Source organism: Centruroides vittatus, unplaced genomic scaffold (genome assembly GCF_030686945.1).
Source record: "Centruroides vittatus isolate TY-2023 unplaced genomic scaffold, ASM3068694v2 contig_549, whole genome shotgun sequence".
NCBI classification, from domain to species: Eukaryota; Metazoa; Arthropoda; class Arachnida; order Scorpiones; family Buthidae; genus Centruroides; species Centruroides vittatus.
The window spans coordinates 6,030,292-6,102,380 of NW_027122325.1; the positions used below are offsets into that span (position 1 = coordinate 6,030,292).

A 72,089-nucleotide genomic window follows, 5' to 3' on the forward strand; every position below is an offset into this window, starting at 1 on the left:
TGAACATAATAAATTTATGAGGATCCTACTATATTATATTCTATAACAGAAAATTAAACCTTACTGTGCATGCCAACGAATTTTGAATTTTGATTCCGTTAGATTAGTGGTATTTAAACTGTATTCTGCTGAAGGCTAATGGTTCATAAGCAACTTTAAGAGTTTCACGTACAGTATACCTTTATAGGAAATTGTTATTTTTATTATTTTTATTAAAATACTAAAAAATAAAAGTTTCTAAACCGTACTTTATCTAAGTTGGCCTATAAGAAGTTTTATTTAGAAAATAAAAACGGCGTTGAAGTTTATATCACGTGTTCTTTGTTTTTTTAAAATTTATTGCTTAATATTCCACAAAATAAACTTAGTATGAATGTAAACTCATAGATGCTGAAAATTTAAAGTCTACTGCACTATATTATTAAAGATTACGGTAGTCATTTTTAATGGCTAATACTTCTAAAATTTACTCTGAAATATATTGAGAAATTTCCTCTTCATTTTTGAACAGTTCTCTACGATACTTACTTATTAGAATTGAAAAGTTCGTTTCATATTCCAAAGATATTAATACATTTACTTTATAATTCAAAGTAAGTATTTATAAAATTATGAAATCCCATACTGAACAAAATTTATACTTTGCATTCCAATAATAATTTTAAAATGTAAGAAAAATTAAATAAGTTTTATGTAGTTTGCTGTTACATTTAAATGTTTAATGTTTTGAAAAATATTTTATTTATTTATTATTAGAAAAATATTTATCATTAAAAGAATAAATGTATAGATTTCCTGAAATGAATAATCCACAATCTTTCGAACGTCATAAATATGTATAAGGGTATTTGATGTGACTAAATTTTCATTTGTTTTCCTTATTTTTATAAAAAGTTAATAATAGAATTTTTAATAATTATTTGTTTTCTTTTGATATTTATCTCTGAAATTTCGGTAACAATTATTTAACCCAAACTTTAGAATTTTGAAGTGCTAATATTCTTAAACGTTTTTAAATAAGCAATTTTTCTATAAATGTATATTAAATAATTTTTATCAATTATAATTCCTAAAAATATCAAAATTAGACATTCAAGATGTATAATTATATTTTTCATTTTATTTAAAATGAATTTTTCTATCAAGTACTAAAAATTGATTATTTAATTAAAAATCAATCAAATATGACACATACATAAGGTAAAATTAAAGATTTTAGATACAAATAAACAGCAGTTCAGAATGAGTTAATAATTTAACTTTAAATCCCTATTTAATGTTTAATTTTTTAAACAGATATAAGTTTAAATATGCATGTAAAATTATTTTATATTATTACATTAATTACTAAGTTACTATATCCTGTAAAATCAATATAAATTCATATGTAACTCTTAAATATCACTATTGTATGGATATAAAGTAATAATATTATCATTACTTTTATTCGAATCTTCGTTATAATTTTTATCCTGATAGATAAATTATACTAATTTATTTCTAAACATCAATGAGTTATGTTTTAATTTCCAATTATATGCAATTTTTACGTGTTAAAAACTAATAACTAATAAGCGTTATGTAATGATGTTTAGTGTATTAAAAAATAGATTTCTAGCTGCAAAACGGCAATATTCAATCAATGGTTAAATCGTCTATTAAAAAACGGAGGAATGAAGGAAGATTTAAGGAGAAATGCCATTGGTTAGTGTATTTTAGCTCCCTCTAGTGCTTAGGTTCAAGGTCTTCAAGTGACGACTTCTCTCCGTCATTCTGTTTGAGAATCAGTAACATGTCAGTACTTTCACGCGATTATTGGTAAGTTTGCTCTATCATTTAATGCCTTTAAATTCTTTTAAATAAATAAATACATCTAAAAAATTTTCTTAAACTTAAATAAAAATCGAATTTTATATTAATTTATCACTTATCACATTAATATGCTTTTTGTTTATATTTAATGATATCAGTAAATATGATCTGTAACGTAAGTAAGTGATTAGACAAATTAATTAATGAAATTGTTTATTATAGTTTAGTTTATTAATTATTATTTTTTTGTGAAATTTTATCTGAAATTTAATTCATTGCAAAGTTTTATTTTTTATTTTTTAATTTGATAATTTACTGTATCTTTAGACGAAAACAAATAATTTACTAATTTATATTCAATAGCTATCATTGTAAAAAAAGTGATTTAAGTGAGGAATTTAGTTAAAACTTCATTTATATTCCTAACTGATACACTTTACGATAACCTATTGGCGTTTTTGGAAGAGTTAAAGCTAACATTTGTAAATAAATTTGATTAAACTTTACATTTGCACGAACATCAATTCCTATTTACCAGTAGAATTTTAAATTATGTTTAATAATTTTCTCAATTGTACTGATCTCTAAGCAAATATCAGCTTCCTTTTTAGAATTTTGATTACCTTACAACGGGTACCTTACATTTAAAACTATTTTTAACGGATAAAAAAACAACATAAATTATATAAATCAGGAAATTGCTGAAAGTAAGCTTGTAGGCAGTTAAAAAGACTTCAAAGCTTCTAAATTAAATAGAAAATAATTTATAAACTTTTCTCGATGCATATACCTGAATGTTCAGCACCACAGCAATTTTACAGTAAATTTAATTCTAACAGATGTATTTTACGTGATTTATTTTGGTTAAAAATAGAGAGAATTTTGATAAATTACTACCATTCGCAATCTTTATTTATATTGTAAAATATATCAAACAGTAATTACAATAACATCACTATTAATAGTTATCTATTGCCGTCAATAATCGAGGAAAGATTTTTAATGATAAATATATATCTATGTAAATATAGAAAAATTGATATAATATACAAGAATATCCTTTATATTGTTAAACAGCATATAAATATTAAAATTATAAGCAATATTTTTTTTGTATATTTTGCCATTCAAGAAAGGAAAAAGATAAAAATGTTTCCTGTTATGTAGATTTGTTGGTGCGATACTTTTATTTAGAAAATAAAGTTTTAATTTCTTTGTTTTATTAATTTAAAATTGCCGTCTTTCTTATAGTTTTAATTTTAGTTTGAATGCATTTGTACAATGCATTTCTTAAAAGTGGGAGTACGTGGGAGTACTCTATAGTTTATATGGATATTATAGTAAAAATTAAAATATATTCATGTACTATATTATAAATGTTTATATATATTGATCAATTTTTATATATATATATATTAATGAAGTATACGTAATTATGTTAAAATAAATTAAATTGACTTTACAAGAATTAAAGCTAAATTTGCATATTAACTAATAATAACTTTTTATTTTATTATATAACTTGCACTTTTTTAACAATTTTAAATGCACAGACATTCAATATTTTCTCATCTTAAATAGAATCAATTAAATGAATAATTCATAAGCATCATCATTCAAAAAGTTGATTTTTAACTTTATAGGAAACTCATAAATGATTATTTCATTGAAATCTAATTGATAACTATTAATAGTGTTCTGAATAAAATCATTTCTTAATCAAGTTAAGATAAAATTGATAAATATTTGAAAAAACAACTTTAAATTTATTCTTATTACAAAAGTTTATCAGGATAAAACACTGATATAAATTCTTCCATTGTCAAAAATCTAACAATTAGTCTATATAGTATTAATAATGTTTTCTTCATCTAAATGGATAAATGGATACGAAGAACAGTATTGCTATATATATATATAACAATACATAACAATACAGATATATATAACTGTATCTATATATATATTACAAAATCAGAAACTATTTAATACATTTTATAATTAATGAAGTAAATTAATTTACATATTTAACTAATTGTAATTTCCAATTGACTATTTTTCTCAGGAGACATTAGTATACAAGTATAATGAATTATATATAATAAGTCTTCATTTAGGCTTTGTGGGCCTTTAGTCCGAACTTGATTTATCCGTTAAATATCGAAGATTTAAAATTTAAAATTTAAAGGCTAATGCAATTTTTCATTAAATTTAATTGAAGTTAATATTGTAGAATTAACAGTTGTTAATATCTATTCTTTTAACTTCATAGCTTAGTACTCGTATATGTTTCAGATGATTTTAAAAAGTCTTAAACGTTCAAAATAAATGAAGAAAAATATATTTTGAGCTTTCTGAATCTTTCCAAAATTAAGAAAATTTAGTCAACTATTATTTTATATGTCAAAATTTTGTATCTTTGCAATTATTGTTTATTATTTATTGTATTTTTTTAAACACATTCTCCAAAATTAGCAAAATATCTACTTCTAGTGTTCTAAGTGTTATAAATTGTATTGGTCCTAATGGTCATAAATAATCCCAATAAGAGATCTCCTTCAAAACCAAATGGCTCTTAAAGAAATTTTAATACAAATCGATAGAACTGACTTTCTAAGAAACTTCAGTCATACTATTTTAAGAAAATAACGAAAAGTATTTCTTGTATTAAAACTTAGACGCTATTTTAATGGTAAATTGGTAAATTTCTATTTTCATTTGGCAAACAAACTGTAATAAAAGTTGATAAACAAAGTATTATGCAATATTTTTTTAGTTTTTTTAGGAAAAAATAGCATAAACTATTCTTACCTGAAGCTATAATAGTTTTAATTAGATTAGTTATTAGATATTTCAAATCTGAAAGCAATTTCCAGTCTCTTCATTTTAAACTATTAGCCTGCGGGATCAGAATTTGAAGGCAGAAACATATTGAAAGTTACGTGAGCTTACTCCTACTAAACCTTTTCGAAGTTAAACCTAGTTGGATTTTAATATCCGCCGAAGAAAGCTTATGTAATTTCTTTATTGTAGCATCATAAAGTCATTATAATTCATAAAGATTAAGAAAAATTTTTCGCACAAAATTTTCGACATTAACTTTACAAGGATCAAACTAATAATGTATTCAAAAAAATATTTAAGTAATGAATTAATATTAGATTCTTTATTTTAACTTTAATTAATATTAGTTTGAATTTTTTGTTGATTTTGATGATTCCAATTTCCCTGATTTGTCTTTTGTCATGTATATTCACTTTATTGATCGAATTTGTAGAGAATGTAAATTACAAGGATTATTACTATTTATATAATAATAATCCTTTATATTTAATAATTCAAGTTAAGTATTTAACGTAGCAGTATGCATTTGTTACATTATCTCAATTTAAGATTGTACAAACTAGCAAGTAAGACAATCTGGTTTAACATCGCTAATCTGATTGTCTAATAATATAACTGGCAATATTTAAACAGGTATTCTAATTGATAATTAAGACTGATTATCCAAATTTTAATGCATTTATAAAAGAAAAAAAATAATTAAAATAAAATTCTAAGGCTTCGGGTAATGTACACGATTTTTTGAATTCTTTAAATTTACTTTCGAACTAATAAAATCGTTTCGATTGAATTATCGCTAAGCAAAAATTAACAAGCAGAAAATTATAAAACGAACCGAGAAAATTAGCCTAAATATAGCTCAATAAAATAAAAATTATGTAAAATACTCAAGAGTTATCTCTACAAGTTTAATATCAGATAGAAAATTAATAAACTAAATCGTTTTTACTTGATAAATTTTCATTTATTCATGCGTAAAATTGAAGTTATAATAATATTTAAAAATTTTGTAATTCTACATTTATATTTAAAAAACTAATTACGTTGTTTACACAGAGTGAAGAGTTACTTGAATTAGTTTCAAATCTGTTACTGCCTAATTTGGTACTAGCATAATAATTTCTATTAAGTTTTTGATAAAAATCTTAATATCTATATACCATATATAATTATTATATTAAAAATCACTAAATTTATTTAACGACGTTTATAATTTTTCGTTCAATTTAACTCTGAGATTTTAATTTAATTTTTTTCTGTAGCCGGAAGTTGTAAGAACAAATGATGTTAAAATCGTTTGAAAACTAATAATAAAGTTCAATCAAGAGTAGAATTATTTTACAATACTATTTTCGTAGGTATGTTTACATTTTGACGCTCTGAATATAGCTTGATTACCATATCTTAACATTCCCTGCGAATAAATCGCCTTAAGCTGGACAATCCATTTGATGTATATGTACTCTAACTCTTATATCCACAAATATGACGTCATCTATTTGGACAAACTAGGATTTATGTGTCGTCATATACCTCTGTTCCTGCTGTGCATCTTGACCTCTTTTCCAAATGTTCGTTATTCGACTATCTTTTATCAGATTCGCGTTCTTATTTCAAATACTTTCCAGTTCAGGATTTAGAGTTAAATTCTTTGAAGTAAATTGTTCCGGAAATTAAGCCAAAAAAGTAAGTATAAAGTATAGTAAAAAAAATACTTAATGTAGGCTTTACTTAACATTGTAGATAATTTAATATAAGTTATTTAAGTTTTTGTTGAAGAGAAGCATTTCGATCGTTCTGCGGTGTTTTACTATCCGAGTTAAAAGTTAAAGAGATTTTAAGAACTTATGTGATTAGGGCGTTGAAAAATTCTTTCAAATAATGCTTTACTTTTAACTAATATTTATATAGTATTTTAAGTGATATCGGTAAATTTTCTATATCAATTTACATTTTAATAAAGCAAATTTATTATAATTAATGTAATATTTGAATTAATGCTTTTTATTTTTCTAATTTTTAATTGAAATTTTATATCTAATAACGTTTAGAAAATTTATGTATTATAAACTATATAAGAAAGAATAAGAATAGGCGTTGATTGTCGACTTTTTTTTTTATTCATTTAAAAGTGAAAATAAAGATTTTTACTCTATAAACAGATTTATTAAAAACGTAAACTAATTTAATCACTTTTTCTTTAAGAAATGACAATCCGGATGACTTTTACATAATTATTTTTAAGTCGTTGAATTTTTAAGGAGTTTAATGTGTTTTCTATAAACGAATACGAATGTAAAACTAGATTTATCAAATGATATAGCTTAAATTATTTTATATTTAAAAATACTACCAATTAAAATCTTAATTGTATCCAAATTAAAATAATCCTTCAAATTAATTATTGATATTTTCTGTTAATTAATAAACAAAAAATTAAATTTTAAGCTTAATTCTTACTTGTTCAGCTTTGACAAGAGTTTTGGCAACTAATTCTTACTTATTTTGCATCACATTCAGGAAATGAGACATAATACCGGTTTATCTATAAATAATTCACTGTTTATAGACATAATAAATATTGTTTCTGTACTTTACATAAATCCTTGTTTTTAATATTTAACATAGTAAATTTATATATTTCATAAAATAATATATCTCGTTCTGTCATCATTGCAATAATTTCTGTAAGGCGTATTTTAATGAAAATGGGCCATTTAATTTAGTTTTATTTCAAGAAATTATTTAAAGACGAAGCTTTAAAATATCTGAATTGTACGATTAATCATTTAAATTTTTAAAAATTTTTGTAATGAACGTGTTGTCTTGCCGACAAATGTTGGAATGCTCACATTTCAGTCAAATAAATGTAATATAAATTATTTTAAAATGATTTTAATTAAATTAATAAAATAAAATAAAAAATTCTATTAGCGAATTAGTAGTTTTCTATCGATTGAAATTTTGTTAACAATACTTAATTTAATTTATTACTTCCAACAGTTCATGGAGACGAAATCACTTCAATTTCAGATCCGTACTTTTTATCAGGAGTTAGTGAATTGTTTGTGAGCTTGATTGTGATTTTCTTTATTTAGCATAAGCGTCAATTAATTCTTCCTCCTAATCAATTTATTCATTTCTTTTGAGTTCTTCCCTGTCGTGATGTAACGCCCACAATCGAATTTCTATAAAGAAATTTTCGCATAAGAATATTTAATTTTAAATTCATTAAAAAAGTATCGACTGGGCTGCTGATATAAATTATAATTTTATTATTAAAAATAAATATTTAAAAATTTTTTTATTAATGTTATGAAATCTTATTTGAGACATTTTATGTTGTATTAAAATTACTAAAAACTTCTTTATAAAACAAATAATTATATGAATATAAACTTGATTATTTGTTAATTTTTTCTTTATAATTTTATTTGCTCTCAATATATAGTAGCAAATAAGATTACAAAACAAAATTGCAAAATAATCAAGCTTATATTTATCTAATTACTATTCTTATAGATTTATATAGATTTTTACTAATTTAGACAAGAAAAATTATGTTTGTAATTTTTAAAATATATTTTTAATTTTATGCAGTTTTATAATATACCAAAATTAAATTGTACTATTTTTTAACTTATAATAAAATTATAAATAAATTATAAACAAAATTATAACTTTACAAGTTATAATTTATTTGTAATAAAATTATAACTATAATGTTATAACTTTAAAAAATAGTAAATTCAAATTTATTGATTTTTATAATTTAATTTTTCTATATAATAAAACTGAATAAAATTAAAAATATATTTTAAAAATTACAAACAGTTTTATTCTTCTAAACTGTTGAAAATTTATACTAAAGAATTTAATTATCTAAAATTCATTAAATGTTTAGGAGTTTTTAAGCTAAATATTGTAAAACATCTATACATTTTTAACGTAGTTACTTCTTATATACTCCAACGAATAATTTAATAATCTATCATCAACAATTAAGGTTTAATATAAGCACAGGATAGTAATTTCATAAAGAGTAATCTAAACTTTTCGAAAGCATAAAAGAATACTAAGGATAAATCAAACTTTTGCATTAAATTTTTTTAACGTAGCAACATCCAAACAGTCATCAATCAAGCAACTATTACTAACTAATTACAATGTATTGCATGCCTAGCAATTTTGTAAGTAAACTATCGATAGCTAACTTGATATAAACTTTCGTGATGATACTTTAGGGAAGAACTTTGGTTTAATTTTATTATCGAATAATAACATGTAAGAAAGTTTAATGAACTGTTTATTATCATTATAGGAAACGTGGATGAGATGTCTGAACAAATATTTCTTAAAATGTTAATATTTACCTAAAGAATACATTGTTTAATTTAATTATCAGAAAAATGAAAGCTCTTATGATTATGTTGATGTTAATTACTTGCAGTGATAAAGTAAGTATAAGTTTATAATAATTAATGTATACATATATACATACATGCATGCATTTCAAATTATTATATACATATACGGGGTTTTAATTTATAATTAATTTTATTGACAATTATTGAACAGAAAATTGATTTTTGAATAATTCTATTTGCTTATAATTTAAATCATTGGAGAGATTGTTAAGAGAATTAGTACTCGAGTACACAAGATTTCTAAAAGGATATAATTCCCATTAGGATTTATGAATGCATTTCTATAACTTTAAAACCTCAAACAGATGGGAAAACTGATTACAGCAAAAGAAAGCTAAAATGGAAATTCTAAAATTAGGAAGTTTCTCGTTAACGTCATTAAATTGAAATTTCAAAATGAAAGTTTTGAGATAACTTCTGAGATTATTAACGATTAATGACTCTGAAGATGCTATGGGGTACACGAGAAAATTATACAGTAAGAAGTATTCGCATGGATAAATTCGCCAAAGAAATGTACTCGCGTATTTCCCGTGTGTTATACGTTAACAATATCTAAGTTGAAATGTAAGACATTTGAAACTTCGAAATCATTTAAACAAGATTTTGGCAAATCAATAATGCTGTGCGGAATATCAAAAGCGTTCAATGATGAGATAAAAATCAACCCGAGTGTAGCATTATCGAGTCTTACAAAATTATAAGTTGTAATAATATAAATACAGTATGAAATTAAATTACCTATAAATCTTTAAAAGATTCTTAGTTTATCTATGTTATTATATGTATCTTATTTATTTTTATGTAACTAAATTTGAGTAATATCTTCATTGATATTTTTAAAATTTATAATGCTTCGTAGAATGCTTTAAGTTTTTATCGATAAATGTATTATATAGTTATAAATTATATAATACATTTATCGATAATAATGTCAATCATTAATATTGAAATTTCCAAAATGTGATGTAGCGTAGACGAATGTTAAATTAATTCTTACTTTTTAGATTGCCTTTTTAAAAATCAACTTAACAGTTAAAATTTGAGTCTTTTCTATACTAAATACAAAGATTCATAATAATCTAATGTTATTTATTCGAATATTATATTAATAAAGCAAATGCATTCAAGTTTGTCATATGCAAAAGAAAAAAAATTCTTTCAGTTCTTTCCTGATATAGATATTGCTAGATAATTATCTTAATTTATTAAAACATATTTATAAATGTATATTCTGTATTAAAATAATGAATTTTAAAGCTTAGCAGTTACAACATTTCGCAAGATGATTATTTTGCGCAAGAAACAAAGCCGATTTATTGTCGATCTGAAAGAGGAGTTTCATTACCATTTGATATCTACAAGAAAGACACTTGTGCCAGATGCTATAATTATTTACCTTCGTGGGCTTTCGTTGATACTGGATTGAGATTCAGGTAATTGTGACTATCTGTAATCGGAATATATATTTATATCAGAATATTTAATTGAGAATGGATACTCTTACAGATATAATTTCTTCTTGGGCACCCTGGTAGATCCGAAGACAAACATAAGTTATACAATTGATCCCAACAATTTAACTCATCCGATATTTGATACATTTGTAAATAATGTATTTGCTTCAAAATGGACATCTTGTTGCCACGCTGCTGTTGCTTGTTGTGAAAAAATGGCATCTGATCCAAAACCAGATCAAGGTAACATTTAATTTATAATATATTTTTCAATTTTACTTTTAAAATGTCTTAAATTTAAATAATTACTTTTGAAATTCTAACAAAGAAAATAATTTTGATATTGATTCATTATTTAAATATAGCAATTGTCTGTTAGAGTAATATTACATTTGATATGTAAATTAAGATGAAATGAAAAATTGTGCCACTCCCGTCTATATTTGACATTCAAACAAGCTTTACTTTTCTTTCGGAAAATTTTAAATTACTATACGATTATTTTATCAAATATAGAACTGTCATAAATCAAAAGTATTTTCAATTATTTATTTCAAAATAAATATTACATTGAAATAGTCACTGAATGTATTAAAATTATTGATATACATATATCCTATATAAATCTACAGTTTAACACATTTTTATAATATATATACAGTATGTATGTATATAAATAGAAAAATTACTTCTAAAATCTAAAAATAATCTTATAAATAAGAGACTGTTTTATTATAATTTTATTCAGTGATCTTTATTAGCTTTTAGGTTAAATAAGGAGAAAATATGACTTTTATGTAATTTACAAAAAGAAAAATGATATAAAAAATTATACAAACCTATATTTTAATTTGATATCGACTCCAATAGTATATTCAATTGTACATCAATAAAAACTAAAATTTAATTACAAACTTTATGGGAGATGTAATGTTTCGTTCGATATGTTAATATTGTTGAGGATAAGATTTTATTTTTATGTAATTCTATGCGTTGTGGCATTCAAAATATAAGTGAGAGATATTAAATATTTAAACATTATTTTATTTTTCAAATAAAATTTTCCTTAGGTAGCGTATATAATAATCTTATTGATTTTTTCAGTTGCGTGTAAGTAAAATTATTCTTTCGAAATGTTTGTTTTGACTTGTAAAGAAAATGAATTACACGTAGTTTAGAGTCCTTGATCTTTGTATAATTTATTTTAATCTGAAAATGATTACTTTAATAATTTGCATATTAAAACAATGCATATTAATACTTTTGAGTTATTTATTTAAATAACTCAAACAGTTAAATAATTAAATTGAATCAGTCCATTTAAATTCAATCAATCATGTAAGTTATATTTACAAAATGTTTCTTATTAGAAAAATGAAGATATAACATAATTAAAATATTATTACTATCAATATATTGAGATAACGGAATATTATGACATTTAAATAGACTTTAATCATTTTTCTAATTTCTTTATTTAACACAAATTTTGGATCTTAATTTTAAACAAAATAATGTATGGTATCTTATTGTATTCACAATGTTTAGTTTATTAAAAACATAAACTTAAGGAATACCAAGACTTCATGTTTATATTTAAAGTTTAAAAGTTTACATTCATAAGTTATTCAAGTCTTAAGACGCGAAAAACTTTTGAATATAAAATATAAAAGACAAATTGAAATGTTTTCCTTTTTTAAAATATGTTATTCACAAATCTTGCAGCTACGAATTGAATAATTCGAGTTAATCATGCAAATAAATTATATAATTTAGATGAACTAAATTAGAGTCATATATTTGAAAATTATTACTTTATAAACACGCGAATAGCAATACAGAACTTAAATGTATTTAAACGATTATAACAAGTACAAATAGATTTAAATATCATTTTAAGATATTCTTTTATTTTTATTTCAAAATATATAATAAATAATATAGACTTAAGAGAAATAATATAAGTTTTTGGAATGCCTTAGAATATACAAAATATAAAACTAAAACTGACTTAGAATATTCTCTGAAATTTATTACCGTAAATAATATAAATTGGTCAATCATTATCATTAAATCTTCTATTTTTGTAATGTTTGGATTTCTTTATTTTTTATTTAGTCTTCAGCGAATTGAATTATATTTTATTTTTTTACATTACTTCTATTTTCTATCTATAATTTAAACAACATGCTATAAATATATATCTATAGGATATATTATTGAAATAAAGTAATTTACTGTAAAGAAACTTATCTTTTCAGCTTACTATTGTATATTTTAAGAGTAGTTTTTTATATTTCCAATTTAGATTATCATCAAATTATATTTTATCCGATTTATCTTTCATCTCTTTTCAATTTCTTTGCTTTATCATTTTACCATTAATTTATCAATATATTATATTGAAGTTACACTAAATCTAATTGATGAGATAATAATAAAATTAACTTTTCAGATATTATTTTCTTTAATTTAAAATTTGAATACATTTTAAATATTTCTTTGCTAGTAATATATAACTATAAAATGTATTATTTAATATAAAAATATTTTCAAAACGTTTATCAATTTACTAAAGCAAAGAAAAACTTTTCAGCCTGTATTAAGTAGCTATTTTTTTATAATATATCCAAAATTAATTATTAAATTAGAATAAGTTTACTGTTTTAAATCCATAATAGAATATGTCACGTATAAATTTGTTTTTAAACGGTTATTTAATAGTCATTTTTTGAAATATTTATAAAATACGCAGATTATCTCGATCACGCTAAATCCTATTTATGTATTTAAGAATTTCTTCCTTCCTATAATATACGTTATAGTAATCTTTTATAAGTATACATTTAATATAAGGTACGTCAATTACTCTAGAACATGCATGAATTATTTAAATGGTATTATTAGAAAACCACCGCAAATATAAACATATACATTAATGATATATTAAAAGTAACTTGCAATTTTATTTTAGAAAAATTATATTGTCCAAGAACTTGGGATGGTTGGCAATGTTGGTCAGACACACCTGCCGGGCAAGTTGCGCAATCAGTTTGTCAAGAACATATTTATTTTTCTAGCAAACCTCCACCGTGTCCAAGTAAGTCGTAATAATAAAAATATCACATATGTAACTTGCGCGTATAAGTTAAATATGTTTAACATGTTAATATTTTACTAGTCGAGTGAAATGAAATATTCACTAAATAAATAATTTTCTTTATCAATAATAGGATATGCTGTTAAAGTTTGTACTTCGGAAGGTTCTTGGTACGTGCGTGGAAATTTTTCAGAATGGACAAATTATAATGGATGCGGCAGGGTTGAAGTAAAATGCTATTTGATTAAAAATTATGAAAACTTAATTAAGATTTTTATAATTTATATTTATTTTATTTTATTAGGGTATGCTTCGGCTGCAATATTTTCATATTGCTACTCATTCCGTTTCCATGTCTTTTCTCGTTCCAGCCATTATTACGTTTGTTTCGTACAAGTAAGTGATGCCTTTAATAGAAAATTGTTTATTTTAAGTATTTTTAAAAATCAAAACACGCAATTATTTTTAATTTCAGACAACTACGAGTTTATCGAATCATAATGCACAGGAATCTGTTTATATCTCTTTTTTTAAATGGAGTTTTTGTAATTCTTTTCAAATCAATCGTAATGTTAGACGAACTTCATAATTTTGATAATACTATTCTTGATGAGAACAAAGTAAGTTAAACTTATTTTACGTTGCTTTAAATGAGATATCCATTTCTTAATTTGTTCGTTTATTTATAAATATTGTTTTAGAATAAACAACGAAATTATAATAAGGTATCGAGTAAATGAATCTCGATAATAATTATAAACGGATATAAAACAATCTGTAAAACTTTTGAAAAATAATGACAATGCTTTCAAACATACCATTAATCTTTAAAATTTTTCAGTTCTGTATTGATTTAGCAAGGAAGACGGTTTACAGTGATATGAGAAATCTCATGATTCCAATACATTTCAAAACTTCCATTAACTGCATTGATTTTAAGAGCATATTTCTTTTTACCGTCAAATATTTTCTGTTATATGTCTAATGTTTTTGGTAGAATTTCTAGCTAATAAATTACAAATTACAATAAATAAAGCGTTTCAGCTGAAAATTGTAGTTTAAGTGTAATATAATAGCGCGTAACTCCAACTACTAGATAAAGTTTTCAATCTGCGTTATTCATAAATAACGAGGGTGATAAACTTAAAAATCCTTATGGAACTATAAGGTTCTAATTATAATAATATTATATATTATATAATTATTATTATGTGCGTAAAATTAAAGAGTAACAAAAAAGAATAAGATAGAGAACATATTTGCACATATTTAAACCTTCATTGTGAATACATAATTTACTTTATTATATTATTTATTTATATAGGTATTATCGTAATTAAAATAATAATAATTTTGATGTAAGATTTCATGCTAATATTTTAATTTGTAAAATCGAATTATAAGTCTATTTTAAAATAGGTTACGTGACACAATGACAAACTAAAATAAAGCATGAAACGGCGTATCAAAAGGCGCCATTCATCTGGGGATAAATTTAAAATAGTCAAAAGAGTATTTGACACCAACGAGTTACAGTTGACTACATTTAAATATGTACTTGCGACCGAGAAACACAAAAGATATGAAGTTAATTATTTTGATTTCTGTGTGATATATAATGAAACTGTTCAGGAAGCTGTATAACTGTTGAAATTACATTAAACTTAAAGAATTGATAACGCTCAGAAATATTATTGTTATTGGTAAGTGTTATAATATTATAAACTATATGATAAGGCTTCATGATCTGAGCTGAGCAAATATAGAATTGTATTTTCAATATTGAGGTTATGTTAATGTTTCCAGTTAATATTAGAATATGAGAGATTTCTATACTCATTCAGAACTTCTTCACAATTTTGCTTATGTAAATAAAACTACTATCGAATAACAGTTATACAAGTTTCTGTTTTATTTCACAATGAGTCTGGTGTCTTAAATCATCACTCATTGTAAAATAAAGACAGACTCAAATTATCATTTCATTGTGAAATAAAACAGAAAATAAAAATAAAGACACTATTTCAACAAAAGAAGTTATACAAGTTATTTATCTGTAAAGATCAAATATAGAAAATGCAATATTAATTTGTTGTTTACGGATATAGTTATACAAATACAAAAATAACAATTGCTATATTTGCTGTGTACAAATAAAGGGGTTAATAAAATTGCTATTGGGATGAACATTTCCACTAAATGGCCAGTTTATTGCCCTTTAACTTAATACAAACACTTTTAATAGATCACATAAACTTAATACAATTATATTAAGTTTATAATTACATATAAACTTAATATAATTATATTAAGTTTATGTGTAATTATGTAAGTTTATTTTGATGGCCGTTTAGTTCATGGTTCGAATAGGTAATTATAAAATAACCGAAATAAGCTTGCTGATTTAGGACCAATCTTATTACAGAAAAATAAATGTTTAAGAAAAAGTTTATCAATGAAATAATTTCTTACATCAAGTGGCTATCAAAATTAATTATATGATTGTTATATAATAAAATAAGCTATGAGAATCAGGTTTATATGCTGAAATTCAACTAATATCTAAAGTATTGTATTACGTAGGGACCCGAAAATGTAAAGAATTCATATGTCTGAAACATATAATGAATAAGAAGAAATATTGTAAAACAAAAAATTTTCTTTGTTTTATGGCAGAACAAACGTTTTGCGAAGCGCGAAAATTGTGTAACCGACAATATGTAATACTTAAATTAAATATACAGGATGATTCAAGAGACTGTGCCGCTAGTTTATTTCAGAGAACTTTGTGAGCAAACAACCACATCGCATAATCTCGGCTAATTTGAAAGTTGAAAATATAATACATTTATTCTGTAATAAACCGTTATAAAATAACAACACTAAAAATAAAACTTCTTACATATCCATTTCTCACCAATGTATACGAACTTATAAAGTTTACAAGCGATATCTAACATTGCACAAATTTGTCTATGTATACCTTTTTCTAGACCTGTACATAACCATTACATCCCATTTATATCTTTTGTGCAGCAGGCTATGAGCCCATGGTCGCGGCTATTTACATAGCTTTTTATATATCTCGGTAATTAAATATGTATAATATTCTCTGCCAAATAAAGGCTTTTCGTCTGTTCACACTGAATTACTGAGCTATTGAGAATGGGACTCAAGTTTATAGAACATTTTTTTGTTCAAAATAAGCCAGTGAGTGGCGGTACATCCTTCTGAATAACCCTGTATTTTAAATATAATTATTCTATATAATAACTGTTTAGAAATATAAATATTTAAATAAATAGAAAAAATACACTTCTTATGTATGCTTTTCCTATTTGTGGTAATATCTTTTCGATTTTTATAGTTTTTAGTCAATAACATTAGCGTTTACTTTATTTGATATATAGAAAAAACTTAATATTATTGGATAAGAATTTAGTTTGGAGGTATTAAAAACTTATCAAAAGTCTGAACTACGGATAGCATGTCAAGAGCGTTAACGCCCATCAGTGGCCGATTGAATAAAATCATTGAACACCGGTAGTTGGTCGCAGGTTTGCGCGTTACCTACGTACTGGATAAGTGGAGTTGTACGGATTTTATTCACGTGTCTAACACCTAAATACAGGTTAATTTCTCATAGAAAGTCCTCTCGGGAGGCATTTCCCTAGGCAGATCGCCCATGTGTTACGTTGCTAAGGCAACGCAGCACATGGGCGATCAACTTATTCCATCAAAATCAATTCCAAGAGCATCAACAAATGTTGAATCCGGTTATAAGTATTATATTGTCCCTATTTAATGACGAACATTAGATATTGGTAATTACTTAGAAAATAGTTACAGACTTATTCTTACTGGTGTGTTCAGTTAAGTTTTACTTTAAACGGTCATTGATTTTTTTTCAAAAATCAAAAGATGCGAGTTAGTAGAAAATGAAAAATGAGAACATTCTAATTCTTTCCACAGCCTTGACTTAAGTTATGTATTGAGAAATAATTTACGAATAAAAATACAATAAAGTTTCAATTTGAAAAATAATAAAAGATTAAATTGGAAAAGCATAAGTAACGAAAGTGAGAACCACTAGTAAAAATACCTTGAATGAAATGTTGTTATATTATTTTTTATCTTATATATATTATATTATTAATATTGCAAAGCAAGTTAAATAGATTTCGTATAGATGAATAGAATGTCAAATTATATTTTGAAAATGAGAATTATAATAAAGATTTCAGTTTTAAAAACATCAAAATAATTTGTGTTGCAAGACTACTTACAATAAATTAGCCTACTATTCAAATAAACAAGTACATTTTCATTTTTACAAGGAAAATGTACTTGTTAATCACCGATAAAAGATATTTAATCATTTTTTGTTTACAGAAAATCACAATTTTTATGACTATTCAAAATGCATTCATTAACAAAAACGTTACTCACCAGAAGGTGGTCGTTGGAATTGAATGAAACTTTATTTGTGCGAACGCAATAATCATGGTAACGAGTACAATATTATAGCAGACATGGGCATAGATCCATATAGGACACAGGGAACATATCTCCTAAATATTTCTGTACCGGCAAATTGTCCCCCTTCCAACATATTTTTATTTTATGCCATACTACAACAATTAGAAGTAGACGGATACATTTTATTTTTTATATCCATTCAAAATCAGACCATGAGAATTTTTTTTACTCATTTCAGCAAATCTATAATAAAAAATTTCCTATGGGAAAACAATTCAATTTAAAAGAATCTTTAGTATTTTATAGAACTTTGTTTGAATACATGCAGCGATATTGTAAGGCATCAAGGCATGTAGGAACCGTAAGCAATTCTATGCTACTCCAAATCCCTCACAATCATAGATAGTCGAAACTGGCGCCCTATCTGATTCCACAAATGATCGATATAAGACAAATCTGGAAACAGGGCAAGCAAAGAAAGTGTAGCAGCGTGATAAATAAATTCCCTGAGAATTTTTAGCTGTCTGCGGCAGAGCATTATCTTGTTGGCTCTTTGTAACCCTGTCATGAAAGATAATGCAGGAGGGCGCAGGTTTCCTGGACGTACCACTGTCAGGAATAACCAACATTCATTTAATATGGTTCTCCAGACCCTTGCGTCAACAGTGAAAGTATTGTGCTGCTCAACAGTAAAGGCAATTGAAGCACTCATCGTTGGTTTTCCACAAATAACACGATAATCGTCCGTTCTAAAAGAGGACCGGATTCGTCGCTAAAGATGATATGCTGCCAATCTATAGCTGTTTATGCTTCTCTATCACGGCACCACTTCAAAGAAAGTAGATGATATTGCAGTGCAGTTCAATGTAAAGTGTACACATTACGCATAGTGCATAATGAATGCATAGCGAATCATTACGCATAGTGGCGGATTTAGGGGATGCGCAGGGCACAGCTTCACTTCTCTTCTGGTGAGTAAAACCTAGCATCTCAGATAATAAAAAGTTTTTTGTAAGGCATATTGTTTCCTTTCTTCACCATTCTCTGAAGATTTTTGGATCTGCTACTAGTTATGCATGCAAATTTGTCTCTGCTAGTGTTCTTGTCAATGGGAGTGGCAGAGACAATGTTCTGTAACGATGCTTCCACCTGTCTCTGTACGGCGGACAAAGATACCATTATAGTTTTTCGTGTTTTTTCACGATCAGACGATCATCTGTCCCAGCGTCAGTCTCGGGCATCCAAAGCCTACCCGCCATCTGTGTGCCATTCACATATCCATTGCTTCTAACACCTCGTCACAGTCAGGCCAGAATGGTGCAGATGACGGACAATTCGGCGAAACGATCATCTTACTTTACTCAACCCACTGATGTGAACTTGGTCAACTCTTTCAGTTGTGCGTAATGTCTGACTGCATCGTGCGGGCATGCTTAGCGTTCGAAAACTACAAATACAATACACTGTATATTGAAATTCTAAACACAGTAAGCTTGTGAGAGACTTTTTTATATGATACTGAAGCAACGATTTTAAGACATTCTGGAGTGCAATCGAACTACAACTGTAATCTTTTACATGCCTGTTTGAGACAGATGAATTCCTAGTTTTGTAGTAATCAAACAATTATATCTGGGTTTGGAGTGAGTGAGTGTATTATTGTATTTAAAATATCAAATATTTTATTTATACGTTAAAAATCAATCGTTTAACAAAAAAAACTTTTTAAAAGATGAGTTATTTTTTACTCAATTTTTATTTACTGCATATTTACTCTATATTTTACTCAATTTCATAAGATATATAATAACGAATTTAGTTATTGTTAAATAAATTATATATGTTATATTATATATAACAATTATATATAAAGGCCTATATAATGAAATCGACAAAATATTCAGATAGTATTAGTGAGATCTTCAAGTATTTAAGACGTTGGTAGGCATAAAAGCAATTTTACGAGTCTAATCTTCCACAAAAAGCAGATGACAGATTACGTGATAAATATTTCTGATTAAAATAGGAGTTCTTGAATATGGTTAGATTAGATACATTGTAATCAGAGTATGTACTGTATTAAAAAGTTAATTTAATAAAGTATTTATTTTGTAAAATTTAAGAAAACGTTATCGTTACTGACGTGTATTTTCAACTTTTTTAGAATAAGATATGTAATATTTTGTCTTTACAACGTACTGACGGAAAATATTCAGCAAGTATGACATATAAATTATGTAGCCTATAGGATAATTCATAATATCTTAGTTAAATAAATTATTGTTATATTTTATCGTTGTTTTCTAGAGTATATTGCTGTTTTAATAAATTAATTTCACTGTATTTCTGGTTCAAAATTATACCATACAAAATTTAAAAAATAAGAAATTAAACAGCGAATGATTTCAGATCTGTTGACTGAATAATTTCATTAAATATATAGTTTTATCACTTTTCTTTTATATAAGATTTGACATTTACTCGCTGTTTTATTAAAATATATCTAACAAGATTTATCTAACGTTACATATTGTAATTAATACTGAAAGAAATTTTTTCTTCAAAAACCTTTTTCGTACGACTTTTATTACCTTCAGTAAATAGATTTCTTACATTTATCATTTCAATATATAAATTGAAACAAACAAAGAAAGAAAAATAATCATTAACTGATTAACAACCCCGTTACATCAGTTTTATTTTTTAAATTACTTTTTTATATAATTTATTCTTTACCTGTCGTTTATTATTATGTATAGAAAAAATTTTATAATATCTAATTGAAAAATCTACGTGATTTTATGTGTTTCCATTGTTTTCTGTTTAAAAATTTGAATTATATTTTCTAATGTTACATTCGTAAATTCCGATGGAAATTAATTTTTGTAGTTAATCACAGAATTAATTAATCAGATCAAATTAAAACTTAATTAACATATATCAATTAAAATTACGAATAATTAGCTATGAGGAAAATTTATAAGAAATATCTAATGTTGAATCGAAGAGATTTTCAATTTATTTATATTATTTTAAATTAAAGCTTTATAAAATTATTTTAAAATCAAAAATAAATTAAAATAATGCGGAAAACAATTTATTATTATATTAAAAGTTTATTTGATTATTTATTGAGTTATTTAAAAATATAGAAAAATAATTATTTTTCCTTCGTGCTTCAATAACTTTTATCTTAAAAATGTTTTGTAATAATGAAACGTTTCGTATTTAATATATTACAATTAAATAGAAAATATTTAAATTTAGTTGCGAAAGTTTTATATTGAAATTAACTTTGAGTTTTGTTTTATAAGATTCAAAGATAAATAAAACATTAAGATATTCATAGCTAGATATGAAAAGCGAGGAGTGTAATCATTTCATCTTTCGAGGAGGAAGAGAAATGCATTTTTTTAAATTGTCTATTCAGGCTTTTCATAAGAAACTGCTAAAGTTAAAATAAAAGCAGAAACTCATGTTTACATCACACTGTAAAACTGAAATATTGAACGAATATCTAAATAATTTAATATTTAATTTTCGAGTAGCTGATACATTTTTGTTCAGAAGCTGTATGACCTGATAACAAAACATGAATGCCTAAGTCTCTTCTTTCTTTGCTAAGATATTCTAACTTTTAGAATCTCGATATTTATAGAACGTCTTTAAATTTGTTATTCAGGCTTTAAAAGATAACGATTGATTTTAGTAAATTCAAGTTTTTACGTAGAATGAATTAATAACATTGCTATTTATAGTAGACATATGAAAACTTAATTGTGAAATAAATTACCTTATTTAATATACAAAAATAAGACGAAATGTTTAATTTTAATAGTACAATTGATTTATTTCAATTTGAAGAAAGAGACAACAGCACAATACACCAAGACTTTATTCAGAAAGCATGAATAACAATTATTAATATTTTTTTAAAATGTGTTACTACGTTGTCGAACAGCAGATAAACTAGTGACAGATAAGTGAGTATTTTATACTTTGTCTGTCATAGATAATGCTTCAAATCTACCAAAACTAACGAGTTAATGCTTTTACGTTTTGCATAATGTCTTCATTCAAAATGTATTGAAAACAAAATTTTTTTATTTCTATTATTATAAAATAAGAATATTTTACTGAATAAGTTTAATATCTATAAATTTAAATAGTTCTTTACTTATATGTAATATGTTAATATAGAAGCAATATATTTTTGTGTGCTTATGCTGGATTACGTCGTTAAATTTAAGCATATTGAGCTTATTCTGCATTACAAATTATTATTTAATTTATAGAAATGTTACTTTTTAGCTTTAGGCAATTTCCTTTATTCTTAAATTTTATAAAAACTGAAACTTTTTCATATCAGATTCTGAAATTCTAATTTATAAAGGCAGGCCGGTTGGGTAGCCGAAGCGGTTAGCTCTGGGAAAATCGAGATTAAACCCCAGGAATTTTCGTGGTTTTTAACTGGATCGAATCTAGGGAGCGATCTGTCCTAGATAAGTTTGGTCCCGACCCCCATTACTATACCGTTCCATTCTGGGCCTGGCCGCACCCACGATTGGCCTGAAAAACGATCTTGTTAGTGCCCACAGGGCGGAAAAAGTCTAAAAAAGAGAAGGAATGATTTAGAAATAACTCTAAAAACCGAAAAAGAAACTAATCCAAAATAAATTAGATTATCATTTGATTACTTTATACGAAATAAATTCGATGAGTCTCTTATCAAAAAATTGTGAATTGAGAATCTCAACACTTCTTTTCTCTGATATATATAATAGAATTGGCATTTCGTTTCGCAATATCATAATCGGATTAAATATAAACCTATTAAAAAAATTCGAATCCTTTCACAGTTGTTATCAATGTTATAAATTAGTTTTGAATCGTAAAATATAAGCTTTAATATCTCCAATCTTTAAAATAACTGCAAATTAAATTAAACATATATAAAAATTGTTTTACTTATGTTAGTTTTGACAGTTCAGAAAGCCTGTTAAGTGCAAGTTGTCTATACAGACTTACAATTTAATCATTATTAATTCTTACTTTTTAGGTTGGTTGTAAAATACTTCTTATTTTAACCAAATATTTCCAAATGACTAATTACATGTGGATGTTCTGTGAAGGATTTTACTTACATCGCCTGATTGCAGCAGCATTTGCGGAACAGAAAAATATTATAAAGTTTTATTTAATTGGATGGGGTAACAAATATTTTTGATTAAATAAGCTAGAAATAAGTTATAATTAAGTTCTTTTTTATAATCATATTATTTTATTTTAGGTTTTCCCATTATACCTATTACAATTTATGCTATATTGAGAGAAAATTTCGCTAATTCACAGTAAGAAACTTTGTTTAAAAATGCAATAGTTATTTATTTATTTATTTAAATTTAATTTAACATACGATATCGTTATATTAAAGTGTAATTCAAACGCACAAAACTTCTCATCATTCTTTATTAAAAACTTTAATTAAAAAAAAAAATATATATATATATATATATATATATTGTAGATGCTGGGCGATTCCCGCTGATCCGTATGAATGGATTTTAAACATACCTAATTTATGCAGTTTAATGGTAAGTGGCTAAACGTTATCAAACAGACGTAAATTATAAATTAAATTTTATTTATTCTGCTTTTTTAAAGCTAAATTTCGTCTTTCTCTGCCACATCATTCAAGTGTTGGTAACTAAACTACAGGCAACTCATGCAAACGAGCCAAGTCAATATAGGTAGGAAAGTATGACTTTATTAAAAATATATCCTAATATAATTTCAAACGTTTAAATAATTATTCAAAGTTATTTTAGGAAAGCTGTTAGAGCAACTTTAGTTTTAGCTCCTTTATTTGGTCTCCATTTCTCACTGGCTATTTATCGACCGCACTCAGTTAGTTGCGAACTCTTGGAAGCGTATACATTTTTCACTTATACATTAGATGGATTGCAGGTAACTCTTATCATTATCTCTTAGATTCTATTTATATATCACCATATACTGTAAAAAATACTAAATTTTTATACTAAAATATTAAATTTTTATAGGGCTTTCTCGTTTCGTTAATTTTTTGCTACTTTAATAGCGAGGTAAGTGAAAAACATTTATCAGAAAGTAAACGGGTTTAATATTGTTTTTCTTTGTAGAAAACGCAGTTTTAATTACTTTCATTATTTTTAATATTAAACTATTATCCTGAGCTCTAAATATAGAAATGATGTTTTTATCGTAATCAATAGAAATAATATAACAAAGCATTTATTACAAGGATTTATTGAATTATGAATTGATCGAAATCCTGAAAGGAATGAAAAGAACAGAAAAGTTATAACATTACTTGCGACTTTTTGGTTTGGTTGATTATTTTTGTGCTGATTATTATAGATACTGCTTCCTGGGTTCTTATTTAATTATTTAGACTAGTAAAATAGTACGTAAGATATTATATATAAGATCTATTTTCTTTAACTGATTCTCTGATTATTTTTAATTAATTTTTGATCAGAAATTAAAATTACAAATGCATGATTAAGTTAGTAAGCATGTTTCAATCATTTCAAGCGATTAACTTGTTGGAATAATTAGATAATTAATTGTTTAAAATTAAATTTTAGCTATTGAACTTGAAATTCAGTGCAGTCACTTCTCATATTAGATTAATAATTTGATGTTTTGTGCGAAAGATTAGTGAACTTTTAAATTAGTTTTGCTAAAATCGTAAACTTTTTATGTGACAGTGAACTTTGTACGAATTTTACATCAGCATATAATCATTGGATTCAATTTTTCAAGACTTTAGAAGAATTATATTGAAAAATTACTGAAATAAAAGAGGGTTAAAGTCTTTGCTGAGAATAGAAAAGAAAAAGAAAGCAGTTAAAGAAATGATTTTCTAGGATAATGGCTAGACTTTCCAATGGCTATGTCATTTGCAATATTTGTCTAACTTCATATAAGCTCCATGTTCAAGATAAATAAGGCACTTTTAACGCTTCTAATTTTAACCGAACTGTATTTCTGTGGGATAATTTATTCAGTTAAAGTATTCGGTAACCAAATAAATATTACCTTTACGGATTCTTTTAGCATATTACACTCCGCTACAGCATCAGCGAAAAGATTTCACTAAAGAAAAGATGCATTTTGAAAATTAAAATATCTTTGCAATTATTTTCACAGATCTATACACAGATTTTACGATTGACGATTGAAACTTCAGAAATTCGCGAACTTCATGCAATAATGAAACACAGATTATCAGGAAACACGCAAAATTACGCATAATAGAGGCGCGGGATTTAAAAAATTAAAGAAAACCTCAATACATTTAAGACAAACCATTATTACGTTTTCGATAACATTATTTCTAATTTTAATTGGATTGTTTCGTTTCCTACGAGGGAAATGTTACAAAAAGTATATAATGGCTTGTCACCTATTACCAATGAGAAAATTCATTTAATTCAGAAAAATAGAACTTTATCAACTAATTTGTAGAGAATTCGTTATATTGTACACATAACATTGTTTCTTAGTGTATTACTTTATTAAGAATTCGTATTATATACATATTTATACATCGTAGTATTAAAATGTACATCAAAGGAAACCTACGATGTCACAGGAAGCGAAACAATCGAACTAAAATCAGAAGTAATGTTATTGAAACCACGATAATAGTTTGTCTTAAATTTATTGTAAAGTTTTCTTTAATTTGTGAAATCTGTCACCTCTATTTTGCATAATGCCGCGTGGAATAATCTGGGATTAAAAACTTTAAATTTTCAACAAAGTTTTTAATGATATACAGTATAATGAAATTTACTATGATAAAATATCGTAATGAGCGTAAGTAAAATGTTACGAATATTTTTAATTATAATTATATATAATTAATTAATGAAAATAAAATAATAATTTAATGATTTTACAAAATTAACATAGAATTAGAATTACAAAATACAAAATTACAGTAAATATAAAACGTTTGCTCAACTTTAAACTATATACTTCAGTTTTATGCCGAATTTTTATCTTTTCCTGATGTTAGAATTATCGTAAATTTATTTGCAGTGAATATTTAATAATCCCTCAAAAATATCAATTTATTCAAAATGCCCCACAAACTTTTTTGCTTGTTCGTGTTAGGTTTGAACTTTCTATATATCAGTTCTTATAAAATGAATCGAGAATATTTGAATAAAAAGTAGGTTTCGATGCAAAACAATGGCAAGACTTCATAAATCGATAAAACTGCCTGAGGGGACATCTACTTCCATCAGTCATTCTCTTACAAGTTGACGTAGCGTTTCATTTCAGTCGTCATGTCAGAAACTTTTCAAACAAAACTTTCCAGACAGACGGATCGACTTCGATGGGGCAACTGTGTAGCCATTCTACTTGCCCCATATGACTTTTGTATGATCTTGTTAATGGCAGTGCTTTTCTGCTACAGCTTCCGGTTTTTTGATTAATCTTACAAGAGAATTACTGACATGTGAGCTTGGACATCTTGCATCCCACCTGGAAAAAGATCGAATTTCGCTTTGTTTTCATTTGTGCTACATGATGAATGCCCTTTAAAAAAAGATAGTCAACCGCGTTGATAAAATTTTGAAATTTAATAATTAATATTCAAGCGTTAGATTTAGAAATTTTTAAATTCTATTAAATTAAAAATTTAATAATAAGATTTTAAATAGATAATTATTGTTTAAAATTAATTACTAATATAAAACAATTGCTTACTTATTATAAATATTTTCGGAGATTAAAATTTAATAGCAATATTAAATTGTAATGTCATAAGAATGCAATTAAAAAAAGGAGTATTTTTACAAATGAATTCCAATCAATAAATCTAACAATTAATTAAAAGTAAATTTGCAAAATTGTTCTTGATGATCAAATAAATAATTTAAATAATTTGTAATATTTTCGAATTACATTTAGTAATCGTTTAGATCTCATTCCCTATATATTTGTATAATATTTTTATGGTAGAATATTATAAAAAAATATAAATTTTAAATAATAATTTTTTAGTATATGTACTAATTAATAGTTAATAAATATTAGTTTTATTTGGTTAAAATTATTTACCAAACCCTAGAAAAATCTATGGAAAGTATAAACCAAAGCATAATAAAATTAAATTATTTAATCCTTAAAATAGGGAACCGATGAATAATTTTTGAGATATTTATATAAACTGAACAAGTAGAGATTTTAATCTATTTATGTTTCAGAGACTTAGAAATAAAAATATGAAACTTTAAAAAATAGTTTAAAATTTTAAACTAAAAATTGTAGTGTAATTATTTATTAACAAAAAATAATTCCTGAAAGTTCATAATATTTCGGAAAAAACAACAATTTACTCCCCTCTTCAGCCTAATATGACAGACACAATTTATCGGTGAATACTAAAATACATAAAAAAACATGAATTGCTTATTAATAGAAATACTTTCAAGTAATTTAAAATAAAATATCATATGGTACTGCACATACGTATTTAAATAACGTATTTCCTTACATATTTTATATATTCCAACGATACTACGGAGCCGAATTCAAATTGCACTACTTTATATTAAACATATTATAATATACTTAACAATTCAACAAAAGCCCTACATATTTAAGGAAAAGAGTGAGCTTAAAAAGAATAATTCATATTGTTCAACATTAATTCGATGTTTGATAATGACAATTGACCCAGAGATCAATGCCAGCGTTAATGCCAACAATTTTAATCGATAAAGGTCCTATGCCAATGAACAATATTGCAAGATCGGTAATGAATATTGTTATAGTGTCGGCAGTGATGTTAATAATGATTTTCACAGCATGAGCATTTATCTGATAATTTTCATCCGATGTTGTCATTGAAAACGGAATAATATGTAATTATTTTGCTAATATATACCACATATCAGTAACCAAATTTTAGTATAGAAGGACTTCCAAGCAGATTATTTTATATCTTATATTTTAAAACATGTTTTAAACAAAGATGCTGCTTTATACAACAATTCTCTAAAATAAACGTGTATAATATACGTTACACAGTTTCGACGCCTGCCGATGCAATTTATTGATGTATTAATAAAATTTGTAAGGAAAGTTACAAAGAAGAATGTGTAACGTATTTTTGAAAGAATAATAATGTTTAAAAACTTATTTCATATTTTTACACTTATACAACGTAATTTTGTTTTAACTTATACATTATAAAGCGTTTTTCTGCCCTAATGGTGGCACTCCCAATTACTAATATAAAAGCCGTGGTCTGTGTATGTGAATTCCTTATAACTCCTGAAATTTTTGTCCAATCCAGATGAAATTTTGGTTATATTCGTTTTATGTTTTGACGGAAAGTATAGGCTGCTTATTTTGCGGAAATATTAGCTATAGAATAAACGTGTTATCGATTTCGGATCGGTAATCACACTTACGTTTCAATGACGTCAGTGACTATGTGCCGTTTATGCTTGACAAAAAATTTCCCTTAAGTTGTATTTTTACATATTAAATTTTTTCCATAGTGACCACGTGACGTTCTATTATCCAATCGGAAGTAACGGTCTAACGAGCCCGTTATTTAGAAAGTGTCTAATTAAAGTACTGTATCTTTGTTTTATCAACGTGGAATTAAAATGAATCACTATTTTATCGAAAAAATTCCTTGGGGAAAGCGTATGAGTAAAATTAGTCAGATAAATTCTAGGTCTAAAAAAATAAGAACAACCGAGACCTCTGAAAGCCGTTAAGTCCGACTTGAACAACATCAAGTAAAAATGGCTTTGTCAAGGCCTGCAGAAATAACATCAGAACGTCAAGCTCGACTTGAGCTCTTCTCGATTCTTCAATCTCTACTTTCTGATAAGAAAATATTCCGTTATGCTTCACGGGAGAATTTCTAGTTTAGTAATATTTTTTGTGGCATCCAAACTACATTATCAATGTAGTGTTGTTGAGATTTTGTAATTTTAGCAAATCACATAAGTGTTATGGCGCTACTCAGCATTATTTCGCGCATCCCTGAAGTGTCATTGAGGCACCGTAATGTGCCGCGACAGCCCAGTAGATAATCATTATGTTAAACTACGAATTAAAAAGCTAAAGGTAAAATATTGGTATTCCATACACCACATTACTTTCAAAATACTGTATATGATGTTTGAAGGAGTGTAAAATCTAATATGTTGGAATCCAGTACGAATTTAATAATAATTTTCAATCGACACGGGTTCAACACAAATCCTCGATCTAATTTAAAAAGAAATGCTAACATTAGGATTACGATACTACTTTGACAGAACATAAGGCTTAACCGGCCCTATATTCTGTTAACTTTCAGCCAACAGTCGTATTAGAACTTTCACAGTACAGACCCAATTAATTTTCTAGGACGATTTAATGCTGTGCCAACTTTGACTGTGGTTGGTTGGCTAAAACAATCAACGTGTCGTCAAAATACGCACAGTACCAAATTTTCTAGGTGGATATTTTACGTTGCGGATATAGAGTCATATTGTAAAATGTTTAAATAAAGACGTTTGTAATTGAATTTAAAGTTGTTTTAAATAATTTTCATTTAATTAAAGGAAATTAGTTGAAAACAAGTAATAAATAATAATAGAAAATGACGATAAATCTCTCGCAGAGGCGTAACTAGAATTGATGTTGTCAGAAGCAAATCAGAAAATGGCCTCCCTTGAAGCCAATGTTCTTTACAATTTTGACTGAACTCTGATCGTTTTCTAAACAGCGTGTATTTATTTTTAAAAAACGATATCGCAATGTTGAAAAAATTGAATTTTTCGATTTTAGTTTTTTCTTTTGTTAGATCATAACGGTGTTCCCAAATTTGCCACAGGAAAGCGTCTTATCTGACCCACTTTATGCGCGCAAATATAATTTTTTAATTATTTTCTATTTTTAATTAAATTATATAGTTTTATTTATTTTCGAATATATTTCTAAATACACACTATTATTATAAAATGCTTATTTGCGTTTGAGTTTTTCTGAAGTAATAATTAAAATTTAGTTTTTAAATCTAGTCAGCTGATGATTTAACACGGTGAAATATTTAAATAATATCTGAAAAATAATTTATTGATTACAAATATCGAGATTTACAAATTAAAGTTTCTATCTACATCGATTTCACTTTCAACAACTACAAAAGAAAAAAAAAAATTTGGACGATTTACTGCAGTTTTTCATTTAAGATATTGAATTACAATAATAGAATTTTATATTCTTTCTATTTTTATTTTGAATTTGATCTAACATTTTTATCAGTTTTTATTTTTTCCTTTCAACATGTTTCATGTACAAATAAATATCCATTATCAAATATTTTTTAAAGCTGTATTATATTTAAAAAGAAGAAAAGAGAAATAGATACTTAAAAGAATAAAAACAATATGACATTAATTCTCTTTTCTTGTTTCTAAAATTTTGAATTTAGATATTGGAAAACTCTAGAAATCAAATTTATTTTCAATAAAAATAGACAATAACAACAATAAAATTTCATGCCGTAGAATATAGTTTATAGATTTTATCAAGCTTTGAAATCATAATATTTTAAAACGAGAAAAACAAACAATTACTTATTAAAAATAAAAAGTACTTTTATATAATCCTTATATGATTATTATTATTTTATCATTTCCTTTTCAAAAATTATTGTATTTTTTGATTGTGCTTTAATGCTTAAATGCTTTAAAACATTTTCTAAATGCTCATTTTAATTAATTATTTATAAGTAACTAAAACTTGGTTTTTTTTTATTTATTTATTTAAAATATTCATCTAGTAAATAATAAAAGTACTGTACAACAAAAGAAATTGGTTTTTATATATCAATAATTGATAATATAGCTAAGCTGAAAGCGCAGAAACTAAGAGATAATATAGGACATATACATAGAGGCCAGTTTTTAGTCCATTATAGGTAGTTTGATCCTATAAATAAATCATTCAAGTTATGTGGTATAGAAACCAGTAGATCTGGCCAAATTTATTTATAGAAACGTATTGTATCTTGATTAGATTTGATCTCATAATCATGTATTGAAAAATAGCTATATCGAATTCCATCTGATATCTGGACGATCTTTAAACAGATTATTATGATGAATTTATCATATATGATATAATATATATATATATATTATATCATATATGATAAATTCATCATAATAATCTGTAATATATATATATATATATATATATATATATATATATAATTAGAAAAATAGTCTATAAATTTAAGTTTGAATTGTCAAGAAACTTTTAAATTTTTCTTTGTTTTATTTCTGTACATAAATAATTGTTAACATAAAAAGTAAAAAACATAATATAGCAAGCCTTGGTTTAAGATAATTTACAATTAACAGAAGTGTAACATTAAAATTGTGAAATTTCAAATCGAATATAATAGTCGGAATTTTATTTTCAAACGTTAATTGCAGAAATTAGAGAAAATTAAATTTAACTTGATAATTCAATTATAACCAATTTCTAGAAATATATATATTATTACACATAATAACATTATTATAATTTCCGATAATTATAATATATAATTTAATATTTCGAGAATATATACATTTCGATTTGTAATATATATTTTATGATTAATAAAATAGTATGTAATCACAATTAAGTAATTAATAAAGTACATACAAATGTAAACAATAAATAATCCTAGTAGTATTATTTTTATATATGAATTTAGTTAATATCTTTTTAGATAACTTTTAAATTGTATTAATGATAGTGATAATTAATAATTTCTTGAAGAATTGATGTGTGAATAATATAAAACACTTGTAAATAACATTTTAAAAGTTTCCATTAATAGCTATAGGAACGAATTGAATTTTTTAAAAGTAAAAGAAAAATCCATCTTTTGGAATAATAATAAGATCATATTTAAATCCCTATAAATTTACTTTTTCATCTTCTAATTCACATTTTTTTAAATTAAATGATAAAACGGATTATTTCATTTTATTCATTTTTCTTTTATTCTGAATCCGTATATTTTTCACACAGTACGTGTGGAATAATTTAACTTTTATGTTGAATTTTTATAGAGAATTGCAATTAAATATAATATTTTTGAATTAAGAAAAATTAAGATTTAAAGATATTTTTACAGACCATTAAGTTATAATAATATAACTTTAAGAATAAAAGTAGCTATTAACTTCAAAGCTGCATTTTATGTACAAGCATAAAAAGTTGTATAAATGGTGGCGCATTAGACTTAATTTTTGGTAATTTCTTTCAATAAGAGGTGATATAGTTGATTGTTTTGATATATGACACTCTTAGGGATAGGTAGTTTACACCAATTACTGACATCATTCACCTTCAGGAAACGATTCCCAATTAGCCCATCAATTTATCATTTTTATTTTTATGTCGTTTTAACATGTCACATTTTCATATTCGGAATTGTACATGACTTCTTAATTATCACTATAATGGGAATATCTTATATAAAAAGTAAAATTTAGTTCAAACAACGAAAGTTTTATAACGAAAATCTCTGGAATCTAATGGTAAATTTTGTAAAATATTCTAGGATTTATTGTTCAGTAACATGATTATGCTTGCAATATAATATTATTATTTATCATGTTACAAAATTACTTTTACAATATGAAATTATATCTCATATTGCTTATTATCTTCGTAACCTGTATAATTTCCGGTTCAGTATCTCTTTATAGCTCAACAAAATGTTTGAAAACATTCCAACATGTAATTACTTATATAAATCATTGTAGTTTACCAAATATTTAAGTTTTTGTGTTCATTAAATTACACTTTATTCATAGGAAACGGTCTTGTATTTTATTACATTTCAAATGTAGTATGTTAATTATTAAAAGAATAAAATATTTAATTTTTAAAGATTTTTCTTAATATAACAAAATTCAAAATATTAAAAATTTTAAACCTTTTTATATCAGCTTAAATTTTTAATTATTTTGTTTATAGTATTTTAATTAAACTGACATAACTTATAGTTGACATAGCCTCAAAGGAAAGGTCCGGTCGTAAAAGGGTGTTCTAGAACACAGTTAAGAAATAAATGGTGGACCCAAAAATTACTTTTTGAACAGACTACGTCTTCTTGAATCGACTAAAAAATTATCTAACGACGAAATTTAATAATTATATTTATATATTAATTAAACACTTTAAAATAAACTGCTATAATTTAGATATAATTAAAATTTTTTAAATCTATAAATATTTTTAAAAGTTTAAACATAAAAAATTGTAATTAAATTTTTATTACTTTCAAAATGAAAATTATTTTATTTTATTTCCATAAAAATCAAAGTTATATCAATTAAAATATACATATTGTGTTTTAAAAATATATAATTTTCTATTGATTTTATAAAAAGACAATTTAAGTATAAATTATTTATAAATCCTAAATAGGTTTTATAAGGGATTAATTCTTAATATTTTTAATGGAACAATTACTTATAAACATTTTTTTTATTATAAATTTGAAACTTTAATTTAATGTAAGTAAAACTGAAAACATTCATTTATATTGCTCAATTTTTAAAAGAGAAAAGACTTCAGAAAGTTTATCGGATCGTTTTACAATATTCGTGAAAGCTTTGAGAAGGAAATAGATATTTGTCATAGGCCTCTTTTAATTTAGAAAGAGAATCATATACACTAGACTGTGTTGTGATTGTATAGAAAATAAAGTAGAAAATGTTCGAGAAGAAATTGGAGATAGAAACTTTGGAAAGTAAAGTTTGAAAGTTCTATAAATAATACTGAAAATTACTTTTAAATACTATAAAATTAGTAATAAAAATATTTACATTATTACAGCCGTTTATAGAATGTCTCGTGCTACTGTATGCATTCCGTTTTCTGTTTGAAATATATCCCTTCAAAGTTAATTTTGATTTTTATTTTAGAATGAATTTTAAGCACTGAACTAATGATTCAGCGTAAAGCTTTTTTTTCTTTTTGATTTTAGGTAATGTATCTGTTTAAACGTTCCTACAAAAGACATCAACTTCGACATATTACTCCAAGAAAACCATTAGGAAGGCTGGGATTATCTCGTTTATCTTTGTCTACACAGATGTCTAGTGTATTGGACAATCACATAACAACAAATAGGAGGACTTCTAGACAAATAGGTGGTGCGCATAACACAACTACATGCTAAAATCGATACTTATAATTATATTCATTGTTGAAGGCATCAGTTTTTAGTTTGTTGTGTTGTGTCTTTTCGTGTTTTGTGTATATTTTATTTTATAAAATAAAGATTGTAATTTATGTCTATAACATATATTTTTTATTCTATGAATATATTAATTAATATCAATATGTAATTATTTTCAATTTTATAACCTATTAAATATTTGAAAAATTCATATAAATATGTATTATTAATGTCCAAAAATCAGCTACTTAAAATAATGTTTAAAAATCTAGTTTCAGAAATAAGTTTTAAATATTTTATGAAAAACGTATTTATCAATAAAAGTTTGCATTTATTTATTAAAACTATTTATTTTGAACAAATTTAGATTAATAACATTAATAAAAGTATAAAATCAAATAGATATTTAACATTATGAACTGAGCTTTCTTTTAACTTATTGGGTTTTTATACAAAAACAGTTTACATCTTTACAGAAGTTTACAGCATTTATTTAATAAATATCGGTTAATAATTAAAATAATAAAACTTAGATAATAAATAAATTAATTGAAATAAAACTACTATTAAACCATTTCTCCAATAGCATCTGTTAACTTGTTTATTAAAGATGTGTTTTATATCGTCTATTAAAATGTAAGAAAACTGATTTCTTGAAAAAAAGCATTTTACTAGTTTTTGAATTAAATTGATAAATTTCTAAAACTTTTTTGTGCAAAAACTTATACTGTATTAAGTCAAACAAATGTTATTAATATTATACTCTAGTTTCGAGATGTGTAATTAATTCAAATATTTACTCAAGTGTAAGATTTAAAAATAATTGGCTATGACTTTTCTTCCAACACATTATCGTAGTTTCATTGTAAATAACTATTCTCTGTAAGCATTCTTTTTCTAAAAAAATTTATAAGATAGTTTTCATTGAAGTGAAGTATTTTAAAAGTTTTATACTTGTAAAAGTGATTTAATAAATTACGAATTTTATTATTAGAATATATCAATAACATGTGACATATTTTAGAAGTTAAATTAAATAACTTTGAAACTAAAAATAAATTTTAAAGTTTTGCCAAAATATATATTAGTTTATAATAGAGAGGGTGCGGCTGACGTTTTATTCGCAAAAACGCGAACGTCGGACGTTCTGTAAGCCTAGAAGTTTGACAATGGCATATGGAACGTCGAGCATGATTCCACTGACGTTCCAAACGCCATTGTCAAACTTCTAGACTTACAAGATGGCGCGCTGAACGTCCGAAGTTCACGTTTTTGCGATGAAAACGTCGGCCGTAATCTCTCTAATAACGTATATACGTACACTTTAAAAATACTCTTACAAAAGTATTATATATGCATTTATCTCTTATGCTTCTATGCTGTTTTTTTTAAATCTCAATATGTATTCGGTTTAAACCGTTATTTTCTAGGAATTATCACATCCGCATACTCCAAAATACTAGCCAACAACAACTTTATTTCACCCAGATGTATTTCAGAAATTACAATATTTTCTTCTCAGTGGGTTTTCTTTCACAAGGCGCATACACTTTTTCGATACTTTTTCACAATTTTTCAATTTTGCAGTGGGAGTGTTGGTGAATGAGGAGGAATGTAACGAATGAAGGTAATGACGGCAAAGACTATGGATAATAAAACATGGTTAATGATAAAAACACAGAAAAATTGTTTTTAATATGAAAGTAGTCAAAACGATGGAAAAATTGAAAAATTGTGAGAGTACGAAAAAGTGTTTGTGTCTTGTTTAGCTTGTTTGAAAAGAAAACTCATTGAGGAGGGAAATATAATTTCCGAAATGCATCTGGGTGAAATAAAGTTGTTGATTAGCTAATATTTTTAGTTTGTGGATGAGATAATTCCTAGGAAATAACAGTGTTTGAACTGTAATTTCATTTTGTCCGATGGTTCTATTTATATTTAGTAATTTGAAGACACAGTTCGCTCAAACAGAGACCATCATTTTTAATTCCGTGTTTAAGACAATACGATTCCGGCGATCGACCTTCCTTTTGAGGCTACTAGCCGCCAAAAACGCTAAAAAAGTCTTTTTTTTTTAAAACAAATTTTCCAATTAAAAAATATAAAATTTTTCTAAAATAGGAATTGGTGACATAAGAACGTCTTCTTGAACCATCTAGTGGATATCCACTAACCAATTTCTATTTTAGAAAAATTTTTGTATTTTTTAATTGGAAAATTTGTGTTTTTTTAAAGAGACTTTTTAGCGTTTTTGGCGGCTTTTGGCCTCAAAAGGAAGGTCGATCGCCGGAATTGTATTGTCTTAAACACGGAATTAAAAATGGTGGTCTCTGTTTGAGCGAACTCTGTCTTCAAATTACTAAGTGTTTGAACCGATTATATATTGAGATCATACATGCATTTTTACTACTTTTTTTAAGTACAGTAAATTCAAATAATATCTAGCTATCATTTTATAACTACTTACTGAAAAAACAAATGTGTATATTTCACTTTCAGTTAATGAATAGATTTGTAAATCCCTTAAGTCCATAAAATAAGAGCTGTAGCAAATATTTGTCTTAAATATCCACACAAGCAAACTCGACAATTTGCGATTAGGAATCAATTTTATTTAAATTGTTCTTATTGGATTATATTAGTATAAAACAAAATTTTTTAAAATTAAATAATTATGTGAGCGTGATCAAATTTTGCATTCTCTTTACATTTTTTCTTAAAGAAGATTTCCAATGTAAAGCTATCGAAGTTATTTTAACACTATCGTAATTGTCAAATCGATAAACTAATTTTGCTTACAACATTTATTATTAGATTACATTATTTTTAATCACATTAATAATTGATTTTATATCTATTAAAAGTAATAAATTATATAAAGTTCCATTTCTGTCACCTAATTCATTTATTTGAAAAGTTTTTTCAATAGTAGTATATAAACGTCTAAACTACCTCCAACAAAATCTAAATGTTTGGGGTCATATAGCAGTTTTTTCTGAAAATCTAATTGAAAGTTCATCGTAAATTATTTCAAGTAACTAAATTAGTTAATTAATTATTCTATTTACTCGATTTTAAAGTGTATGTTAGTGTAAAGATAAATATAAATAATAAATTATGGAGACTTTGTATTATTTAGTAGTGACAGTTGTTATCGATTGTTGCCAATGTTTAAAAAGTGCAAAATATATAATGTAATGAAATATACTGAAAACTTAACTTTACAATTGCTGTTTACTGCAATGAATTTTTAAAACGCTCTTTCATTTATGTTTGTCAATAACTATCCGATTTGCAGCACACCAATTAATTAGCCGATGAGATTTTCGTTTTTAATTTATTACAGAATTTTCTGTAAAAAAATAAAATAAAATAGGATTTAAAATATCAAAGAATAAAATTCAAAATAAATAAGAACAAATAGATTAAATTATGTTTTTCGAAAGTTAGAAATTAATTATAGCCTATAACTTAATAAAAAGTTTATAAAGTTAATATTTCTGCAGATTATAAAATAAAATAAAAGGTTTAAAGATTTCATAAAATAGTTTTATTGCAGAAGGATCAATTGAAAATGTTAAACGATTATAACGTATTAATTCAAATTAATGCTGTAGCTAGGGTTATGATTTTATGAACAACGAAAGAAATTATTTACCATCTGTCTGTGTATCTGTATATATATATTAAAAGCAAAATGTTCCATACGCACACGAAACTGAAACCAACACTTCACAAAGAAGCAGCGTGTAAGTAGGTCACACCGTGTTGCCTGTGGAGTCTACAATTCGTTCCTGAAAAGGACCATCCGTTATGGACTCGGCATGAATTCATTGAAAGGGTTAAATTAACAAAGGGAAGGAAGATCTTTGTGTAGGAATAGTAGACACAAAAACACTTCACTTTTCACTCATACTTGGAATAGAAGAGACGACTATTCGTTTGTACTCGTAGCAACTGTTCTTTAAGTTTGATTTTTGAATAATAACCTTTGGCTATATGCAGACAGAATACAAATACAGTAGAACCTCTATTATCCGGACTAATTGGGGATGAAGCTAGTCCGGATAAGGAAAAATCCGTATAATCGAAAGAAAAAAATAATTGACAGTGAAAGACACGTACTGTACATACAGTATGAATAATTTTTATTTGTTTAGATTTATATACAGCTTCAATATTAAATTATTTTTTATTAAGAAATTCAATTATCGATTTTTGTTTAAAGCTAGCTGTTCCTTTTGAAGCTGCTAAATCGCGAATACTTTTAAGGCATATAAGTTGTCCTGAGATACGCTCTACTTAGCTCTCAAACCACTTCATGGCGACATCTAAGCACTGAAAAGCTTCAGAATGTGTAGGACCAATATCTCTTACTTCGCAAATCTCTTCTTCGTCTTCTCGATCTTGTTCATCTGAGGCAAATATTTCTTTAATTATTTCCTCATCATTCAAAATTTGGAATCCAGGATCGTTCGCATCGCAATTTAACCACTCGGTTACATCTTCTTCGTTACATTCAGCACATATTGAAATTTGTGCTATTGCTTCCGCAATGTCTCCTATACCACTTTCTACTGTGTTACTGGAATTTACTAATGGTCTTTTCAAAATTTGGTTCTATGCATTCCATCACGTACATACAACAGTGTCGCAATTCGCCAAGTGCAAATCAGCAAATTCGTACAATTTTTGTTTATTTTGAACAATCCGGATAATCGAAAATCCGGATAATAGAGGTCCGGATAACCGAGGTTCTACTGTATACAGATTTAGTTTTCGTTTTTTATATTATTTTTAGTAATTTTTATCCGTATGTATACGATATTAAAAGCAAAGTGTTCTGTCAACTCCACACACAAAAAACATAAATTTAAAAATTAATTTGTTTTTTACAATTTGAAAATTTCAAATCAATTTTTAAAGGGTTTTTAAAAACGTTTTAACTTTCAATTGATTTGATTTTAATTAGTTTTGATTTTATTTTTAATTTTGTTTTCGGTTTCGGTGTAAAGGCCAGTTTTTAAATATTTTATTATTTTTAAGTTTAATTATCATTTTTAGTTTTAATTAATTTTTAGGTTTAATTTAGTATTAATTTAGTTTTAGCTTTTATAATTATTTTAAATAATTTCTATGTATGTATTATTATTTAATTAATTGTGCCTGCACTTTTGAACCCTTAATTAGAAGTTTTAAAATTAATTGCAACTCTTTTTTTCTTTTGCGACATAACTATAGATAATCGCAAATTTAAATTTATTTAACTTTTTAGTAATTTCATTAATTTTTGTTTTGTAAATACTGCGTAGCCCGATTGTTTAATTAATGTTAACTCATTTAAAAATGCTTTTTAAAAAACAAACAAATAATTTAAATATAAGGTAGTAGTTCGTTGGACAGTTTAAATTCATTTTTGAGAGAAATTCTTTGTGGTATATTGAACGATGTTTTGAATTTTAAAGAGCTCTTTTCTGTAATAAATTGAGTATTGACTTTAAACAAATCATGTCATTACATTAACTTTAAAAATAGCTTATTTTATAAATTCAAATATATATTTCGAGACTAGAGATTTCAAGGCCTACGAATATTTTTCTACGTTTAAATTAATGTATAATCCAAAAATTTTGTCATGAAATGTCATTTTCTTCAAAGTCACAACATCAATTATTTATCTACATCTCAAAAATATATATTTATTAAAATGAAATTTAAACAGCATATCTTTATTCTATGTATTTTAATATTTATTAACCTTTATCATTTTCTATTTTTCTTTTTAAAAATATTTTTTGAAATAATTTATTCTTATCATTATTGTTTTAATAAAAGAAAACAGAATGCAAATATTAACTGTTGGATAGCAATAAAAAGTAATATAAAATAAAAATGATATTTTTTATCTTTTTAATATTCATTAAATCCCACGCGAAATGTTCTATTTAAAAATATCAATTAAAAGATATTGAAAAGATTTTTAAAGTATATCATGAAACATGTAATTGCAAACTTCAAAAAATCTTGAAAAAATTTTTATTTTTCTTTGTAAATTAATAACTCAAGGTTAGATATCGTTGGATTAATTTAAATTAATTATTAAACTATTTTTAGAAATTGTATCGTCTATTTTACAAGATTATTACTCAGAATATTTAGTATTTTAAATATACGTTGGCAATAAATTAAACAATGCAGATAATTTCGATTATGACTGTTTAAATCAAACATATGATATGATGGAGACTAAATCATACATAAGCATTTCATTTTCATCTGTGGCATATCAATATTTAGGTTTTACTATAACTAAGATTAGCTATACCAAAAATAAAGTTAAATGAGTCTACACACAAAGAATACAAAGAATAGTATAATTACGCAATAGTAGCTTCAAAATTTAATAGAAGCAGGTTTAAGTGAACAGGACTCACACAAGAAATTTAAATTGACTTGTATACATTTCTTCACATTACTATTTTTAATACTGTTATGAGCAGTAATATGACGGGAACAACGGAACTACAGAAATGATATACAATACAGTACTTCCTAATTTTATGCTTTTAATGTAATTGATACTTTTCAGATTTAATTTAAATATATCAATATATATTACATACAAATATAATTAAATGTATAGTATGCTATAGTAATAAAACAAATAATGTTGTATGAGTTTTTTTTGGTTTACTACTTGGTTTTTTGGTTTACTACTTGGTATATTCATAGACACTTGTCAGTTTTCATCATCAACTTTTAAACAAATAATATGTTTTTTTTTACAATATATATAATATTTTGCAGAAAAGATAGTATTAAACATAAATCAATCTTTAGCATAGATTTTATTACACACATATGTAAACTCTTATACCACACCTTCTTCGAGGTAAGGTTCTACAGATGAACGCTTCTGCCAACAATCGTATCACTTGTCAAAGCAGTCCCAAAAAGCATAAAAATGGTTTTTAGGACTTTAAGGGCTTTCGTCGTTGCTATTTACATCTTTACTCTTGATACCTACAATCCTTCCATGTCGCTTTTATTTTACAAAACAGAATAGTTTGTAAAAGGAAGATTATGAGAGTAGGGAAATATGAGAATCATTATTACGCCCTTCTTGGTCAAATGTTCGTTTACCAGAAACAACCATCGAGTAAGATTAATTGTCATGGTGAAGGAACCAGTTCTGTTTCTTCCAGAAATCAGCCGCTTTCGACGTACATTTTCACGCAGACGGCTGAGAATTTCGATATGCCTTTCCTCAATGATAGTGTAATCTCCAGAAATGAAATAGTGGTGTACCAAACCATGGATATCAATAATTATCTTCCTGTTTGATTTTTGAACATGTCTTTTTTAAATTTTTTTCTCCTGAATTGGTTGAATTTTTCATTGAGGACTAGTGTTTGGTCTCGTGATAATAAAGGAAACGTTATGTTACATCTCAAGTGATCGTTTTACTTATTAGATGAGGATCCTAGTCGACCTTGTCTATCAACTGTCCATTTACTAGAAAAAGACTTCACATCGTTCGCCCGTAAAATTCCTTGGAATAAGATACCGGCAGGCGATGCAAACTCCAGTCGTCGTTGAATATTGAATGCACTTTAACTTAAGAAATTTCCAAAACGTTTGCCAGGTCGTCGATAATTTGTCTGCGATCCCATCTGATCTCTTCTTTTACTCTTCTCATCAGTTAACAGTAACAGATCTCTCAGGATGGAGGTTATCTTCGATCGATTCTCAGCCGCGTTTAAACTGCTTACACCACTCGTAAACCAGTGTTCGACATATGGTTGTGTTCGATACGTGAAGCGTGCGGCATTCGTGCAACACGCTTCACGGAGCATGCTGGAAGTTTCTTGAAGATTTTCCGAAGTTACTCACAAACTTTGATGATTGTTCGATTCTTATCCGCCAAGTTTCTCTGACGCTACTATACAAATTCAATCTTACAGCAAGATTGCTGGCGATAGGATAGAAAATATAAGTGATGTTGCACGCAAGCATCGAGTTGATCTAGAAGAAACTAACCCCCGCATCTCTCATCATAAACGTTCGATTCATATCTTGTATAATCAGCTGTTATCACTACCTCTACTTTATAAAAACAACTGTTTTCTCGATTTCTGAACACTTTTTAGGATTATTTCTAATTTGTAAGTTGTACAGTACATTATAAATATCATTAAGCTATTGTTATTCTTAAATATTTTTCATAATCATAATGATTAATCTGTTATGATTTCTAAAGTAAACTCCAGAAATTCAAATACATTCTTTAATTATAAGTTATAATTAACGAAAGGATTTGAATAGCTGGACAGGTTTATAATTTATAAACAAATTAAGCGTAAAAATAGCAAAATGAATTCATGATAAATCTGTTGTATAGAATTTAGACTAAAAACATGCAATACTTTTTTTCGTTTCATTCTTATCATGAAAAACATTGCATCTCATGGGAAGTTCCATCGTGTAAAAATAGCGAGGTTGAGGCCGAAGTTTTCAACCCGAAAACGTGTACGTCGGACGTTCGGCGCCGCTTTCCTGTAAGTCTAGAAGTTTGGCAATGGTGTTTGGAAAGTCAGTGGAATCATGCTCAACATTCCAAATACCATTGTCAAACTTCTAGGCTTACAGGAAAGCGGCGCCGAACGTCCGACGTACACGTTTTCGGGTTGAAAACATCGGCCTCAACCTCGCTAATATTTTGATTTTGTAGTTAATCATGATTCTCAACAGCACTAACAAGATCCTCATTAATGTTATCATTAAACAAAATATTTATACTAATTTTAATGTCATAATTAATTACAATTACTAATGCAAAGTAAACAGTGTTTAAATGCAAGATAAATATACTTATTAGTTTGAGTAGCAAACTGAACTGGACATTTCTTGACATGCATAAGTAATTATAGAGTACTCATTTAAGTTTTAGATCTATAATTTTTGCATTACAAATACGATTATTAATAAATGTTGCACTAAACTTCTGATAAGAAATAGCTTTCAAATCGTAAAATATAGTTTAAATGAACAAATACATTTTAAAATCTTGCCATTACAACTGTCATGTTTAGCTTGTTTTGTCATCATATTTCAGATCTGTAGATCTGAAATAGCAAATATCTATAAAAAATTTTATAAATTTAAAATTGCACGAGAACATTATTTCGAAAATCTCTTTAAATTTAATAAAAGTTATTTATTATTAAAATAATGCAATAAATACTAGAAAATAATCCTAAACATACGTGATATAAAAAATAGAGTACTTGTGTAAACTGTATATCAGTGGTGACGAACCTATGACCCGCGGGTCAGACACTGACCAACGCAGGCTTTTTAAATGATCCACGCGTTGATTTTTATAAACTTACTTTTTATATCATAAAAGAGAGAACGGACAATCAAAATTCTTTAAAAAAGGCTTTTGTATAGATTACTCCCTATGGAATTTCCTGTCTTTGAGTATATATCTGAACTCAGGAGACCGAGACTAGTTCAACGATACCCTACTTTTGGACCGGAGACAAAAAATAAGAAAGTTATCATATTTACGATTTCTTCTCTTTCACAATAAATTCTATGTCATTTTAGAGTTTTCTACTAGATAGCGTTCGACTGTTCGTGCTCCCAACGGACTCCTCCCGGAGGGGAGCCGCCAGCAGGCCGCCCAGTGTTTATCGTCTCTAGTTATTGATTCACGGTAGTTCTTGAAAAAAAGAAAAAGAAAAAGGAAATGTATACAAGCAGCGCCACCTGTGGAAAACTCTAAAATGGCGTAGAATGCATTGTGAAAGGCAATCATAAGAAATCGTAAATATGTTAACTTTCTTATTTTTGTCTTCGGTCCAAAAGTAGGGTATCGTTGAAGTCGTCTCGGTTCCCTGAGTTAAGGTATATACTCAAAGTCCCGAAATTCCATAGGGTGTAATTTATACAACTTCCTAAAAAACAAAGTATGTATATCTAATGTCGAATTTATAACAAAGAACCAGTCTAAAGGCGCAAAAAGTTTTTAACCATCTTCTCCTCCCCTTTTCAAATGATACCACTTAGTGACCCACAAGCTAGTACTAAAAAATTAATGAACATAATTTGACCCACTTCTCAAAAAAGGTTCGCCAACACTGCTGTATATGATAAGAGTTTTTAAAGTTGTATCATAACATTTGTTTCAACAGAAGACAAAATATAGAAAATCATTTAAAATTCACAAGTTCAAAAGAAACACTAGAATTAGAGTGAAACTGTCTTCACTAGTCCTCCTCAAACTACCATAAACAATCCTGAAATTTAAAAAGGAGGAATGAGATCCTGAAGATACTTTTTACACTAATTTTAATGTTTTTCTAAACTTGTTTTTATTTTTATTTCCTATAAAATTTGGAAAATTTTTAATAACCATAAATTTGCATGTATGTATGTTTCATGTTTACTGTGATGAAACTTGTAAAATGTAAACCAATAAACAGATAATTTGAGACATGTTTTATTATTGTACTGTACAGTAGATGGCAAAATCTCAATTACTTGCAAATAAATTAATAGAAAAGTTATAAAGTATTGATAATAACTGGCCGGATCACCCAAGACGAACATGTTGAAGTTCTAGAAACCTTTTGGGAGATGGTCGTTTCGGATATGATGAGTCTCGTTCCATTCTCTTGGCTGAACCAACAATAAAGTCCAAGAAAGTGGTATTGATAACATAATATGATATTATCAAATTTTGAAAATGAAAAATAATAATATTTATTTCTAAAAACTAAAGTGTTATATAAAATTAATTCATTGTATACATTATTACAATACTGAATCTGAAAGAATTTTTACTAAAACATTCATATTGAGAGCTAAAGTTTCCCTCCTGAAATATACTATTCTTATGTATATGTTCTCCAAAACTTTTGTCATTTATTCCTGAAAGTAGTGAACAGTTCAAATTTATCTTTTAGACAGACTATCTTAGATAATTAATGATTTAATTTATCTTCAGATTCTTGATAAGATTAGAATTTTCGGTTCCAAGTCAATTCATGAACATTCATATCTTCAAACCAATCCATTATACTATTAACGTTAAGGCTCGAAGAGTTTTTCAGCTGATAAACACATTAGTCATTTTCAAAGTACTGTTACAATACAGGTAATAAATATCAGAGCATCCGAAGAGTCCTTTAAATTTGATTATTGGTTGTTTCGGAAAAACCACAAAATAAAAACTATAAACAACAACTTCAAATTATCAGCCTGGAAATTTAGACATTTCCAAGTTGATAATTTGAATATCCGAATAATATCAGGCAAAATAATATATCAATATTAAAATTATGTTTTGATAGTTTAATACTTTCTCAGTGTAGAATCGTTTATGTGCAGTCACATAAAGTTTAAATTACTGATACATTAAGGAATAAATAAATCTTTATCAGTTACAATATTTTAAATTCCGTACTAGTTTTTCTAATATTAAAAAAATTGTTTGTAATTTATTTTCTTATTTAAAGAAAATAAACACTTTCTCAATGTAATAATTATCTATTCCATTACTAGTTTCCATCCAGTTTACAATTAATTAGAATGTGTTTGAATTTAATTTTTTAGCAGTTTTGTTTCAAATAAATAGCGATAAACATAACATTTGCCATATCTCTGAAACTTTTTTTTTGTTTTTTCTAAAGTGTTCTAAAAGGTGTAGGGGAAGAAAAGAAAAAGTTAGCTGTTATATAAATTATTAGAATGACTTTTAACCTGTAAATATCCATTACTCTACTCAGATTTATAATATTCAAATAAAATAATGAACATTCACAGGTTAAAATTCATTTTTTCATTGACATAACAAAACTAAATTGTTTTTTTTCATATATCTTTATTCTTATAGTATTAAATTTCATATAAGAAATGTATATAAAATTCTAAAATATTATGGAAAGTTGTGTTAGAATTTCTGTTTTTTTTTCATTTTATCAATGCAAAAACCGTATTATTTTTAAATGCTATAGAAATCTGTGACAAAATTAAAAACTGAAGTATTTAAATAAATAAAGTAATGAAGTAGAAATAGATTTGTTTACACATATCTTTTATTTTATAAGCAATACAGATATATTTAGATTAATATTATTTCTTAAAAATTAGAAGTATTCTTCTATCAGCTTGTAGTTGTTATTCTTGTATTATTTCAAAGATTTTATATAAGTTATGTGTGTGTGTGCGGGTTTAAACATATCTATCTATCTATCTATCTACACACCTACAGCCTACGTGCTGTACTTATAGGCCTACCTACATATATATAGCCTATATTCTTATGTGGTTGTAGTAAACTAATATACAGGAAGAAATTTTTATCAAGGTTTCATGTAATTGTTATAAATTTCTTTATTGACAGTTTTAACAACAACATGTATTCTACAACCTTGTAACATGATAAAAGAGTAATACTTAACTGTAATAATAAAATGTAAGTGTACTTGTTATATGTTGACTTTCAACTTATATTTCTATCCCTTATTCTCTTCCAATGAAGAAACATAATTTTGTTTTATTATTATTTATATAACGATTAAATATCACTTCTTTTTATTTCTATTGAAGAGTTTATGTTTGTCAATGCAATAGGAACAAGTGTGGTTTATCAAGAAATGTTTTACAAAAGAGAAGAAACCTCAGACAAAATTTAGTCAATACAATTAATGATTTATTTGTATGGAATAATAAATATGAAATAATAATAAGATATTAATAAGAAATTTTCTTAGTTATTTTTAAAAACTAAATTTTTAATAAATAGATAATTCAACATAAAGAAGATTGTTTAAATAAAATGAAAATGTCAAAAAATAATGAAAAGAAAACAGAATAAGCAAATATATTTAATATAATTTTAAAATTTATTTTTAAATTTAATTAAAAAGGTGCACAATTTTATAATATAAAAATGAATCTTTTTAATAAAAATTTTTGTAATTTTTTTGTAATGTTAACTTTATAAAGTTATTATTTCAAGCACAAATTAAAAGAAAACACAAGTTCAAACAAAATATTTTACTTTTTAATTAATAAATAGAAATGTATTCAAATGAACATAATATTGTACAACATAATGCTTCCACGGTTAAAAATAGAAAGATTTCTTAAGACAGTGAAATGTCAATTTTACTTGATATTTAAATCCGATTTAAAATGCATTTTTGATAGCTCTTTATTCATAAACAAACAGCTTTTTACCAAAAGAAAACCTTTAAAATGTCACCTTTTAAAGAGATAAAAGAACGCTTTTATTTCTAACAGATTGTTTTTAATAAATCTTTATCGATAAACATAGGTTTATTTATGGTAAAAGAACTGTTTATCAATAAAAATTTATCAGAAATAAATAAAAGTATTCTTTTATCTCTTCGAAAGGTGATATATTAAAGGTTTATTTATGGTAAAGAACTGTTTAACATGTCATCTTTCAGAAAGAAAAGAATTCTTTTACTTATTTCTACTTCAAATTACAGTCAAACAGTCGAATAATTATTGAAAATTGATTGATATGATTAATTATGCTAATGGAATTTGTTGCAAAACAACGAAACTAAATTTGAATAGTTTTCTATATTCCGTAATGTGATTCCATTAGAAAGATCAAACACTGTCTTCAGTTTTCTTAATGTCAATGTAGATACTGTAAACAGATTAGCTTAACTTGGGAAAATGACCTTAGAAGCAAAATTGACAATATAAGGAAAGAAAAGTAAAAGTGAAACATAACAAGGAAAGTGAAGATTCAGATAAAAAGGTTTTCGTTTTCTTTCGGGTAGACTATTTCACAATGATATAAATTCTCATACAGAAAAATAATGGAGAAACAGAATGATTTCTAAACGAAAAAAGTTACTCTATATTAACTAAATTACTTTATAAATAACAAAAATTGCTTATTATCCCGCTTTATTATCATAAGTTCACTTTATAAATTACTCTTGAAGAATGTAAGAATATCATATTTAAATTTTTTATTTATGATGATATAAAAATAATGTGTAGTCAGATTTAAATCGATTCTTTCAAATATTAAAATGAGGAATCGAGAAAACTTTGAAGCTGTCTATCAATTAATTATGACGAATAAACTTTTTAAAATAAAACTTATTAAAAGATAATTACTAATTACAAACAGAAATTTCATAAATATATGATTATATTACATAATTTAGTTTATTAGAATTTAATTAAACAGATAAAAATTCAAACGGAGTATGAAACTTATTATTATTCAAAAATTCAAACATAATTTTTTTTTTAATATTTAAAACATTTCAGTGTGTTTTATTTCACACGAATAATAAATAAAACATTAATATATATGTTTTCAGAAATTTATTCGGAAAGAAAATAAACAGAATTTAGTTATTCTTATTTCATAAATATAAGAAAAATTTCTTTTTATAAAATGAAAATTATAAGATTTTATAAGTAGAAGTGTGTTTATTGGATGTTTTACGTCAATGCGATTTTGTTTTTAATTATTAAACAATATAATTGAAAAAACTGAAAACCTTTTACGAATTTTGAAATTTATTAAATTTAATATTTTAATATTGTACGTATTCAATACACAAAAATTTGTGTATTGAATATATAAATTTACTATAATTAGATTTCACACCGATTACTTATTTTTCAGATAATTTATACAATCAAACACAATCGGTTTAGTAATACAGTATTTAAATTACATTTCTACAGAGATAAGAGTAGAATCTCTCATTATTCGTTCTGATTTTTCCTATCGAATGATGAACCTTTTGGATAATCGATATTCTTCGAGAATAGTTTTTAACACGTGACTGGCCAATATATTCCACACTTTTGTTCAACGTCCCCAAAGTACAGAACACCATCAGATGTTTGATGATGTTGTTTAGTTCATTAATGTGGTCACGTCCAAAGAACAGATTCTTTATTTCAGACGAACCGACCTTTTGGAAGCAAACTACAATTCCATTAGAACTACCGATTAGAAAAGTTTATCTAACCAGTGATCTGGAAAGAAATTTCCAAACTAATTTGTTTGTCTTCATTCTCCATCGGGAAGTATGATGCTACAGAATAAACAATATAACAACATAAAAGTCCACGACTTTTGACAATAGGTTTGAAGAGAAAATCTAACATTTAACTCCCACCTATAATGCTTGGAATAGTCACAGAAATTTTTTCGAGTATTTTATAAATTCTACAGAATACTGGAATAGTTAAAAGTATAATTTCTTAGTCTTCATAAATCATATAATTTTATTTATTTATTATTGTATGCCTACAATAAGAGACGAAAACATTTCAATCAACTAAATGACTATATAAAATGTCATTTAATTTGGTTAACTTACATTTATTCCTGTTATTTTATTTATATACTGTATATATATTTATTTTATAGTTTTATATTCAATGAAATTTTATATATATATATATTTGTTTATTTATAAAATTTCACTGAATATAAAACTATAAAATAAATATGTATATAATACATAAATATGAATATAGATGAATTTTCATAAAACGATTTAAAGGTGTAGTGAATGTAACAAAAAAATTATAAAGATATTCAATTTAAATCCACAGACTTAATAGTTAAAAAAAATTAAAGACAAAATTACTATTTGTTAGAATGTAGATATGATAAAGGGTGGTGTCGAGGTAAGACAAAGAATGAGAGGACTAAAAAGAAATGTACTGTACATCAGAGCACAACACACGTTCAAACTGTAATGAAGACCGGAGTACCACTTCCCCTTAACAGAGTTCACATAACTCCACTCACCCCTCTCATAGCAGAGGAGAGGACGCGACGAATTCAAGGGTAAAGGTCACATTCACAACTTCCTAACACTATTAAAATTTGATAATTTTGTTCAATATTCTTGAGTCGGATATAGTAATCGGTTTGATTTTTTTAAAAATCTTAATCAGTTAAATCAAGCTAAACCTAAAGATATAAAACAAAAAATGACTTAAAGAGGATTATTAAAGGACAGTGAGCGGATGAACATCATAAATCCTTCTAACTTTAGACAGGAACGGATTCGTCAGTACCTTTGTGCTTTGCATCAATCGGACTTTTATACACACTCGACGTTGCCCCTCCCTCTCGTGATTAGCTCTTCTGACCTTTATTTAGTCGAATCACCCAAATTAAATAGAGAAGATCAAGAGAGAAAGAGAAGCTAGGAAAGGACAGCGACCTGCTGATATAGGGGAAGCGATCTAGGTGGTTTTTCGGAGAAGGTGGCGCTGGTAGTACCGCAGTAGTTCGAAAGCATTAACTTCGATAGGGATTGAGAGGAACCTGAAACTTCGTTGGAAGCTAGAAAAGCGGGAAGAATTTTCCCTCTCAAAGATTAGTCACTTCTTGCGGGAGATAGAAGGCATAATTGGTAGTACAGTACGTTCTAGTCAGAAGATAGTGTGAGATTCGCGTGACTCTCGTAACGGCCCGATATCGAAACGTTCACTAAAAAGACAAAAATTCTGCTGAAAGGAACTTTTTATAGGCCAGGACGGCACGATAGAAGAGGGTCACTCGTGGATGTGTATGTTTGGTACGGAGGTAGACTCGTCGCTCGATAAAACCTTTTATTGAGAGACTCTGACATAGTCTTCAGGTTGTAAAATTTGGCAAAAGTCCACGAAGTTTCATTCTCCGCTTTCGTTCGATTAGGCGTCCACGTTCAGTGAGTTCGTCGAAAGTTCCAGATCGGAAGGATGGAGAAGGGCGGTTATCCTCGTCGAAGAGGAGCACAGGCACACCTAGTTCTATAAGCAGGAGAGAAGTCGGCGGTAACGAGAAGTACAGCAATTGCACGGGATTAATCCAAAGAATACCGCGGGTCGGATAGAAACGATTCAAAAGGAGCCCGGTGTCCTTGGAATACGGGTTGTTATAAGAAATTCTCCTCAATCGTGCATCCCGATTGCTCTCCTTCTGTTTCCCACACCTACAAGGGCCACGGGATAGGTCGACGTCGATTGCCGACCCCAACCGGAGATGTTTATTGATTTTGAGACTTGTGTAGTTTAAATCAAGAGTTGTTTATTTCTCTTCGGCAGTTATTATTCCAAGGTGTTAGTTATTCAAAATTCCAATTTTTTTTTTCATCTCAGATTTTTTTTGTTTTCAGGAGAAAATTTCAATGAGGGGGTTCGAACCGTCTGGGATATCACAAACGACAGTGACGCCTCCGTTAGTTAACATCCCAACAGCTAGTTGAGACCTCAAACTTCTACTCCTTTCTCAAGTTCTGGGAAAGAACAGTTCTTCCGATTTTATATTTGTAATGCTGCACTGTAAATTAGAGATGTACGATGTAAATATATTCTATTTAAACTAGCAAGAGCTATATTTGGTACGAATAATCTGAGTCTGTGGCTCTTCTGGAGAGTCATCGTCGTCATCATTCAGCTGATAACGAGCGGTTTCGCTAGGCAAACTTCCTTGTATTGTACAGTACATTCGGAATATCTGCATTGCACTGTACATGATAGTATATTCAATAGAAAGAATACTGAAGTTGATATTTTAAAATTCTTTTTTAGAAATTTTATTTAATTTACAGCAACAGACTTCCCTGACTATTCTTAAACAGAAACGTATTCATTTTTAGGTTATATAAAGAGATACGTGAATTAATTCGAATAATTTATTGTAAATTGTATTTAATACAGAAAAAAAAATCATCAAGATAATAAATATTTAAGAAATATATACTACAACAATTCAATTTTGGAGACTCTAAACTTTCATTTTGCAAAATTTGATTGTGTAATATACAATTACGAAAGTGGGCATAATAATGCTGTTTAAAATATATATTTTTTTGGTCTTTTAAACACTATATAGTGCAAACACACGAACACTTGACAATCTTCACCTTAAGTTTATTCAATTTAGTTGAATAGTTACTATATACAGTATTTTTTTAATATTAAATTTAAAACCTTAATTAGACTTTCCTAATTTTGTAGCTAATTTTGAAATTGTTTTTATTGGAAAAAAGAAAATGGCAGTTTTCAGTTATTTCATTACGCTGTATATTTCTTTTTGGACTGTAGTGCTGTTTATTAGTTTAACAAACCCACTAAATTCATACGATTCACAATAACTAGAAAGTTTGTAAAATATTAAATTAATTCAAATCAACTAAAATTATTAATTTTTCAATCAACAATTCAGTTCAATAGAGTCCGACACATTGATTATTTCAGTTAATTTATGTAACGGACTCTATAACAGACAATTTCCGAAAGGCTTTAAGTGTTTTTGAGAATTCAGAAATATTACTGAAAAACTACTTATTGCATAAATGTTTATAGTACTTACGACCATTAACTATATAAATAAATAGGCCTATATTTAAAAGTTGATGAATTTCGACAGTTTTTCCATTATATTTTTCCTTCATTTGGGAAATGAATTTTCTTTCCCTACTCAACGCCATTTCGCATATCGATGACTAATTTTTGAGAAATCGTTTGTGATTAATTAATAGAGATTTCGCAGTGTTAAGTTAAACTATTAACAATAAATTATTAATTTTCCTTCTTTATAATTATTATATTTTTAAACTAACTGGCATATCCTGAAAAAATTTTATATAAATATTGATACATTTACATTTTGCAACTGTCAATAATCGATTTTTGAATTAATTTAAATACGATTTGATGAAAAAAGTAAGAAACAATTCGATTTTTCTTTCTCTTCTTGTCATTAAAAGTGAGCAAATTTCATTCTGTTAAAACATACCATTAATGTTTTAACGGTATTTTCTCTGTCTTCGAATTTTTTCGTGCATTAATCATTAAGTAAAACTATTGTACTAAATATACTAAATATTTGTAAATGAACTTTGTATTACTAACATACAAAATAAATTAAAATTAAATATATTAAAGCATTTATTCATTATTACTATTTGAGATAAAATTTTAAAAATATAAATTAAATATGAAAATAATAAAAGTCATCGATTCAAATTTATGTAATAAATTTATCTTAAAAAGATTATTATCTTGAGATAAATTATGTGTTAATTTTATTTTAAACACCAGGAAACTTTCAGAATTTAAAAAAATATATATATATTAATAAACATATTATATATCAATAAGATTATTTGTTGTTAAGTATAGCGACACGGTTTCAGATTGACAAAAAATTATAGGAAGCTAAACATATAACTTTATAGTATTTCTTTCATTATGCTCTCATATATCAGTTTACATTATATTATAAAAATGTTATGTGTAATTTTATACTTAAAATGGAAGAAATATCGGGGGGCGATTTATATACAAAACGAAAACATTAGGCCTATTAATCAAACAGCAAAGCTATTTGATTTCAAAATTTTAATTAGTTTTGTACAATTTAAAGATAATATTTTTAATGCTTATAAATTTATAAATGGCCTACATTTCAGTTGATATTTTTGTGTAGTTTTGTTATTTTGTTGCTGATAATTTTCTTACTAAAGATTAAAAAGTTAAAATTTGTTGATTATTGTTTATAATACAAGTAAGTTTTTATGTACAATTTTTGATACGCGCTTCTTGTCATTAATTATTTATATATTATGCCTTTGTCTATCTTTGACGTTCTTGTTAGGACTTGTTATACCGAGGGAATAGAATCACACAATTTGAAATTAAAACACCTTTAAAGTAACATAATCCTGTAGGCCACTACATTTTAGCATTTCGGGCAAAGCCCCCCTCAATAGACGTTACATTTTCTAATTACAATTTAAAAAATTACATATTAATTTATACAAAAATACAATTTCTAATTACATTTTTTTAAAATGTAATTAAAAAATGTAAAGTCTATCGAGGAGAGGCTTGGCCTAAAATGCTAAAATATAGTGGCGTACAGAGTTACTTTACATTAAAGGTGTTTTAATTTGAAACTGAGATTCTCTTTCCTCGATCTAACAAGTCGTAGTTCACAAGAACATTCAAAGTGGACAAAAGGCATAATTCTATGTACAATATTTAATTTATAATTCTATATAATTCTATTTATAAATAACTTAGGCTAGCTGAAATATAGATAAAACAACTAACCCGTTAGAAAGCTATACATCCACAAGAGCCGAATTATCGGGCTAGAGTTGGCTATAATAAATAAATAATAAATAAGACAATTTGGCACTAGAGCTTGGCGTTAGGCGCCATCTCTTACTAAACTTAATAATTATAATTAAATTAAATAAATAATTTTAATAATTTGGAACTGGAGGAAAAGAAATCGGCCCGAAGCGGGACTCGAACCAGCAACTTCTGCTATCCGTGCAGACACGTTACCAGTTACGCTACCCGGACCTTCAGTCCGGGTAGCGTTATTATTTATTTATTATAGCCAACTCTAGCCCGATAATTCGGCTCTTGTGGATGTATAGATAAAACGTTGCAAGCGAAATAAATAAATGAGATAAAAAGTTATTTGAATAATCCGAAAAGTTTAAATAACTTAAGGATTAATCTAATCAATTTAGATTGTATCTAAAAATATTTTCTAGAAGAATATTGTACTTTAATAAAATAAAAATAAATGTTAATTAATAATTTCCATATGTAACTTTTAAAATATTGAAAATAAATCTGAATTACCCAGTGGCGTAGCGTAGTGGGGGCGGCAGGGGCGGCCCGCCCCGGGCGACACCTTTAGGGAGCGGCAAAATTTCACAATAAATAATAATAATACAATACATCTGCACAATACACAATAATGATGATTGTTCTTGCTGAAAAGTTCTTTAGAATTACTGTATATTTTAGTCTTTTAAATTGAGATACCTAAATAAGGGGGCGGCGAATTGTCCTCCGCCCCGGGCGGCTGACACCCACGCTACGCCACTGGAATTACCTCTTTACCTTGGCATATTCAAACGCTATTTATTGTTAAAGTATGGAAATTAGCGTTTAGCAGTGGTATTTGATTGACCAGTATAGATGCTTTACAGTTAATCGATAATAATGTATTGTAACAATAATGTATTGTGATTCATGTTTATATTAATTTAATAATACTAGTTGCAGTAAAAGATGAATAAATATGAACTTGTCTCTATGAATACTGCTTGAACCATTACATGGCTTAAATCTGCATTCGTAATATTCATATTATACAATTCTAATTTATATAATAAATATAATTATATGTCATAGGAATTTGGAATTTCTACAGACATTTGTTTTTTTTTTTTTATCGAAAAATCATAAGAAATTATGTCCTTTATTCGTAAAGATTCATATATTTAATTATATCTTCCTGAAAGATATAATTATAACTAATAATTTAAACAACAATATATTTAATAAATTTATCTATACACCTAAGTATATTAAATTAAATTTTTAGGAAAGAAAGACAAATTTTATAATTTTGTATATAATTTTAATATGAGCAGAAGCAGCAATTCCAATATTTAAATTTTAATTGCAAGCAACTACAAAATAAAATTTAAGTGCTTGTATTAATATTTTATCCTAATTTTAATGAATTATTTATTATTTGCATTCATTAAATGTTTTAAAATTAACATAATTCCAATTAATTTCCAATAAATAAATAATAAATTCCAATTAAAATCACCAATATATTTAAATGCATTTCTGTTAAAAAAAAAAATTCCGATAGAAGAATATAACTGCAAAACAAAACTTAAATCAGTATTTAAAACTTATTTTAGCATTCTAAATTTATCGTATCGATTTTAATATTACATCAAAACTTCAACCTTTAATCTTTTAGAATCATTTTTCTCTCTCAAAACGTGACATTATGACTTGTCACTATTACGAGTTATGTTGAATTTATAACAGAAAGCAAAAAAAAAAGTATGCTCAATTCAGAACGACCACAATAGAATTGCAAGGAACCGTATTTAAAGTGATAATGAATTTCCTCTATAAATATATTCTTACCTTCTAATAAACTCTAAATCACACATGAATTTCAGGTTTATTAAATTAATAATAACTCATTTTTTACATCATATTGGATGAACACGAAGAGAGTTTTTATTATTCATTTTTTTCAGCTTTGATATTTTGAATAAACACAAACATGTCATATTCGAATATCGGTATTTCTATAAATCTACTAATAAGTTTATACTTATAATTTTTGTTATTATATTCCGTACATAAAAATTTAAGTATTTTGAAATTATTATTTGTAGAATTGTAAAAATGTAATTCAATGTAAAAATCATGGTTTCTAAAATAGAAAAAATTCCAAAAATTAAATATTTTTTTAAAAATTTAACAATAAATGATTCCTCACTTTTCATTTTCATTTCACTTAAAATCACTTTTAAAAAAGTTATTTTTTCAGAGAGAAAAAAGTACTTTTTTATATTAAAGTAGAATATTTCTGGTGATAAACCTTGTCCTTTCTAAGTTTGACTAGAAAATATTAATTTTATGATTGATTTATTTCCATAGTTTAGTTAAAATATTTCACAAATTCACTGACTCTGATGAGAATGTATTATCATTGATTTCTCTGTATTCTCATTATGGATAATTACGAGTATTGTTTTGATCATCTGACTTTTCCTTAAAAATAATTTTCTCGAAACAGTTTCATAAAAAATTGTTTTCATGTATTACGCTTATACATTGATAAAGTAAGAAAAAGAGAAAAAAAAACTAATTTGTTTTTTGTCATCACGACTCGTTGTTATTTATTAACTGTACATTGAATGTCATCAAATATCTATCAAACTACAAAAAGAAACAATTTTGATTTATCCAATCGATTTCCAAAAGCCACACATTCATTATCTTAAGTTTAAAAAAAACAGATAAATTGTATTGTTTTTTCAATTTTATTTTACCTTTAAGCCTTATTTTATAAGCTATAAAATCTAAAATTTTATATAATCAGCTCAGAAAAAAAATAATAAATCACAAAATGATTATATATTGAAAGATGAACTTGTAGATGAAGTACATGTAATTCATAGTGGGTATAAGTAAAAGCAACGAAATGTGGAGGTTTATTATTGCAAAATTCTCAAAATTCAAATAAAAAAATTATATTATTACTCAAAATTCAAATAAAAAAATAATATCACAATCGTGTAATGTGCCTGAGTGATTCAACTTGAACAAGAAGAACAATATTTAAGATGTTCAATTTAGAGATATAAAATGTTAATTAGGTGCATGATTACTCGTATGAGCCATATAACTCTAATAGTGATTCTTCACACTGTTTATGAGATCTAGTGACAATACTTCACTCTAAAAGTTCTGAGCGCCTGAAGAATTGTAAAAGAAATTTGGAGCGTTCAAATTCGTTTCTATACATATTTAATGGAACCGAAATCCGGAGAACGAACTAACCACTTCATTCTCCGAGTGTTTTCTGTTTCAAGTAAATTGTTAAATAGATATTGCAATTTTTGAAGCAAACTCGCTTCAGATTAATTTCCTTCTAGTATCTATTGTGAGTGTTGCGTTTGATTATGGTTGCATTTAGCCGCGCTAACCAGCCAATAATAATTTAATATTAACTAACATCATGCATGATATCATCTTTGATCAATGACGAAGTGAAAACAAACTATGATTGCGCCAAAGTCAATCAAATCTAAGTTCAACCTCTTCACTTTCCTTATCGATTAACTACATTAAAATAATTGCTCTTGTTTTTGTTTTTGAATGCCAATCGAAATCTTGTGTGGCCGCCACAAAAAGTACGATTGTTACCCAGATGCACAACCTAAGTTGTACGTAGTACAGTGGAGCTCCGATATAACGCGCATGTTGGGCGGGAAACAACACCCGCGTTATAAGGTGTTTTAAACCGAGTTATATCGAGCGGCGCGGTGTAACGCGGTTCACCTCTTTACTTTAGCAATAATGTCAAGCTTTTCTTTCACGCTGTAAGCTTTACTTTTACTCATCATGCATACAATAATTAAACACTATTCAAAATACATTCAGGAACTCAATACATACACAATTATTCAATATGCAGTAACAATGAAATGTGCTACTCACTAACGCCGCACGGACCTGTATAAACGTGTTTGAGCTTATCCCGTCGTGAACATCGCCCGCGCTATAACCGAGTGTGCGGTATAGTGAGCAGCGCTATAACGAAGGTCCACTGTATCTTATAGTTTTCGCGCATGACGGCAAATTGCCTATGAAACTTTTATCAACACTCAACTTTCAGTAAAAAAATGCTGCAGCATGTTCGGTGCTTATTACGAACCTTCTGTAAACAATCACGAATTCCTCGTCTGCTGTCAGTTCGAGAGATGCTTATCTGTCGTTTCCCTATGTGGTCTTGCAGTTAAGAGTCAGCTAGCGATTGTCTGTAACGGTTGTAACTCTGACAACTACAAACGTCTTCTCATATCTCCAAAATCTTAAGAATATTTTATAGAATATCTAATTTTCTGGATATTCTAGTCTAAGATTGGCCCATCTTATTCTTCCGGTATCCTCTACTATCAATTCAGGTGTTGTTTTTCTGACATAATCAACTGAACGTATCATCAAAATTAACAAAAACTTGATACAAAAATAGCACGAAATGAATATAAAAATATCATAAATAATTAACAAATTTGTATTAAGTTCTATCTCAACAAACATCACAGTATATAATTATTATCACAAGTTAAACAAAGGTGATTAAAATTCACTTCAAGTATTGATAACAGTCTAACAACAAACATTAATTAATTTTAGTTCGGAAAATTTTATTTTAATCTCAATTTCATTTTCATTTAATGACAATACTAGTATTTTCTATAGATTCCGAATTTGTAAGTGTATACTCGCTATTGATATCTTATCTGGAAAATATATTTTGATCTGTAAAAGATTATTGAATTAATATAAAATCAAGAGAGAGAAGACTTTTATTCAACATTATTTTCATAATTTGATAAAATGTATAAAAATTAACTTAAAATACTTTATTTGTACCAAAATAATAACTCGTTTTCATGTGACATAAACTTCATAGAAGTAATAAAATGCACTAAACATTGACTGCTCTTTCATGTGTATATATATATAAATATCTGCTAAAGGATTTTAAAAATTATCTGTGTGCATGCTGATATATGCTTGTGAATATACTTAAAAAACTACTAAATATATGAAAGTAAAATACGAAAATTATTAATATAAATTATTGCTTGCTTGCCATATTATTCAAATCCGTTTCACACGATAAAATCAATTTTTTTTGTTACCGATCTAAATGATGTTTTCCGTACTGGCAATAATAGAATTTCATTTTACTGCAGGCGAAACGTCAATATAGCTAAGTTAACGGAGAAAATGGTTTTATGGAAGTGCTTAATATAAGCAACGCCAGTGGCTAAAACGCTTTAGTTTTATAGATCTTGACTTTCCTAAGAATAATTGTTACCATCTAAAAGTAATGGAGTGAATGAAAATTATTAAAGGTAACAATCAAAGGAGACTTGATAAATCTCTCCCATAAAGTTAAAGGCATGATTGGATTGGATTGATGGAATGAGGTAACGTAACACGTGGGCGATCGGTCAAAGGGGGTAGTCCCTTGAGGATTTTCTACAGAAATTGGCCCGTATTTAGGACTTGTGAAGAAAATCCGGAAAAATCCGTGCGGCCAACTGGTTGTTTAGGCGCGAACCTACAATAAACTACCAGTTTTCATTGGTTTCAATCGTTTGGCCTTAAAGGGTTGACTTTGTCAATTTATGAATAATTTTCTGAATAGTTCGTTACTACGAAAATAATTGACAACTATAAATATTTTCAAAATTTCAATAAAAAGTTTATAATACTAGCAAAAATTTAATTTAGAAATTTCAACTAATCAACTATTTCAAAAAAATTATTCATAGGTTTATTTTAAAAGTACGAATATTGATTGTATTTTGTTATCATTACAAATTTAAATACAATATAAAAAATTTACTAGATAATAAATTAACTCAAAGCCTAATCTGTCAATTAATTGAATATGATGTTTACATTAACATTATTTTACAATAATTTCAACTTTCTCCCATATGTTCGAAAAAAATATGAACTAGATATAAAATAAATACAACTAAAAATAAATTTATTCCGACAAAAATCTAACTGCATGCTACGTAAAAGGATAAACTTTAAATTATTTATAACTCTCAATTAATTTAACTAAACTACTTATTAATAAATAATGCAATTTATTATTTATTAATAATTAGTTTAGTTAAAATTTTATCGAAAGTTTAGAAAGAGGAAAGTCTGAATATTACAGTAGTTATTATAATAATTATACTATTAATTAATTAATTTTCTTCACCATTCAATGAGAACGGTTAAGAAAATTAATCTCACCTATCAATAATTCACTTGATTAGCAGGATTAAAATTTATTTTATATATTTTCTCTGCATTAAATTTTTTAAATACGAAAATATTTATTCATTTTAAATATATTACAGCCAATTTTTTTAAAAAAGTTGCAACTTCCGTAACTTTCCCGGCTGTTATTATATTTTATTTTAAAAATAACAATTACATTTTTAATCAAAATAAATAAAATTGTGTGCTGCTCCATCTATTATGAGATTTTGTTATAAAAACTTTTTTGTTTATTAATTATTATAAAATGGCAAAAAGGCTTAATTTTGAGTGTAGATATGGGTTTTATATATGTGTATACTTTAAAACACTTGTAAATGCAAATAACGAGTAAAATCTTCATTAAGTTTAACCTCTTTTGAGATATGACACAATATACCCCTGTATTTCCCCACTCCCTCGATGTTTAACCACTAAAATTTACAGCATAAATGTCCCTTATACACAAGGACAGTGCCAAATTTTGTTTCTTGATCTTCACACCATCCTGAGATATTAAACGAAATAGACGCCAACACACCCACCCCACAAACGTCTACGGAATTTCTCCCCCCATTTTTTTGACTTTTTTGGTTCAGAAAGTCTGAAAACGTGGAGATTTACAAAAATAATGAATTATTCATTATACATTATTCGATACAATCATATAAATAATAATATTTCTTGTAACAATCTTAGTAATCTTATCAATATCATTTTATAAAGATAGAAGATTTCAAATTTATTTATAAAAATTTGTATGCAAAATGTTAGTGTTTATACGCAATACAACCTCATTTATTGTACTGTACATGTAAAAGGAAAATAGAAAATAATAGTGCTGCACACTTTTATAAGTATTGTAAATTAGACTTATATTGCAACATTGTCACTACACTTATTTAGAATTTATATTCTAAAAAAAGTCAAGTAAATCAATTTTAATTTACATTTGATTCATCTGTTAAATATATTATAAGTCAAAAGTTTTATGGTGTCACTTTATGGAAATTCATGGTTAGCTGATATCAGTAGAAGTAATATTAGATTAACTTTTTTCTTGAACATTTTTCCATTCATCTTAATTATCATTTTGATCACCTTAAAATGATAATTTAATTTAAATCTTTACCAAACTTTAATATCAAAGGTAAACGAAACTGACAATATTTATTTTAAATTATGAAGTCAAAAATGTCTCAATTTATTAATTAAACAGAACTTTTAGTATTCGTTTTGCAGAGAAAAATTACTTTATTCTATTTGTTCAGAATTTTCAGGTAATTTTTGAAAAAAACACTAGTATATAAAGTAACTCCTAATTAAAATAAAATAATTTTTATACACAGTAATCTGAATATTATAAATGAATCTGAGAATCTTATTTAGATAGGAAAAATTACTTTGAATTACTCTTGAATAAGACTAAACCTTGATTTTTTTTCCTTCACAAAAGTTTAGTTTAATTGTGAATTTATCATAATAATCTTTAATTATAAATATTTTACCGTTATCTAAAAGTTCGCAATATTTAATTAGATCATTTAAATACTGTACTGGATCGTTTTAAAAATAATTACAACAAACAATTAATTTATTCATATATAAATTTTTTTTAACATTCTTATCTGAATTTCAGTCATGTATAGAATTACATTTCAAATTAAACATTTATCTAACTATACACCCAGTTCTTTCAAGATTTCTACGATTCGGAGAAAAAAATCAATAATGATCAGTTTTTAAGCTTTCCTTTCCTTTGAGAAACATATTTACCGTTTCTTTATCTATCTGTTTTTGTAATCTTGCTATCTGATCTTATGACTGTTTTCTGTCTGTTTGTTTCTCTATCCATTTTCTGACTCTGTATAAACATCGTCTCAGATTCTCTTAGAACTAGAAACTATGAAATTTTAAAGACATGCTTTAATTTTAAAAGTTAAATTTTATTATTGTTTCTTGTTACCATTTTGATTTGAATTCATATTGTTGTTACTTCCATTCTATAAAATTATATACATTGTTTATAATGATATAAACTTGAATTTTCAATAGATTTGAATCGTACTTGTAAGATATTTTTACTCGTATTCGTTTATCGAGAAATTATAATATTAATCAAAAACTTAGAGTTTTAATTGAAATTTTAAAATTTTATTAACATATAATGAGACAATAGTTATGTAATATATCAGAATTAATTATTAAAGTATAAATTAAGCGTTAAGAAAATTATATTGAAGTATTGATTTATAGAGTTTTAAGTAATCGAAACTTTAAAAAAGTTGTAATTTGCAAGAACATTTATTTTAAACGCATTTCGATATTTTAATTTGTTCACTTCACTTTTGTTATTAAAAATCTCGAATATATACTTTAATAAAAATCTCTTTTCTATGAATGTTATGTTCATTTTTCTTATTACTTAATAAAAATTATATTTATTCGAATAGAGTATATTTTGTTACTTGAAAGTTATTTTTAAATATGTATGTATACATTTTAATGCAAAAAATCGACCTACCTTAAAGCAGGCGTGCAATATTAATCAAATTCTATAGGTCGAATGATGATGATAAAAAATTATTATAACAGTACAACACAAGAATGCGTCACTGAAGAGTAATTTTATCGCTAAAACGTTACAAATCAGAAAATTCAACGAGTTGCTTACCTTTATCGGCGACATTTGGTGGCGCCATCTGTTATAAAAAGGTTTTTAATAAACTATGATATTTTTAACTATTATAAAATGGCAAAATGTATAACCCATTCTACCCTCAAAATATATAATTTTGAGGATAGGGATGGGTTTTTATAAAAAATTGTAAATGCTAATAAGGAGTAAAATCGTCATTAAGTCCGACCCTACTCAATATACAAACGATCCCGTTTATCTCTCCATCCCTTGACCTTTAATCATTTAAGAGCATCAATCCCCCCTAATAAACAAACCTCTTTACAAAATTTCAGAAATTTTAGACAAAAAGCACAGGAGTTATTGAGCTTCGAACAAAATCGTGCCCCCTCACACACTAACATCCATATAACAGGGGGGGGGAAATCCGAATTTTTGGAAAGTAAAAATGAGAAGCGCAGTCTAGCAATTAGTGTAAACTGATCAATGTCGGTGATGACTTTACAACGTACTAATATGCAACATTTATGATGAAATTCTACTTCAATAATGTATTCCTATGCTGTAATATTGTAATAAATTTTTTCATTTTTTCATCACCATTCTATATGTAGAGTTTGATTACTATTGCTCGGCAATTATTTTGCAACATAGTGTAACAAGAGTATTGTTAAATTCTATTTAAACTTTAATTTATTTTAAAAAATTTCAAATAGACTAGAGTTTAAATTATAAAAGCTTCTCATAGGAATATTGTTAATACTTGCTTTACTTTTATTTGCAACTTTATCTTTTAATAACCGTTTCTACCCATCTGTTATTTTATTTATCAATAGAATATAAGTACCCAATATAGATTATTTATATAGATAGCAGGTTATTTATTAAAAGATTCATTAACATCTCACCAAAGTCCTTCTGCCAAATTTTCTCTTATCAATTTTTTCAGTTTCCTTGCGAATTTTTTATGTAAAAACAATACATTATATAGCTTTTTTTAGAATTTTATTACAGATATTTTAACTTTAAAAACATACTATAATGAGAATATTTAATAACAATTATTTTATGTTATTTGATAAATATTTATTATATATTGTAAACTAATTTGTTTATCATGTTCTGTAAATTTCAAATGACTTTTTTCCAGAAAATTATATGTAAATTTTAGTTTATTAAATTAATCAAAACTTTTAAATATAGATTATTTTATAAAATAAAAATAATAGTAAAATTATCATACTATCTTTTGTAGAATTTTTGAAAATAGTATTTGTAATTCGATATGTACTTTTTCATTTAAATGAATGTACATTGGTACATACAATACGCCTTATTATGATAAACGCAACAAATCTGATATAAGGAACATTTAAAATAAATGAAGTCTTAAATCGACCCAAAATTGTTTGTATGGTCATTATTATTTTAATGACTTAAAATAATTTTTTTTTATTTATGCAGCATAATTTTTCTCATTTTTAAATTTTCTTTCATCTTGTTTTAGGATATTTGCGGCCTCGTTCTTTTAGACTACACCATTTCTTTTTACTGATAAAGCATTGTTATTAACACGAAACATTTCCTATTAAAGAAGAATAACCCTAGAAAGAAATCACTGTGCTTTCTGAGATCAAATATCCTATTTGCAACCAGTTTTAAGTGAATTTTTTTTTCTTTTATAACAAAAATATGAGTTGTTTGACCGGAAATAGCCTATAAACCGTATAAAAATTCCATTAAAATTTTTGTTGATAATATAATACTCTAAATATTACAATATTAATTAATGTTAACCATTCACAATTACTATTTTCGTATTATGTTTTTCATTTTGATCTATGTTTAAAAAAATTACTTCTAACAATATATTAAATTGAAATATCATAGAAATTTTCCGTAGACTGTGTATTACGCTTAATAATAATAATATCGATAATAAGGTCCCGTTTTATTCGTTTCTTCGTAAATACTTTATATTCTCTAAATGTGCCCTTCAGTACGATGTTAAGCATTTTATTTATGATTATTGATTAATATATTTCAATGAATTTTCTAGTTATAACAAAATTTAATTTATATTTACTTGCACTTTAATTGAAATAATAAAATTAAACTAATAATTTCTTTTTGCAATTTTATCATTATTATTATTATTATTTTCATTTGTAGGTCATCTTTTGAGCTCACTAAGAGAGCATTCTTCTTCATAACCATTCTGGGTCATGACCTAATTGTGAGAGACGGGTCACAACACGCCCAAGACGGATAACCCATAAAAAATTTCCGGAATTTTTCTCCTCGTGGATTAAAATATATATATATATCGTCATAGATGGTTACATTTTAACACTTTCTCCTTTTTCATACTTTTTGTAATACATAATTTACCTGAAATATATAGAAATTATTATTATGTATGTCTGCAATTAGCAGTAAAATATAAGAATTAAACATTATGTGAAAATTTGCTTAAAATTATAGATAAAATAATTTTTGTTTTAAATATATAATAATCACAATTTTCTAACGATTTTTTACATATTAAATTTAATGAATAAATTGAAGATAATTATACTCTTTTAATTGCATAAATTATATACGTAAAATACGATTATTATTGTACTACGTCGATGTAAAGTATTACTGGCATGAAAATCATTAGTTTTCTATTGATGAATTTTATAAAACTAACCTACTTACATCAAATATTTTACTATAACATGGTTGCCTGGCAGTTGCTATTAGTTAAGAATACTGTATAAGAATTAATTATGAAGAATTAATCTGGAAAAATCTGATTTAAGAATTATAAATTTGTTTATAAAACAAAATTTATTTATAAAAAGAAACAGAAATAACACTTATTTCCTTGGCATTTTTATGCTACCAAATATTTTTCTTAAAACTTATTACATTATTTAGGATAAAATGCTGTAATCTATTCATTTAAATTAAATAAAAGGTTTTGAATTCTATTTAAGTCAATTAAGTAAATTATTTCAAAAATTATACGTAGTTACAGCATAATTTACCCAAATCTCTAGTGTAATTTTAATTTTATGACATTTAAAAATTTCATAAATTTAAAATTACTTAGGCGATGCAATCGATTCAGAGCGCGCGCTATATAAATGTAGCCCACCAGTATTTTAAAATTGACGAGCAATTATTTATTGTGACATCATCACAATGTCGGGCTGCAAATTTTAATCATAGTTTTAATTTATTTAGTTTGAAATATATGCTCTCCACTTCACAACCATATTCCCTTCCACCTTGTGTCTTGTCCCTGTACATCATACTTTTCTGTTAACAATAGAGTCGTGCCGGTCATCTATTTAATTCCTTTCAGGTAAAAGTTTTTGAAATTTTTGAACTGAAATAACATGACTTCCCGGTTTGCATCAAACATTTATATAAAGTTAATCGGGACCTTCTGTACTAATATTTCCACATCTAATCTCGTATTTTATCTATTTAACTCCGTTCTCGAAATTAAGGAAAGCTAGACAGACGGACACGCAGACAAATGGACGAACGACAGCGCCAAATTACAGGTCTACAATTTTTTTTTTAAATTTCAGCCTAATTATTTGACACTGCAGTTGTTGATTTCATGCATTTCAAAAAAAATAAGATACATTTCTAACTTTTAAATTTTTCTAGACCATATAATAGTAATTTTTTTCTGGGAAAAGAGAGAAAATTTTAATGGCAAATAAATTATGAAGAGATGTATGATACGTGAATGAAAATTACGTTTTAAATACAATACAATTATAGTTATAATACTGTATTTCACTCATTACGATTCAAATATTTTTAGTGTTATTCTGAAAAGAAATAAAAAGAAGAAAACATACTTGGTATATGTCATTCAAGTAAAACGTAATAAACATTTTAAATAAAATCACTATAATGATTATTTCTAAAGTTACATTATACGACACAATTCCAGAGCTTTCTTTGCAAAATGTGCCACTATGCTTTCATTTTATCTTTTCGTTACCACTGAATGTTTCATGTTTGCTTTTTTAATTTATCATCATTCTATTTACTTTTTGCACTATGCGACTGCTGTATTTTATGTATTAATCGCTGTAGTAAAAAGTTTTTCTTACAGCCACTTTCAAAATTAATGTGGTTAAGGTTGACCATACTTTCGAGCCGCGATTTTCTCAAGTGTACTTCATATCACTTTACTACTCCAAAATCATACTCCCTTCTACTAATTCACAGTCGTGAATGTAAACTTTTAAAACAGCTATACAACTTTTTCTACTTTTAATGACTCTTAATATAACCGGAAAAAGAGGTGACAAAATTAGTTTTAAATGTGTGCTCTGAAAATCGATCCAGTTGATACGAAAGTAAATGTTGGGTTTTATTATTTTTATATTTGATCTATAGAGTGTACTGTAGATTTCTTAGTAAACATTTCACTAATAGTAATTCACCTGTTGATTGTCGAGACATTCTGTATAGCAGAAGAGTGGTGTCAATAGCCGCAGAGATATACTCAAAGAGCTGCAGGTTGTCGACCCCTGATCTAGTCAAACAGTTTTCTTCAATTACAAAGTTATTGTTTATCGATCGTTCGTGCGAAACCAAAAAGCAACTTTAATAAAGTTTATCCAACTTAGTTATAGATCTGAAAATGTAACTTTATTCTCATGCTTGATACATACTGTTACTGTATCTTGCATATCGTGAATCACAATACAATCTAAAAATAACTTTTATTTTGTATTAATTGTTGTTTGCAGGCACAGATATGCTATTAAATGTTTGCAATATCACGCATTTTTCGTTTGTTAATGAATATATAACAAATTTCTAAGAACTATTTGTAACATCAAAGTGAATTGTGACTAAACAGCAAAATTTAAGTGCTAACCTTGAAGATCAATTAAACAGCATTAAGTAAATATCAACAGATTAAGTGCTGAAACATTTTATTAGATTTAATTCTGTTAATATGTAATTTTTCATGAATTTATTTTCGAATTTAGATATATTATACAAAATAACTTTCTAAATGTGAAAAATAACACTAATTTGATTAGAAAAGTAAAAACTTTATAAATAGAAAATGTATTGTGGGGACTAAGAGGAACATTTTTAATTATACCCATCGAGGGTGAGGACCAGATGACCAAGTAGTGAGGGTGGCAGCCTATGTTTTCAGGAAGTATCAAATCCCGATTGGTCCAAAGGAAATTTTCAAGGTGGTTCGTTCGGATATATTGGGCCCTGTCTCTAACAACAGTGGACGTGGCAGCTCCATTGTGGACGTGGTCGAATCCATAATAGGTTGAATTAAAAAAATGGCCCTCTTAGTGCTCATGTGGTAGGAAGACTTAAAAAATTCCACCTTGGGTTTGGCTAAGCCACAATGGGAGTAACCGGTTGTGAGGGACGGACCCCGATATATCAGGGACAGAACGAGCCGTGAAAAAATTCATGGAATTTTCAACTGCCCGGGTTCCATTACGGATCCCCAGAATGTCTATATTATGAAGATGAAAAATATCAATACAGAATATTTCAAATAAATTTTTATTGACAGATTATTCAGTTTAACAAAATAAGTTTAAACATAAAATTACTTAAAATTGATTTAATTGCATATTAAACTAGAATTGTTTAGTTTTCTAAATTTTTAAATAAGGATACAATTAAACAAAATTCACATAAAAATTAGACCTATAATTTACGACACTTTATTCTAAAAATTAAATTTAATATTCAGAGACGAAATAAAATTGGCAAACTGGAGTGCTTATCTCGCAATGAGCAATACTAAAATAAGATTTCTGTATTGCTTATTGCAAGATAAGCACTTCAGTTACTATAAAACAAATAAGAAATTTCAATACTGATCCAAAGTGTAAACTCATTTATCAAGTATTTCATTATCATTGGTTAATCTATAAATAAATTAACTAGTCTAGAAAGTATGCAAAATACAAAGATTTAATGAACAGATATCTATTTTCTGCTCAGGACTCTAAAGATTATTCAATAAATAGAACGGTATTATAACAATGTCTGAAGAGGTTTGTTTGAAAAATAATTTGTTAAAAATTCAGTCTAATCTTCTTATTAGAAATTATAATTTAATTGCGAATCTTATTTTTTAATTATATTTAATTTATTGTTAAGTAACTCCAAATCGCAGGTCAAATAATTAATTTGAGTAATTATTAAAACAATAACAAAAATATTTATAAATTTTATTTTGTTTAACTGGCAAGAGCTTTCCTTGTTCGACTTTCCAGCACTCGAAAAGGAGGAGACTCGTTAAAGAGACTATTAGGAAGTCCGATAATTTTCAACTCTACTAACATATAAAATTCAAAAATAAAAATAGCTTAAAAAGAGTAATTTTGTTAAATAATGATAAATATTTTTTAAATGAAAACCTTTAAGTTTAAAAAAACATTATGACTCTAGTCAAAAGTTAAAACTGTGGTACCATCTGTTACGAGATGTAATTTAAAAAAATAACTTTTTTACTCCTACAAGTTTTTATTTGGTTTTTATTTGGTGACGTAAAAAATAGTAAAAGTAAAAAAATTACATAACTTGGAAATTTTTTAGATATAATTTCCATGTCATTCATATCTCCCAAACCCAGAGTCCGATTTTCCTGAAAATTTCTAAAAACATTTTACCCGTAATATACGAACCGAAAATTTTAGAAATTTTCGACAAAAGATACAAGCGTTAAGCTTCAAAGAGGATAAAAAAAACCGTGCAACACAAATACACACGCACACATACACTAACATCCACAAATACAGAAAAAGTCCCAAACTTTTTTGGCATTTCAAGATTCCCAGTCCAAGAATGTAAAACTCTTTAGAAACTGTAACCGATCACCATATTTTCCTCTGTTATATATATAACAGCCGGGAAGTCATAACGATAAACTCTACAGGAATAAGAAAATAATGATGTGATTATAACGGAAACAAATACTTCATCTAATGGAAAATCTGCTGTTGTTTATTTGTTGATAATTTTTCTATCTGAAGTAGCCTGTAAGACGTTTCACGACAGCTTTACGACTATGCTTCCACACTACGTAAGCAAAGTTTTGAAATCTAACAAATAATTTTTTATAATTTTAAAACCTAAACATAAATAAAGATTAAATAATAAACAAATATCAAGCAATGGGATCGGTTATTGTATACGTTAAAAACAATAATCTTTAAAAAATTGTAAATTTTTTAAAAATAAACGAGTTTTAAAAATAACTCTTTTTTATCCGATTTCGAAATGAGCGAAGAACTGAGATGGACACCTTAAAAATTAACAAATATTTCTTACTTTATTGTTCATTATTATCTATACGTTATTATCCAAATGCATTTCACAGAATCGTTTGCCTCTTCAGTGGATATTACACCTTTACAACACTGTCACATTTATATTCTATCAAACTATCCCAGCCTGCATCTACAGATAAACCAGTATTCAAATTGATAACATTTGCATAACTTTTGATGCAATAATGTTCAACGATGCGTCTCGTTACAATATTTTCTATTTTATACAATATCTTAATATTATTTCTATTTATGATACAATTCTTATTTTTACAATATTGATGCCACGGAGATTCGGTTCTTTTTAGTCGAATTGCCGCTTCATGCTCTTTAATTCGCTGTTCAAGCTGTCTTCCTGTTTCGCCGACATAGATTTTACCTTCTGGACATGTGCATATTAATTTGTAGACGACTCCCGCTATTTTCAAAGGGTCCCTTGAATGTCCTACCATTCCTCTATTCACCACATAAATACTTTTGCTTAATCTATTTTTCTGTTCACCCACTAAGTTGACAGAACAATTTTTAAAGTTATTTTTATATTTTTCAAAAAATTTTTTAATATATGGAATTTTAATGTATAAATTATTACTTTTCTCTTTTTTTACATTATATCTACTGATGGTATAACAATTGTACCACTTACGTATTAATTGTTGCGGATAATCGTTAAGCAAATATTTTTTAAACAGGTTTTCAGTTTCAAGTTCTATATGCTTCTGTAATGTTGTTCTATTAAAAAATTTTCTTAGTTCCATCAGAAAAACGTTTCTTTTTATACTTAAAGAACAGTACGATTTATAGTTGATTACTTTATCATTATTACAACTCTTTGTATACTTACGAAATAGTAATGTTTTTTCTTGTCGTGTGATTGTAACATCTAAATAGTTAATTTCATTATTTCTCTCTTCTTCGTAGGTGAATCTAATATCATTGTTTAAACTGTTTGCATAAGTTTCAATGTTTTTAGCTGTAGTAATATTGGAATCATACAGGATCAATATGTCGTCTACATACCTGGCATAAAAGGAAATACCTTGGAACTGGAAAATCTTTTGATCTAGTGATGTCATGCATATATCTGCAATCTTCGGGCCTATAACGGACCCCATTGCTATCCCATCTTTTTGTTGATAAAAGTCTGTAGAAACTAAAAAATAGTTGATTTTAAAAGCAAATTGTATAAATTCTAAAATGTAATTAGGTAAACAATAATTACTTAAACATTCTAAAACAAAATTCCACTTAATTGATGGGTACATTGATTTCACATCCAGGCTCATAAGTCTAAAGGATTCCTTACT

General features: G+C 26.2%; 2 protein-coding genes across 3 annotated transcripts; one reads left to right on the forward strand and one right to left on the reverse strand.

Annotated features, from left to right (window-relative positions):
• Positions 1 to 1,745: 1,745 nt before the first annotated feature.
• LOC136978653 (calcitonin gene-related peptide type 1 receptor-like) lies at positions 1,746 to 34,551 on the forward strand. Of its 2 annotated transcripts, none has more exons than XM_067274391.1 (15): positions 1,746 to 1,818; positions 8,978 to 9,113; positions 10,344 to 10,519; positions 10,593 to 10,783; positions 13,515 to 13,640; positions 13,774 to 13,868; positions 13,945 to 14,036; positions 14,116 to 14,260; positions 23,179 to 23,329; positions 23,410 to 23,470; positions 23,647 to 23,713; positions 23,784 to 23,869; positions 23,939 to 24,086; positions 24,182 to 24,223; positions 34,183 to 34,551. In XM_067274391.1, the coding sequence occupies exons 2-15, from the start codon at positions 9,066 to 9,068 to the stop codon at positions 34,375 to 34,377; spliced, it is 1,623 nt and encodes a 540-aa protein (XP_067130492.1). In that variant the 5' UTR covers positions 1,746 to 1,818; positions 8,978 to 9,065; the 3' UTR covers positions 34,378 to 34,551. The 2 variants fall into 2 exon arrangements, with proteins under 2 accessions (XP_067130492.1, XP_067130493.1); XM_067274392.1 differs by having other exon boundaries at positions 23,948 to 24,086; positions 34,183 to 34,550.
• A 36,305-nt stretch (positions 34,552 to 70,856) lies between these two features.
• On the reverse strand, positions 70,857 to 71,897 carry LOC136978617 (uncharacterized). Its single transcript, XM_067274356.1, has one exon. It carries the CDS (start codon positions 71,895 to 71,897, stop codon positions 70,857 to 70,859), a length of 1,041 nt encoding a protein of 346 aa, XP_067130457.1.
• Positions 71,898 to 72,089: the final 192 nt, after the last annotated feature.

What these genes read in the sequence shown, in the direction of transcription:
- LOC136978617 (XM_067274356.1), bottom strand. Translation starts at nt 71,897, where the DNA reads ATGGGGTCCGTTATAGGCCCGAAGATTGCAGATATATGCATGACATCA.
- LOC136978653 (XM_067274391.1), top strand. Translation starts at nt 9,066, where the DNA reads ATGAAAGCTCTTATGATTATGTTGATGTTAATTACTTGCAGTGATAAA. An exon ending in TGATCCAAAACCAGATCAAG is followed by an intron (nt 10,784 to 13,514) that starts GTAACATTTAAT and finishes ATTTTATTTTAG; the next exon opens with AAAAATTATATTGTCCAAGA. An exon ending in CTATTCTTGATGAGAACAAA is followed by an intron (nt 14,261 to 23,178) that starts GTAAGTTAAACT and finishes CTTACTTTTTAG; the next exon opens with GTTGGTTGTAAAATACTTCT.